The sequence below is a fragment of the Antechinus flavipes genome, chromosome 3 (assembly GCF_016432865.1).
Source record: "Antechinus flavipes isolate AdamAnt ecotype Samford, QLD, Australia chromosome 3, AdamAnt_v2, whole genome shotgun sequence".
NCBI classification, from domain to species: Eukaryota; Metazoa; Chordata; class Mammalia; order Dasyuromorphia; family Dasyuridae; genus Antechinus; species Antechinus flavipes.
The window spans coordinates 464,226,571-464,298,659 of NC_067400.1; the positions used below are offsets into that span (position 1 = coordinate 464,226,571).

Sequence of the window (72,089 nt, forward strand, 5' to 3'; positions counted from 1 at the left end):
TGGATTTTATTTTCTTTGAGGCTGGCTACCTGACTTCTAATGCTACTTTAATGAGGCTTTTAGCAATTGACTGAAATGAACCTTTTCAGTGCTGATGTCATATTTTCTACATCTCAGAAATTTGGTTCTCTCATGAGCAGATACTTAATACTTTTCCATCAAAAGAATCAAATATTTTTCGGAAACTAAAGCCTGAATATGTGCATATTTCAATAGCAGTGAAGGGTTTAAAAATAAATAAGAATCTTACTTGTTGGACTTAAATGCAAGTTACTATTTAGACATATAACTAATCCTAAAACAAGGGAATAGGCAATTCTAACCTCCACCTTAAATCAATTCCTTATTATCACTTCTGCCCATTCCCTCCCAAAAAAAAAATTCCTATTTAATACCATATTACTAGACTTAAATTTTAGTAATGCAACTCATGAGGAGGGCATTGCTACCTACTCCAACTTAAGGACCTCAGAATACAAACTCAGAACACTGAGACATGTACTGATATTTCAGACCTGCTTTAAATCTGCCAGTGCCATACCTTTGTCCTACGTAATGTGCATCAGAGCAAAACAAAGTGGGAATATTAAATTAAAAGTAGTTCAGGAATATGAATCTCCAAACATTTTTTAACTGTCACTCTCAATTTCCCATAATAACTGGCTAGAAAGGGCTAGCTGTGGTGTGGGAATTTGTTATAAATTCCTTTTTTCTTAAATATTGCTTTAAGAATTTGGCTCTATTTTCCTTAGTATATAGTAAGAAATATTCTCTCTTGCCCAAGGGCAAGTTTCAAAACTATTGCTACTAAAGAAATATGTATTCCTATGCTTAACAGCATAAAACATTATAAAAAGTCTTGTAAAAGATATTATATATTGTAACCTCCCCCTTAAAAAAAACTTGAGTGCTTGTGAAGACCATTCTGAAAAACAAAACACAGCCAACAAGTATAATGCTTTCCCCCTCATTGTCATTATTGATAAAGATTTATTAGTTTCATTTTGCAAGTTTTACTTTAAGAAGGGTGCTAGTATCATGTATGATGACAGTTCACACTGAAAGCAGTTTTCCATAGAAGATGTTATACAATGACCCCTAAGGAATTTTTATCGTTTCATAGTAGATAGCCAAGTGAACAAATAAAAAATGTTTACAAGAGTGATCCTATTAACCTGATTCTTGCCTTTTGAAAATAATTCTGTGCTATGTAAGCTCTTTTTCTTCCTTTTTTTCATTTTTTTTTTGAGAACTTTAAATTAGTACAATGGTGACGTTAGTCCTGCTGTTCTGGAAATCTGCTAAAAATAAAAAGCATATTTATGGTTTAGCTTTGGTATAATTTGCAATAGATTTAAACAAGTAGAATATATACCAACCCTTATACTTTTCCACAACTGTGAAGTTAAAATGATGGAATAAGCCATTTAATCAGAGAGGAAATATTACAGACACAGAATAAGAGTTTGAGACCCAGTTTGATCTTTAATCCTCTGGGGGAAAGGGGGGAGTAAGCTATGAAACAAGCAGTCTGAAGAGTGAATACTCAGGGTCATGAGTGGTGTGCATACTTGTACAATAATACGGGCACAAAAGAGATTGTCGCCTTTCAGTACATTAGGGTCACTAAAATTTCTTATATCCATGCATCTTTACAGTTAATGCATGAATTTACCACAGATTCGTAGCGGACTTTGCCATTTGATGCTTACATAGCCTAAAGCTTCCAAAATGCCTATCTGGCCTGTACATATTTCATTAAAAATAAACTCTATATAATAAATAAATATATAAAATAAATAAAATGTTGCCTTTGGAATTTCTATAAATAAATTTAACTTTTTATTTTTTTTTTTTTTACTAAGAGGTCTTTGCTTTAAGCTCACTGGGGTGATACCAGCAAGCAATTTAAACTGAAAAGTCTTTTTTTAAAAAGTAAGACTGCACCCTCCATGCCTTTGTCAATGCAGCATACCCTTGAGCAGGCCACCAGCCAGAAATCCTGATGAGTCGAAGTATGGCAGCTATGCTGATATATGATGAAATACAACTGATCAAAAATTTAAAAGCATGTCTATTTCCCAGCATGCATCAGGCCTTTTTCCTTTTTGCTTTCACTTCTATCTTCCATCTCCCCCTCTCACACCTATTCACTCCATTCATTCTCTCTCTCTCTCTCTCTTTCTCTCTCTTTCTCTTGCTCTCTCTCTCTCTCACACACACACACACACATACACACACACACACACAGACACATTTATTCTCATTCTCTCTCTCTCTCTCTCTCTCTCTCTCTCTTTCTCTCTCTCTCTCTCTCATAATAAATCAAGCAAGTGGGCATAGGCTCTCCTCCAGGAGGACAAACCTTTAAGTGCAGAACAAAATCAGCATGTTCCATCCAAGCCTCCATCATACATTATGCATGCGACAAAGTTTGGCAACAGTGGAGCTGATATGATGACACAGCTAATCAATAAGAACCCACCGCATGAAACCTTTATAGTGGTTACTTTTTAAGGGCTCAAGTGAAGGAATTGTCTTTGTCAACTTTGGCTTAAAATATCCTTATATAGTTCAGGTACTTTCTCAGGGTCCACTGGTCTAGGTAAAAAATGTGTAAATTTTTGATGCCGTTTAGTCCTAGTCCCTTCTCTTGGAGTCCCATCTTTATTTAATGCAACGTAATATCGTCTTCCAGTGTCCACATGTTTGTATAGATTCGATGAGTACGTATTATACCAATTTTCTTCAAACTGCTCTCTGAATACACACTCTTGGGTTAATTTTTCCTGTGAAGACAAAACAGAAATGAAATATCTTACTAAAAATAATCAATTTTCAATGACATTTAAAATGATCCTACAGCATGGTATGATCTTGATAAACAGATGCTTTTAAAAAAAACTATTTTTGCTAATTTCTCAACCATAAAAATTCAGTCCCATTCTCATTTCCCATTTTAATGGCTTGCTTACCAAAAAAAAAAAAAATTTTAAGGCTTAGAATTTTGGTTTCTGTTTAAACTGTAGACAGTTTTCCAAGAACAGTAATTTTTCAGCTTCCAAATCAATTTTACCCATATGCCAATCACTTGAGTGAGGCATGAAGTGCAGCGGATTATGAGAGACAATGGAAAGTGATTATCAAAGCTTTCTCCTTTTTGCTACAGACAACTAGAAGGGTAACTACTATACAGGCTGGGAAAATGAAAATTATACATCTAATGTCAAAAATTCAGGTAAATGCTTTATTTTTTAATGTTTTCTGTAAAGTATTTCATGTATAGCCATAACCCTGATGGGCAGCAATCTTCATATGAAGAAGCAACAAGCATTTTTGAAACTCCTACACAGGTAATTCCATTCATTTTCTGGAAGTATGGGAGGAGAGAGAGAGCGGAAATTTCATCTCCTCCTTCCTTAAGGCTGATCCGCATGAAAAATTCAGCTGACAAAAGTATGCCCTCCCAAAATGTCCAGGAATAGTGATCAAGAGAAGAAAGGAGTCTAGCTAATAGACTGTCTAAAGTATAAAGAGCTACAACATTGCATGGGGTGGGGTGGGGTGGGGGGGGCACATTTACTATGGAATCACCAACAGAAGTCTACTCTTTTCCTGGAGTTTATGCAGTCAACAATACTTCATAAACTGCAACAATAGCAGGCCTAAGGAGGGTATTATAGTATCATAAATTTGATAATGAAAAAGCCTTTAGAACCTGTAAACCCATATCCTTCATTTTGTAGTTGAGGAAATTGAGGCACAAAAAAGATTAAGTGCCTTGCCTAGGATCATACAAGCACTACATGACAGTTTTTCAACTCTGGTTTTCCTGACTCAATCTATAACTCCACCCAGTAAGACACCTACCTGAATCTATATGACGATACTCAAAACTTCACTGTATATCTTTGTTTTGCCTATCCCTAGAAAAACAGAACCTTAGGATTGGGTGTTGTTTCCTTCACTATAATTAATACATAGACATGTTGAATAGAATTAGATTGGATCTTTTGAGAAAATGAATCAAAATGTACTAAAAGTGACTTGAACTACCTATTTATAGCTTCATAAAGAAATAATAAAATATGTAGATACAAAGAGGCAACAAAAAATGATCAGATGCTTAATTCCTTCCATTTCCACAATTCTGTCTCAGGATTTAGTGGACAAATTATATGCAGTACCAAATTCTGTCATCCATTGCATGTACTTAATGGAAGATTGTCATCGATGAAGCAGGCTACCCAGCTTAACTGGAGCAGCTGAGCTTCCTGAGGGAAAGGGAAAAGAGGAGGTTTGCTTGTGCCAAGAAAATAAAACCACCAATATGATTTCAGCTAACAGTTCCCCTTAGACTTTGGAGCTCTATACCCAAGAGTCCCAGAAAAACAGTATCCCCCAGACCATCAGCATTACTTCTAGCCCAGCTCTCTTAAGCTATCATTTGAAGAAACAACCTGAGTGGAAAGAGCCTCTATCATCACCACCACCACTAATACTAACCACCAACCAACTACCATCAATGGGAAAATTATTCCAAAAAACCCTAGGAATAGTTCCCCACAGACACCAAACCACTACTCTGCTTTCAGCCCAATTCCTAGAGCTATCATCAAGGGGAACGACCCTTGTGGAGATTTGACCTAGCAACTTCCTTTGCAAATGCTACAGTCTCCACTTTCTCAATAGCTACAGTTACTGAAGACCAGAAAGAAAAAGTTCTCACTACTAAGTCCTTGGCACATCAAATGGTTAAATCTCAGAAATAGGCAGGGTCTTATTAGCAGAAATGACACCAAGGAAAAAAAATACATTATCATCTATTTTGCCAGAAGTATTTTGCCACTATAACTGTGTCTTTCTATTTTAATTGTAGTTGAAACTTCCTGTATGTATTGTCTTCCCTTATTAAAATGTGAGTTCCATGCCCAAAGAGCTATCTAACTATACCTTCCTTTTGATAATGGCAAGGAACTGGAAATTGAGCAGATGCCCATCAGTAGGAGAATGACTGAATAAGTTATGGAATATAAATGTTATGGAATATTATTGTCCTATAACAAATGATCAGCAGAATGATTTCAGAAAGGCCTGGAGAGACTTACATGAACTGATATTAAGTGAAGTGAGTAGAACCAAGAGAACATTGTACATAGCAACAACAAGATTGTGTAATGATCAATTCTGATAGACATAGCTCTTTTCAAAAATGAGGTTGATTCAGGACAATTCCAATAGACTTGTCATGGAGAGAAACATCTGCATCCAGAGAAAGAACTATGGGGACTAAATTTGTATCACAACATAGTATTTTCACCTTTTTGTTGTTATTTGTTTACTTGCTTGTTTTCTTTCTCATTTTTCCCTTTTGATCTGAATTTTCTTGTGCAACATGATAAATGTGGGAATATGTTTAGAAGAATTGCACATGTTTAACCTATATTGGATTACTTATTTAGGGGAGGGAAGAGGTAGGGAGGAAGGGAAAAAATTGGAATACAAGGTTTTGCAAGGGTAAATGTTGAAAACTATCTCTGCATATATTTTGAAAAATAAAAAGCTATTATAATAATAAAAAAAAGAACATGAGTTCCTTGAGGGCAGGAATATCTTACACAACATAGTACTTTGCATACAGTAAGTGTTTAACAAAAGTTTTTTTCTCTAACTCTTTCATATCATGTTAAAAGACATGGTTTAAATTCCAGAAACCCAAGAAAAAATTTTAAAGTGATTACCCTTCCGTGTTTCTGGATGCACCCAAAGTAATACTCTCAGAATGCTACCTTGGGGAATTACTTCTTTCATCAATTCTCAAGGACTGTAAGAGCTTCTTAGCTTACATGTATGTTGACAATTAAGTATTTCGCTTTTTACCAATGCCACTACCCAGTGACCTAGGTGTTATTGCTCCATGTTGATTTCTTCATGAGTTTTCAGAGTAAAGAAGAAAAGTTTGAGCCACTTTAGCTAAACAGCTTCTAGTTTGTATATTTATTTCAAACAACAAAGCAGAATTAGTGTCTTCAATTGTTGGCCCAGCTAGTCAGTGTCCATTCTTGGTGTGGCTGGTTTCAATAAAATCTCTATCTTTAATTGAACTGCAAGATTCCAAATGGTAGAGTTCAGTCCTGTTATAAATCCATACAAGTACACTTCATCTGCTTCAGCTCTTTGAGTAAGCAAATAAGCCCAATTCACCATGAGGAACTAGTACTTCCAATAACTAATCTTCCATATAATCAAGAAAAACTCAATAGGTTAGAATTGTTCTATCTCACATAAAAAGGAGCAATCATGTATTAGGTAAGAAGAAAAGGCTGAGTAATCCTAAGGTTAGGTTGTGACTACATAAGCAAAATGAAACCAAAATATTGTAACCAAGGAATTACCCATAATAGATCAATATAGTCAACTAAATAATAGACAATGACAAATTAATTTTACTCAGTTGCAGGATTAAGGTATGAATTAATTGAATAATTTTTACCCTTTATTCTTCTCCTGTAGACTAGTTCTACAGTCAATATGGCAGTCAATATGGAAACACACACACACACAAAAAAAAATACAAATGCCAATCCAATTATACAAATGTCTACTTCATAAATATTGGTTAAAATTTCCCATTTGATATATTTGGGAAGTTTTAGTTTAATCTTCCCCCAACCCACAGCAGAGAACAAGCAAAGTACACAGGTCATACACTGAGGGTCCCATTCTAGTAAATCCCACTATGGTAAACTACACAGCTGGGTGTACACTTGGGAATAGTTTCCACGTCATCTGCCTCTGCACAAGGGGCAGATAATTTCCTCACCAACACACCCAGCTGAACCCAGAGAGGGCATCCCTCTGTGGATATACAACAGCCCACTCTCCTCCTGGGGTGGCAAAAAAGTAGGTTGAATATGTTTTCTCTTTCATTTGTATTAAAACCAACAGAACAAAAATAGTGTGTTAAACATATTAGTAGCTATCTTTAGTCTATACCTCCATCTGTGTAATGAATATTTTCCTCACACTAAAGATTATTCCTGGCTAAAAATCACTAGTTTGGGTTTACCGTAATTAAATAAAATTTTAAAACTAAAACTAAAAGCTATGTTGATTCTTTAATTACAAAAACAGACATAGAATGGTATTATACACTGAGTCTGCAGTTCCACAGGGGACATGAAACTAATCCAAATGAAGTTTTCCTTTTCTCTGTGGGAAATCAAATCACCTGACAAGCACTGCGGAGTCCATTCTATTAAAAATAGAACTATTCCTAAAATGTCATATTTTCTTATTTCTTGGATCCTCTCACTATTCAGTATTTTCTCTATTTCCCAAATAGTAGTCTTTTGATTATAAAGGGGAGAATACGTATCTATACATATATATACACATACATATAGATATACATATAAACACATATATATATATGTATATGTTTGTGATACACACACACACACACACACACACACACACACACACACACATACACACAGCTAGCCATATCCCAGATTCCTAAGGCTGAAAGGTATCCCACAGGTCATCTAGGCCAAGGGTTCTTAAAACCAACAGGCCCCTTCTCAGAATTGTGGTTTGTTAAGGGATGCTTTTTAAATTCATAATTGAAGGAAATACTAAATTTGAATTAGAAGTTAGTAAAAAAAAAAAATATGTAATTATTTTCCCCATCCAAAGTTGTGGGCCCCCTGAAATCTATCCATAGACATGGACTCAAGATTAAGAACATTGAATCTATTGATGTATGAATATACTTATATACATAATATAATAATACATATACATATATAAATATATATTCCAAGGTAGTTTTCCTAAATTGAAATTAAACAATTCAAATATAAACATATTTTTATTTGTTTTAATTTATATGTATAACTATAGTATAATTATCAAAACAAAATTTCTCTAGCAGTGGGGTTGGAAACAACCACACTTATAATTTAGATCTCTGGGTTTTGTGTTTGTTTGTTGTTGTTACTTTTCAGAAAGCATTATTACTGTTCTTAATTTTCTCTCTCAGAGAAAGGATCCACTGGTTTATACTGAAAGGTTAAAAAAAATGAGACAGGAGGAAATAAGTTGGACCTTCCTTAAATAAGACTACCTGCTATAACAGAATATACTATAGGAATCTCAAGGGTGAGTTCCAAAAACCCTATTCTCCTATCATCTTCCTCCCCCCTCAAAATGTGAAAATACAAATCTTTGGAGGACAAAAAAGGAATCAATGACAAAAGACAAAAAGGAGAAGTGGTGCTAGAGGAATCTCATAACTTGAACACTAGTAGTCTTTATTTTGATAAATATTCTCATTTTCCTTATTTTTCTGTCAGAATGTGAAGATTTCCTAAACATAAAGGGGGGAAGATTGAATAAGTAAAAAAACTGAAGTGGCATTTTCACTGCTCAGTAAACACTGTTCATTTCCCCTAATAGGCTATTACAGCACAGTTTATACAGACATAAATTAGCTTTCTAGGGAACCCAGAAAATAAAATGAATTATCCAAGGTGAGCATTTGTCATAATCCTGAGAAGTTCAATTCTCCTATAAGAACTTAAAGACTATGTTGGCTGCACCTAGATACCACAGGATGATAGATACAGAGCTCAAAAAGGCCTACTTCACAGGCAGAGAGGGATGAAGAGAAGAAAAGAGGAAGGGAGAAAAGAAGAGAGGGGAGAAAGGAATAAGGGAGGGAAGGAAGGAGGGAGGGAGAGAGAAAAGGAGGAAGGAAAGGAGGGAGGAAGGAAGGAAGGAAGGAAGGAAGGAAGGAAGGAAGGAAGGAAGGAAGGAAGGAAGGAAGGAAGGAAGGAAGGAAGGAAGGAAGGAAGGAAGGAGAGAAAGAAGGAGGGAGAAAGGGAGGGAGGATTTCTTAAGTGCCTACTGTATGCCATTCACTGTGCTAAATACAAATAGTATCTTATTTGATTCTTACAACAACCCTAAGTTGGGTGTTATTGCATTCTCCATTTTACAAGTTGAGGAAATAAAGGCAGACAGAGGTGAAGTGATTTATCGCTGACCTCACAATTCATTAGTATCTGAGGCCAGATTTGAGTTTAGTTCTTGCCAAGTCCAGGTTCAGCCTTCTGTTTATTTCGTCACCATCTGGTCCAACCACTTCGTTGATGGATAAAAAAAACAGAGAAAGGAAAAGTGACTTTTCCAAGGTCGCACAAGGAGTGAGGAGAAGGGAGACCAGATTCAAAGCTGATCTTGGAATGTTTTACTTTAGTGAATGAAATTATCCAGAGACCAACATATGGCCCAAGTCACCAATACATTGCAGTTCTCTGGCAATTTACAACCCTTATAACTCATCCTTTTCTCTTCCCATTCCTCTATAATCACCTCTCTTGCTAAACTTGCACAGCTCTCAAAATGTTAGTGAGTCTTCCTATTGTTTGTATTGATGACTCTAACCAGATTTCATTTAATATATAGGCACTAGTGCTGCAGCTGAGTTGGGAAGACTTCAAGAAATCAGCCTCATTTACTACTGTATCCCGACATGTCTGTATATTTCATTAACTGTTCTATTTTTAAAATTTACACTCCAAAGCAAATCTCACCAATCATAATTTTTTTTAAAAAATAGATCGCTAGATAAGTGAGACTTTAAGAGAAATTTTTATTCATGCTCTGACATACAAGTAGTGGTGGGGAAGGGGGAGTACAAAAAGTGTCTGCTTGCCCATAACTATACACTTTAGAATTATGCAACTCAGATGTTTTCTAACTCACCACATGTTTCCAATGCAGACAGTTTATAGAGTATTCCACTATAAAGTGATCAATTCTTGTTTTACTGTATTTCCACATTTTAACTGCTTTTTTAGATTATTTAACTGTAGCTGTTTATAGCATACCTATCTTTGAACTGTTGGGATTATATCACCGGGCCTGGGTGGAGAATGTGGACTTGATTCAAAAGTCTACTGAAGCCCATGCTTTGGAACACAATCTGGTGAAAGTTAGCTACTATGGAAACCCCTTTTTATTCCATGTCATCCAGTCCTAAGCTGTGGGGAAAATTGAAATTAAAACAGCAAAACTTGTACCAGGCCCTTTAAAATTCAAGTATTAATTAACGATGGGAAAACTCACAGTATGTCCCAGTGCAAGTTAAGGAAGGTTATCTTACAGCACATACTACTGGGGAACCTAATTTGCAAAGTAAGGAAATTAGAAAGTGTGGGATCCATGTGGACGTTACTATGCCCAATTTGTATCTATAACTATAAAAATGGAAAATGGAGCTGATTAGAATTTTTTTCTCTCAAAGAACAGTAGTTCTCTGAAATGGCATAAATTGTATTCTGCACTGATAATTTCAAATGGGATTTTTACATTAACATATGTATGATGTGGATCTGACAACATGTTTAGCTGACCAACTGTATAATTAAATGTATTCATTTCCTTGTGTCAACAAAGAAATGTGTGACAAAGGGAAGAGAAGGAGGAGAAAAAGGAGAAGGAAGAAGAGCAAAAGGAAGGAAGAGGAGCAGGAAGAAGGAGGAGGAGCAGAAGGAAGAGAAAGAGAAGGAAAAAAGAAGAATAAGAGAAGAGAAGCAGCAGCAGCAACAGCTTAGTCAGAAAGGAAGAGTGATGAATAATCAACCAATGTTCTATCTGTACCCAGGGAAGATAAAGAGAACTTGAAGGAAAATCCTCAACACATTGGCTTCCCTGTGGCACGTGAACAAAAGTCAAACAGGAAAAGCAGGCAAGTATGAGGGGCAGTTTTTACCCCTGGGAGAAATATGCATGTAGATAAGAATACAAATCCTTTAAAGTATTCCACTGATAGACAGCTTATATGAATCATATTTTTAAATACTAGAAGTGACTACTCAGGAACAGACTTAATTGTAGAGTCCCTGCACATTTTAAAAGTTAATGACTTTGATGTAATCACTCATTTTAATATCTACTATTCATTAAAGTCCTGGTATTTAAAACTCCCTTCACCAGAGTACCTCTTACAAATAGGCTCCTATTTCATTTTTTTCATATTCATATTCTCTCTCTCACTCACTAATAATATAGCAGTAAAGTCTTAATGGGAGTTGTTATAAGGATGCGGTGATTAAATATAATGACTAAAAGACTTTTAATAAGAAGCCCAGTCCTTTAACTCCTCTCTCCAGGGAAACATCCCAATGAAAGAAGCAGATGAGAAGAGAAGGAAACAAAACACAGGAAAATCAACAAAACAGAGCCGTTTCTTAGTCTACTTCAAGATCTCCTTGAAATCAAACAACCCTCCTTAAATACTTAAAAGACTGGATTTTCCTCAAAAGACTAAAAACTACAGCACGATCAGCTTGTCAGCTTTTTCTATTAAATACTGAGCACCTGAAATAGAACAATCAACCCATAGGTTAAATCAACATGGCCAGTCTAAAGTATTAGGATTATGTAGTGATTCATTTTAGGGAAGATTTAAAAACAAACAACAAATAGACAATGAGGGCCCTAACAGATAGACACACACACACACACACACACACACACACACACACACACACACACATCTATTAAACAATGGGCCCAGATAACATCAAGGCCAATCTGCTAAAAAAAAAAAAAAAAAAAAAAAAAGTACTAACTGGCTTCATTGTAATATGTGATCCTTTAAAGAATGTAAAATGAACACTTGTATATCAAATCACATTTTCCTATTAGTTTTCACTATAATTTTTGAAATATAGGCCCACAAAAAATTGTTTTGCCCCCAGTACACAATAAAATTCACACATAAGGAGAATTTAGTATTTGTATATTCTGTAGGCATTTAATTTTTCCATACAACCCTTGCAAGAAAAGCTTTTCAAATTCACCCATATGACCTTGTATGCTGCTTAAAAGCACATATGCTATATATTATACTAAAGAGAAAATTTCTATTTCTTTGGGAATTGTCAATGACATAATATGATTTGAATGTCTCCACATGAGATAAAAGCCATCATCACATGGGTTATCATTTCTCCAGGTCACAGAAATAATCATTAGAAAAATTACAAAAAGATCTACACAAAATCACTCATTTTTCCAAATGATCTGTGTAAAGTACAAAGGTATTTCCATCTATTAAAAAAACATTATCTATTGGCACCAAGAGAGTCTTAACTTTGATAAACTGCTTTCCATCAGATTTAGTACCACATAGTTCCAGGAGTATAGTGCCAAGGGTCCCTTGGATTTCATTTTAGTTTTAGCCCAAGGGTCAGATGCTTTGATTGCATTTGAAATTTGTTTCAACATGAGTTTACAATGGCAACATTCAGAACATGAGAGCTCCCAAATATAAGCTAGCTAATTCCAGTCATTTATTAAAGGTATTAAACTGTCCTAAAGTAAGATTTTCCTGCACTGAAATTTTAACATAAAATTCCTCTTAAATTCTACCTCTTTAAAACAAGATTCAAAAGAGTTTCCAACTTTACTCATCTGTCAGTTGGCACCAGAAAATATTTTTGGGGGAGAAGACAAAAGTCGAAGGAAAAGCCATGGAGGGCTGACTGAATAAGGGATGGAATGATGGAATGATGAAAATAGACAAGGTTGAAAGGTGAAATTCTCAAAGTCAGGGGATAAAGGAAGAATACATCAAAGGAAATTTGGGTTCTAATTTCCAACCACTAAGTTTCTAATATGATTTTGAAGAATTATATATGAGTGAGAAAAAGACTGTGACACAATCACTTTCTGTGAAGAACAAACTGCTTCGAGAAGTTTTGCCTTCAAAGATAACAATGTCATGCTTTTCATAAAGATGAAAATTCATTTCAATCGAGGTTCCACTTTTCAAATGCAGTGACATTTAATGTGAATGGCATTCAGCTTTTAAAAGTTTAACGTAGGCTCTTCAGGTGGTCATTTAATGAGATCTTCACACATTGCCAATAATAGCAACCATTTACACATTCTGACCCCCATTTTTGTTTGACTCTGTGGTCCTAGCAAGCATAGCATTTAAACAAATGGTCAGAAATATATAGCAAACATTTAAATACCAAATCATATAAGCCTGAACTACATTCATTCTACTCTATAAAGAAAAAATTCAGAGGATACACACACACACACACACACACACACACACACACACACACAATCAGCCAGCTATTTCATTTTTGTAGTCATTTGGTAAGCTAAAAGGTCAATGAAGTCAGAATCTAAAGTCAAACAGAAGAGACTGACTAGAAACATCTTTCTGTTTCTAAATCTTTCAAGATCCATGCACACACACTTGTAATTAATGTTTATTGAATTTGTATTCTGCATACAGTGGAAAGAGTGTTGGATTTGTGGTCAAGGGACCTGGGATCAAATCCTACTGAGCTCTGCCACTTGCTGACTTTGTGACTTTTAAAGGCCTTGAAACTCACTATGCCTGAGTTTTCTCTTCTACATGAATGAAAAGGATGAGAAGCAAACTAGATAACCTAAGATCTCTCATTACTTTGAGTTCATAATATCACAACCAAAATACTCTTTAAAAGATATGCTTATAACAAACATGGGGATATATTTAAAAGAACTGCACATATTTAACCTATAGTGAATTGCTTGCTATTTAGGGGAGAGGAAAGGAGGTAGAAAAAAAAATTGGAACACAAGGTTTTGAAAAGGTAAATATTGAAAACTATCTTTGCATGTTTTGGGGAAAATAAAAGGCTATTTTTTAAAAAGGCATGATGAAACTTGAAACTATACCCAAAGGGTTATAAAACTATGCATACCCTTTGATCCAACAGTCTCACTACTGTGTCTGTATCTCAAAGAGATAATAAAAGAGGGGAAAGGATTTACATGTGCAAAAATGTTTGTAGCAGCTCTTTTTGGAGAGGTAGGGAACTGGAAATTAAGTGAATGTTCCTAATGGAATAACTCATCATCATTATAAGAAATAATGAGAAGGCTGGTTTCAGAAAAGCCTAGAAAGATTTACATGAAGTGATATTAAGTGAAGTTGAAGTGAGCAGAACCAGGAGAACATTGTACACAGTAACAAGATTATGTGATCAGCTAGCTATAAAAGACTTGACTCTTCTCAACAATGTGGTGATTCAAGGCAATTCCAATAGACCTGAGATGGAAAAATTCAGTTGCATACAGAGAGAAAATTAAGGAGATTGAATGTGGATTAAAGCATAGTATTTTCATCTTTTTATGTATGTATTTGTTTTTTTTTCCTTTCTTGTGGTTTTTTTCCCCTTTTGGTCTGATTTTTCTTGCACAACATAACATTATGAAAATATGTTTCAAAGGATTGCACATATTTAACCTAAATCAGATTGTCTAGTGTCTTGAGGAAGTGAGGAGAGGTTAGGGAGGGAGGGAGAAAAATTTAGAATACTAAGTCTTATAAAATGAATGTTGAATTTTTAAATGTATTTGGAAAAATAAAATACTATTGGAAAAAAGTCATGCTGAATAGGAAAGGGTGAAAAAGAGCCTTCAGCAAACATGAGGAATAGCCACAGTAATAAGGTAAGAAGAAACTGTATCAGTTAACTACTACAAAGAAACAAAAAATGCAGCAGAAAAACCCTCTTAATTTATGTTCTAAGCAGCAGGAAGAAGAATGAAAAATATTTTAATAAAATACAGAAAGGAAAGAGAATGACAGCCTTTCCTTCTATGTGCTTCCACACTGAGAGCTCAATGGACTGCAGGGTGAATGAGAGACACAGAGACAAAAACATTGAGACAGAGTTCTATCTATTTGCTATATCTTCTTGAGCAAGTAACTTCTCTGGTTTCTTGGAGTCAGAGGATCTGGACCTCTTCTGTAAAGCCAAAGTTGGGACTAGTGGAGAATGGTAGAAAAAATTCTGAATTCAGAGTGAAGAGACCTGGATTTAAATATGAGTTCTGTAACTCAATGTATGACTAAGTGAGACATTCAACCTGTGGGCTTGTTTCCTCAGCTCTCAGAATCCTTCTCACTGGTTATCTATGTCTGGAATATTTTCCTTTCTCCCCTCTAATTTTTTGACTTTCCTGGCTTCCTTGAATAACTTCTGCAAGAGGCTCTTTTCAGTCATTTCTTCTCCTTCCCCTTTTTACCTTCTGATAGTGCTTATCTTTGGAATTACCTCCCATTTATGGTGTATATGTCTTATATGTATAGAGTTGTTTCTTTGTTGCTTCCCCAATAAATTATGAGTTTACAGGGGGCAGAGACCAGTTTTTCCCCTTTTCTTTGTATCCCTAGCACTTAACATAATATCTGGCATACAGCAGATTCTTAATAAAGTCTTGTTAACTGAATATTTATTCTTCCCAGGTCTGAACTCTATGATCATTTAAATATGATCTGTAAGCAAGGTTGCTTCCTATTTCAAAATTCTACAGTTCTACAAAATAAGTATTTCCTTTTCAGGACTCCACTACATAATGTTAACTAAAGTCAGGGCTCAATGAGCATTGCTGACAGATAAAGTGACAAATTGAATAGGGGATCTGACATATTGAACTATGTTATGAAAACTCAATTTGAAGAATAGCCAAAACAACCTAAAGATGCTAAAAATGGTAAAAAGTGGATTTAGGAAAAAAGTCATATATATATATATGACTTACTGATTTCCCATGATCATTAATCCTGATATAAAAAGCATTGTTCCTCAATACCAAGCTCAGGTAAAGCTATTTTTCCTTTTGGTTTCTCCCATCTAAGTTCAATTAACTATAACAAAATTATATTAAATCTGTATAAACCTAATACTGGTGATAGGAAGACAAATATAGCACAAACTCTGTTCTCAAAAAGCTTATTACCTAGGGACAATAAAAACATATATGTAAATAACTGATACAACAGAGAATGTGATGGGTAGAGCACCATGAAATGAAATGATATGAGAAATCTAAGTATGGAAAGAAAGGTGAGTTATCTTGTTAGAGAGATAGGAGAGGGGTGTAGCATAGGGAAAATGAAACATGAAGGAAGGCTTCATGCAAGAAGTAATATCTGAGTTGAGCCTATGAAGTAATAGGGGGATTTCAATAGATGGAGGTATGAGGTAGAGAAAGGAAAAACGTCCACTTCAGACAGGGGAGAAGGCTTGATAATAAATGTAGGTAACACAAAAAAAAAAAAAAAAAAAAAAGAAATAATCCTCTAACAAGGCTGGAATATAGAGTATGTTAAAAGGAATAATTGTATAAGATTAAACTGAAAGGGTAATTTGGAATCAGCTGTAGAAAATTTTGAATGGCAGGAACCAGATTTCATGCTTTATTTGATAAGCTACAGGGAGTCACTAAAGACTTTTGTGTTGACCAGTTAGGAATATATTAAGAAGGTTACTCAAGCAAAGATGGAGTAAGAAGGAAATAGACTGAAGATAAGAACATTAGTTAGGAAGCTTATAGTAGTCAAGGCAAGAAGAGATTGGGGTGGGGGGGCACTGATTTAGAGTTGCAATGATAATAGAAGAGACAAATGGGAAAGATATTGTCAAAGTAGAATGAATAGAAAATGGTCATCCCCACATCCCATGCCTAGTTCCCCGTATCCTCATGCATTACCAGTGGCTGAAATCTTCTCAGCCAAAGTCTTGCAGTCCTCTTAACTATCTTCTCTTTTCCATAACAAGTTACCTGTCTTGTGCCAGATTCTCTCAGTCTTCTATCTGTTAGGTCACAGCTGTCTAATTAATGTGATAATTGGTGATAATGGCTTAATATGTTAACGCTCTTAGGGGACATATTTCCATTCTAAATTGTATCTTCTGGAGACACAATGCTTTAACTCAAAGCAATGGGCACTCTAGACCCTATAACAGATGGGGAAGGGGTAGATATTTGCCATTTGGGTGCAGTAGAGCAACATAAAAATTGCAATATGCAGTTAACTACCTATTCTAATATCCCATATTATGCACAGAGAAAATTAAACTCCTAACAAATTAAAAATGATTTTAAAATGTTAAGTGGGTAAAAGAATAATTAGATACATTGAAGAACAAAGCAGACAAAACAAATTCCAACAGAATAGCTTCTTTTTTGCTTTTAAAATTTGAAAAACACCCTAAATTATAAAATGTCATATCATGATTTGAGGCAATAACTTCATCTGCTTTATTTAATTTGACAGGCAAGTGACACAGAATTTTAATCCCAATTCAAACTGTCCTAAATAGCAAAAGCAAAAATCTGTTATTTTATTTGGCCCTAGATTATGCACATACTACATTAGGATCCGCATTTCTATACTGACAATGTCCCCCTATGTTTCCAGAGACTTGCAGATGACGTTAAATCAGAAAGTGCTCAGGATAAAAGGAAGGACCAAGAGGTGACTACAAAAGAGATTATAGAATAACAGGAACAGGGGTAGGAATCAACAAACTAGAAATGAGATTGCTTTTTTTAAAATGCAGGTTACTACAAAGAAAAGATTATATGAAACACAGCTGTTCAGAAAGAGCATTCAATGGGCAGTAATGCATAAAGAAGCCCAGGGCTGAAACTGGACAGCAAATTACGTAAGAATTTACAATACAATATGGTAGCTAAAAAGAAAAAAAAGGCCAAATTTTAAAAAATAAAAATAGTTCTAGGGTACAGGAAAGGATTCACATTATGCACCAGAAAAAGCAATGTCTCTATATGACCTTGACAAGTCTGTTTTTGGAATGCTGCATTAAGCTACTGGTCTTTCATTATCAGAAAGAAGAAATATGCAATGGACAGCTCATGGAAAACTAACAAAATGTATTTGAGAAAGGGAGGAATTAAGAACAATAACTAAAAAAAATGCTTTCTGGAAAGAATGGAAGGATATAGTTCTATATACTAAACCAATCCATTCCTTAATATTATTTTGAAGGAAAATGCTGGCCATTTTATGGTTCCTTCATATATCCTGCCACTTTTCTCAGCTAGCTGGGGAGATTAAAAAAATCCGTGGGTGCACAATTGCCACTTTTGCATGTAAGGGGTTCAAAACTAGAAACAAGCATGTTCTGAGTGGTTCCTGATTAAAGTTCTTTGGGTGGTTCAACTGAAAACTGGTCAAACTGCTCCAGATTTCAGGGACAAGGCACAGATCAGATCAACAGCAAGGTATTAAGCAGAAGGCAATTCTGGCAGTGGTGTACTAGGTTGCAAGAACAAGAAAAATCTGAGGTGGGGATTGAAGAAAATAAAAGCAGAGACATAACTCCAGGAAGGAGAGAATTGAGGAAGAAAATATTTGCTTCTGCCCCCATCCCCAGCTCTCCCATCCTTTAAAAAAAAAAAAAAAAAAAAAAGATGCCTATGTTTCCAAATCCATTAATCAAGGACAGGGCAAAAAAAGTTCCACATTGAAGCCAAAGACTTAGAACAGCTACTAAACATACTTTGTGAACAAAACAGCTAAAACCATGGAAGATTCTAGTTCTTTCAGGTTATAGCAGTGACTAAAAAGGAGACCAAGGATTTTCTAGGGGCTTGGTGAAATCTGTGCCCAAGAAACCTTTCTATAAGTTCTCTCAACGTTCTGGAAGGACTTGAGCCATCCATTTACTTCAAGGTGGGTCAGGTATTTGGGTTTATATTTCTGGGATAGAGATAACCTTGGACAGAACAGTTAGGACATCAAAGGAGGTAGTATAGGTAAGGAAAATAGACTGGGAATTACAAAATTTATGCCATGAGGGCCTGTCTAGTCCAATCTGCTAATTTTCCACCTGAGGAAATTAAAGGCCAGCAGAAGTAAATTGATTTGCTCAAAGGCACCCAGGTAATGAACTAGAAGGTGTAAGATTTAAACTCAAGTCCTTTCCACTTCAATTTCAGCAAGGCTTTTCCTACCACATAGTCCTAGGAAGAGGTAAGGATGGCATCAAAGAAGAATGGAAAAATGAAGGGACAAACTGAAATTTCCCCTTCTGATACTTCTACTGTGTATTTTCTGTTATTTGTAACTAGGCATTCCCTAACTGGTTGAAACCTGGAATGTGTTTTTCCATAGAAACTGTGTTGTTAATGGTGATTAGGTTCCCAGGCCAGTCCACAAAAGCCTATTTGACCTCTAATATATCTAAAAGTAGAATATTCATAGTAATCATCTTAATTGAGAAAGTAAAGAAAAAACAGACATGGGTTTGAATTAATTCAATTTAGCTAGTATTTTTAAGTGCCAAATTATGTGCTGCAGATGACCAAAGTGCTAAATACAAAGATAAAAACCAGTCTCTACCTTCAGGGAGTTTATATTCAATATGCAACATGTGTACAGAGGAAATACAACTTGAAAGGAGTCATTTTATTGCTGCAATAAAACAAACAGCAAATTTCTCTTTTAGAAAGTAGTACTTGAGCTAATCTTTGAAAGAAGGTAACTAGGAAGTAGCTAGGTAACACAGTGGATAGAGTGCCAGGCCCACAATCAGGAAGAACTGAGTTCAAGTTCAGCCTCAGATGTTTACTAGCTATGTGACCCTGGACACATAATTTGCTTCAATTTCCTCATCTGTGAAATGAACTGGAGAAAGAAATGGGAGACCACTCCAATATCCCTGCCAAGAAAACCTCAAATGGACTCACAAATAATTAAACACAACTGAAACAACTGAATAACAACAAAAGGGGTTCCAAAGGGGTAGCTAGATGGCTCAGTAGACAGAGCACCCATCCTAGAGTGAGGAGAACCTGAGTTCAAATCCAATCCATCCACTTACTAGCTATGTGGCCCTGAGCAAGTCACTTAACCCTAATTATCTCATCAAAAAAAAAAAAAAATTCCAAGAGGTATATGTAAAAAGGAAAAGCATCTTAAACAAGAAGCAGCCTGTACAAAGGCCCTGAGGTGGGAAATAGAATGGTGATCACCTGGAATAAGGCAGTTTGGCTAGAACATAAAACATGTAAGGGTGCATAAGATTTATACCACCAAGTGGTATAAAACAATAGCTTAGGGCTAAGTGACTTGCTCAGGGCCACATAGCTAGAGGCAGATAGTGGCTTTTACATCCAGAGGAATTTCTATCTTATCCTAGAGGCAGCAGGAAGTCACTGAAGTATTTAGTTTTCTTAGTGCTCTTAGGAAAGTCACAATTTCATTGTGAAGAAAGATCTTGTAAACCTTAAAATTCTATGAAAATATAAATCAGCCTTACTTAATAACATTGCTTCAATAGAGGTAAAATAGACTTAAAGTTCCAATTTGGCATGCCAGAAATATATCTACTACACTAGAAGTAGCAGGTGGTCTCCCTAGAAGCAGCACAGGAGAGGGGGACATACTTCATGTGACAGCCAGAGACATAGATTCCTGGGTGATGGAACTTTTTTTTTTTAACTCTCTATACTGCTCTGTATACATAAGAGTCTACATAAGAGAAAACCCTTCTTTCTACATTTATAGTCAGGGAAGTTACTTTCCTGAATCAGTCACTCTTAGGGGTCCTAAAAGGAAGGAAGAGGAAAACAACCCCATAGAAGAAGGAAGAGTTTCAAATGCAAATGCTCCTAATAATTATTTGTATGTCCAGGGCATCCATAAGCAGATAGAGTAAGAATCATGGCAATGCCAGACTTGGAGCTCTCTTACCAGTTTCTCCATACCATGACTTGGGACATGCTTGCTTCAGAAGTTTCTAAAGTGTGATTTGTGGGGACATATGTACAAATAAGATCTGGTGGGGAGAAGATAGAGTCATGTATAAAAGTTATGTTTATCTGAACAGCAAAGGCTATGCTTTTCCTTCTTGGTAAATAATCCTTGACCCCTCCCGTATGACAGAGCAGAGAGCATTTTTAAATTAAACTATTGAAGTCTCCAAAATGTAGATAATTATATAGAGAGAAAGATCTATATGATATACATTGTGTTTGGGTGTGCATGTATGTGTATATACACATGTATACATCTCTAATACTTGTGACTTTTGCCACACCACTCCAAACACTGTCATGTCTGACTCATACAGTGAATTTGGCTACCCTACTCTATTATCATAGGATTCAGAGCTGGAAGAGATCACATAAATCATCTAGTCCAACCCATTCATTTTCCTAAAAACTTGAACAGTCAAATAAAAAAAGTTTTCAGAAAACTAAAGACCAAAAGGATAAGTGCTTAGAAGAAAAATAAATTATATGTAGGCTATATGACTAAGGCTAGTGAGAAAGGGATAAGAGGAAAGGGGAGGAGGGAGAGAAATACTTTAATTAAACCTAGTCTATATATATGTATATGTATATATATATGTACATGTGTATATATATATATATATGTACATATATATAATAAATGAAAAATCTCAATCTAATAGAGAAATCAAAGACACTACTTTCACTACCAATTTTCCCCCATAATCTCTAAGTTCCAAAATATTGTAGAATGAATAAAAAAATTTGTTTGGTTGCATACTTGATCTCGGTAACATACTTTCTTCTTCATGGAGAGCCGCTTTTATTGTTCATGTAAATTAGGGAAAAAATACTCCATCTTTCCCACCTACATCCCATGATACATTATCAATGTATTCACTAACTGAATGTAGTAAAATTTTATGCACAGGATGACAGGTTTGGAGTAGAAACCTTAGAGGCTCTCTAGTCCAAAGCTTCTTAAACTATGGGTTACCTCAAATGAGGTCTCCCAACTGAATACTGGGGTCAAAAATTATGATTTATTATCAGTTAACATTTGATTTGTATACTTATTTTATATACTTATATACCTGGGGTCACATAAAAATTTCCTGGGGAAAAGTGATCATGAGTAGGAAAAGTTTAAGGAGTCCTAATTTGGTCAACTATTTTCTTTTCCAAATAGAGGAGCTAAGGTCCATAAATATTAAATTATTAGTCCAAAGCTATAAATAGAAAGAAACAAAGCCAAGTCCTTGGATTCCAAATCCAGTGTTCTCTTACAACTCCACCATCCTGTCTACATAAAGCACCTTATCGCTAGAACATTCTAAAAGCTAGAGCTTTAGTTATCTCTCTTACAAAAATTCCTGGTGTTCATATTAATGAACCTGAAGTCCTGAATTACAAGATCTTGAAATTCCTTCTGAATCACCAAAGGAAAAATGCTTTCAATAGGTTGGTTTGAGTGCTGAATATATTTCATTGTATTTGTAACCTTGAGAAATCGGTAATTCATAAGGTGTGTGTGATCATCTTCCATAAACCAAAATATTTGGTTATCTAGAACATACCATTTCTTGATGATGTTGGATATCATACAGGTTACCTATTGACCCTATACATTCTTTTTAATATGAGCTGACTTCCTTAAAGAACTCCACGAACTCTAAGATTATGTTATTTATCAATAGATTTTTAAGGTAATAGTACTTAGTACAGTACTCTTATTGTATAAATCTATAGCTTTAACAAGAGCTGTATACAAAGAGGAAGAGTTGAACATGCCTCCCTCCCAAAAAACAACAACAACAACAAACAAACAAACAAATTCCAGGGGCCAAAATCACCAGCTTTGGAAACAACATATTCTTGGTAGGGGCCATTTCTGAGGTTGTATACCCAAAGATCTCCTTCATATCCCACTGTGGAACTGGCATTTCCATTAGTTCACTCCCTACTGAACAATAGACTAAGTTTGTGGATCTAGAGCACTGGATTTGGAGCCTCAGAAACGTACTAGTTGTGCAACCAAGAACAAGTCACCTCATGCTCTGTGTCTCAGTTTTCTCATCTGTAAAATAGGAATAATAATAGCACCTACTTTTCAGGGTTGTTGAAATAATACATATAAAGCACTTCGCAAATTTTAAAGTTTTATGTAAATACTAGTATCTGGTGGATTTATATTGTTATGGGTCAAATCATATATTTTAATAACTATGTCTGGTAAAAGCTAGATATTCTGCTTATTCTATTGAAAGTTATTTTTATCCCTTACCACCAATGTTTCAAACACATTCCACAATCTATGAGAAAATACATGACAGTAATATCATGGAGAAGCCTAAATGTGCATATAGTTCAGTGATAGATTGAAAAAAAAAGTAAATTAAGTAAATTTCATTCATTATAAATCAAACAAATTTGCTGTTATGGAGCAAATAATTTATTTTTAAAATTCAACTAAACATTAATTAAGTAACCTATTGTGTCAGGGAATCTAGTAAATACCATATTTATAAAAAAAAATTAAATAGTCCCCCTCCCTCAGGAAAGCTTACATTTTTGCTAAAATGTGATTAGTAAGCATTTAAGACCTATTCTCAGTTTTAAAAAAATCCTCAATAAAAGCAAACGAGGCTTTTTAAATTTTAGGAAATAGCAACAGATGACTATATTATAATACCAAATTTTTATTAACAATTATTATTGATTCCCTTTGTGTTTTGGCAATACTCAAATATTGATTACTGATACTAAGAATAATTAGGTCATAACACCTGGCCTGACACTGTTTCCAAGAATAAAGATACTAAATTTATGCTAAGACCCTGGCTCACTTCCAACACATGTAAAGATATTAGCTTTCAAACATACCTGATTTAATCCCTTCCACTAGTTCTAATGAAGATATTCTCTTTCCATTCAAAAAAAATGTTATATGAACTAGCCACAGTGTATTATTCAAGATATCCAAACCTAGAGTTGTTTGTACCCAGTTGTTGGATTTTTTTTTGCCTATATCTGCAATTTCATCAGTTTCAGAAATTCCACCTAGCAATGCAGATGAACAAGTCATTTCTAAAATATAGTGATAAAGTTACTGTTACATGTTTCCTCTCCTCTTAGACTGTGAGTTCCCCGAGTATTTTTCTACTTTCTTTTTATCCCCAGTATTTAGCACATTGATTGGCACATAGTAGGTGCTTAATAAAGGCTTGTTAACTTGACTCACTTGAACACTGAATGTTTATGTGAATGAGCCATAGAAGATTTAAGTGGATTACTTTTAGTTACATAATTTATGTGTCAAGGCTGACCTATCTACTATTCCATAATGTCTTATTCAAATAGTGGAGGATAAACCTATCCAAATTTTCCTCGTAAAAAAAAAGGAATGATGTTCATGAACAAAATAATCACCATATTTCTCACTTGTAATCTCTATCATTTCATCTTTTCTATTTTTAAATATTAGCAGAACTGGCATCTCCACTAATTATCTAGGGAATTGTTAGGCCATTGGTCAGACTGCACCTAATATAAGGATAAATTATGAGACAAAAGCTCAAGGTTGAGAATGTAAAATTAATCCATAAATCCAGGTTACTTGTTTTAAATTACATTTTCTATCATCAGAGAGCTAATTGGCTGAATAGAAGTAAGTACTGTATTCCCAGCGATAGTATATTTATTGCCTCACTATTGAAACAATCTTAATACCAACATGGGTTGGGGTTTTTTTTTAATGTCTGAGGGTAGCCAGAAATTCTATCTCCTGCATGGATTTTAGTTCATTTGAGCTTTGTGTCATTTCATAAAAGGTCAAGGCAAGTTTGTTTCTCTTTACACTATAACTTTAATGTCGTGGTCAATGTGAATTCTATCTCAGCAATTCAGTTAAATCCATCTCTTCTTCTCTATTACCATTTCCATAACCCTACTCAAGCTTTCATTACCACCCACTTGGAACACAGAAATTGCTTTCTATCAAGTCAGCCTCCTTCCACTCTCTTCATAAATACTTCTATCCCATAAACCCAGCATCAAACTTCATATAACAGCTAGACTAATTATTTTTATGCATGAATCTGGATTATTCATGGATTTTAAACAGAATTTTCTGCTCAAAAATCTTCAGTGAATGAATTCTGGTATGTGAATGTGATAGAATACTATTATGCTGTAAGAAATGACAAATGGAAACCTGAGAAGACTCTATGAACTGATGTAAAGTGAAGTGAGGAGACCCAGGAGAACATTTTATACAATAACAATATTGTAGTAAAAAACAACTCTGAAGAATTTGGGAACTTTGATCAGCACAATAAACAGCCACAATTCCAGAAGATTCATAATGAAACATGCTTCTCACCTCCAGGTAAAGAAGTAATGGATTCAGAATACAAATTGAAACCTTTTTTTGGCCAGGGCCAAATGATCATAATAGAAATTTATTTTTATTTATAAAACAAATGTTTGTAATGGGGTTTTTGTTTTTCTTGCTTTCTGAGTGAAAGGGGGTAGAGGAAGATGAGAAGAGCTGGGAAAAAGAGAAAGCATATCTTTTTTTTTTAATAAAATAAAATTTAATTTAAAAAAAATATTCAGTGGCTCCCCATTGCTTATTGAATAAGTAAAATAATAATAATAATAATCACCTTAGCAAGTATCTCACAATCTGATACCACCTTTCCCTTCAACTATAAGCTGCCTACTATAAGTTCTATATTCCAGTCAATTTCAACTAGTCCTAACCTCCAGTCAAAGCTATAGATCTTGAACACTTTCTCCTTCCCTCTTTGCCTATTGAATTCTTAAACATGCTTTGAAGTACAATTAACATATCACTTCTTCCAGTTTTTCTCAGTTGGTTCAATTCATAGTAACCCTTTATCTTTTAGGTTTTATATGACATTTTTTATATACAACCCAAGTATGATTTTATATTATAGTTATCTAAATGTCATATTATCATGCAAACCTTTGGGGACCACATCTTATGCAAACAGTCTCTCTTTAAGGGAATAGCATAACATTCTGCTTAGTAAGCACTTACTAAACATTTGTTCATTAAATTGGATATATTTAGTCATTTAGTACTATTTCCTTTCTGTTGCTAACTTTCTCACAATCCAGCTTAGACCTTTTGATTACTCTTCCAATTCTTTATCTCTCTGCACTTCTGTAATGGGCTAGACTACCCCACTACATAAACTCATGGCTCCCAGTCAGCAAGTAAAGTGTATCATTCTCTCTATTCTCTCCTATATTATCTTTTTCATCTAGGTCAAGGGTTCTTGTGTGTGTATTCTGGACTTCTCTGGCAGTCTGGTGAAACCAATGGACTTCTTCTCAGAATAATCTTTTTAATTATATAAAATAAAATATATTCCCTTTGAAAAAGGAATAAATTACACTGAGATATAGTTATCAGAACTTTAAAAAAAACTCATAGAACCCAGATTAAAAATCCTTGATCTTGGTTTAAGCATAGACAAATGACAAAATAGACAAAAGCTTGCTATCCTTAGGAACTTAACCCACTCCTTCCCCTGAACTCCCTACTCTATACTTAGGCTGCTAATAAAACTCTTGTATATCCTGTGTGTGTGTGTGTGTGTGTGTGTGTGTGTGTGTGTGTGTGTGTGTGTAGATTAGAGACATCTTTTCCAGTGGTATGCTGCAAGCAAACTCATAAGATGCAGCAGATGAATATGAGAAATAAAAAAGGATGGTTCTTCCCTTGGACCCCTGCTTATATGTTCTCAGATCAGGCCAACAGAGATATACCCAGTCCCATACCTATTTATTTAATGCAACACATGAAAAAACTGCTAAAAGATGCAAAATTTTTAAAGCTTTTCTATAAGAAAATTATAATGGGAGAAATGATCTACTGCTTATTTTTATATTTATATTTATTTTATGAGATGGTATAGTTCCCATCATCCCAAAAAATAAACATTTTTTCTTAAGCAGAGAAGGAAGAAGGGTCTCTCTTATCTCCCCTGCATTTTTCCCTTTAAATCTTAGTGAAGGGGATTGTCTACTGTCTACCACCCAGAAATTAGTCTCTGACTACAGAAGTGGGGCATCCATTACTGATAGCTTATTTACACTAAATGGGCCTAGGAAGGCCAGTATGGATTCCTGTGAAATACTCCAGACCAGCATTCTCTTGACTCATTCCAACCACATATCCCTATATGAGATTGCATAGAGGTTCCATAAAGACACTGTGACCATGCACAAATAGTTTTCCACTATGGCCTTATAGATGAGTTAGACAAAATCATTTTAACAAACCCAGAGAATGTTTGTCAAAACTAAGGGAGTATTCTTAAATCAAAATTAAATCTGTAGTTTGAAATCTGTCAATTATTTAACCTGTTAAGCCATGAGGCCTAAAAAACTGCTGTTTTCTAAACTCTCAGTATTAATAAAAAGGTACAACTATAACTGCCACTAAGTGGCTCAGTGAATAAAGTATCAGAGCAGGACTCAGTAAGACCCATTTTCCTGAGTTTAAATATGACCTTAGACACTTCCTAGCTGTGACTTCCTGAGTAGGTCACTTAATCCTGTTTCTCTCAGTTTCCTCATATGTAAAAGAAACTGGCAAAGATATTCCAGTATCTTTGCCAAGAAAACTTCAAATGTGGTTATGAAGAGTTGTACACAGCTGGAAAATGACTGAATAACAATATAAATACAACTGTAGAAACAGAAATCACCACCAAGTTCTCATTTACTACAAAACATTTCCCCCCAGGAACAAATGTACCTCAGGTAAACACACCTTCATAGAATTGGAGAAAGTACAAAAGGATGATAAAACATCTAGATGTATTTAATGAGAAGATCCTCGCTCAACATAGGGGGGAAAACAGTCAGATATTTACAAAGTAAAGCACCTTTTTAAAAATTACTGAAAAATTGAAAGGTAGCATGACAAAATGGCTAAAGATCTGAACTTAGAGTCAGGAACCTTAAGCTCAAGATCTTCTTCAGACACATACCAGGTTTGTGACCACTGAGAAATCACTTAATTTAGTCTCCCAAGCTACTCAGTAAGCCTCTAAGTTATAGAATAATTGCTATTCAGTATTAGTACAGGGGGCTTCATCACTGGGCTTTCCCTACAACAATGAAATAATAGTTCAAAATAAAATGTGACTTATTATGACAGAATCTAACCTATGCTATACCTCTAGTGAAATAAATTTTTAATTTTTGCAAATTCTGTTTAAAAAAATTTGAAGGTATATGCCCTAGTACTAATGTGTAAACACCTAAAGAAATTACCCACCTCACATTTCCTACCAAGACTGTCAAACACTCTATGCCATTCCAAACAACATGTCAGACTTAGGTTCAACTTAAATAGACCATTGTTTTCTAAGATCTGAAGTTGTTGAGCCACATTTCTTCTAAAATCGATACTATCTTGATACATATTTGTTATCTTGTATATGACAATGGGTACAGAGATAGAAAAGTGACATAAAAAGATATTTCCAAGTACTATGTGAAGGTTATTTTCATTTCTTCTGGTTTGGATACACCAAGGATCTTTCTTTCTAGTACTGTTAAACCTGTATTTTCAAAGTATCATTTGCTCTTCATATTTGCTAAATCATATGCTAAGAGTCTTGAAAGATACAAAAGTTCGAGACACAGTCTCTGCTCCCAATGAGTTTGTGACCTAAAAGGTAGGTAAAAATATGCAACAAAAGTATTACAATACTCTTAAATTCTTATTCAAGGATGAGAAGTTTACTAGTTCTAAGCTCACCTTCCCTACAGAATGAAAATTCTTTGTGATTTGAAATTTGGTTTTAAACTCACTTTTTTGTCCATACCCAATTTTCATTGGGATGCATGAAAAAAACGGATTTCAATACTTCTCAAAAATAATTTTCATTCAATAATAAATGAAGAATGATTTCTATACTTACAGATTTTCAGTGTAGAAGAATAGTGAAAATGGTTTGGTACATGAAGCACTTTTGCCTGCATTTAAGAGCTTGTTTGGTACTTATCTTGTAGATCCAAAATACTCTCTACTTAGAATTAAATGAAATATTTTTCACTTCATATGTAAAAGTAAGCACTTTAACTTTTTCCAGAATAAATATTTGGCCCATTTGGGGATATTTTTAAATCTTAAGAAAATGTAGTACAAAATAATTAGTAATAGTATAAAGATAGACAACACCTCTCAGAATACTTACTGATCCATATAGCTCCCCCTTCTCATTCATTCCGAGGTATAGTCCACTGTCCACGCCTCGAATGCTGACCAGACCTACTGCTATGCTGATAAATTCCAGAATGCCTTTTTTTAAAAAGGAAAGAAAGAATAAGTTAGCAAATACATAATTTCTTCAGAAATTTATAAATTCTAAATGAGTAAGAAGTGGCCTCAACTCTAGCTCACGATTTAGAAAATATCTTCTGAAAGTTAAATTATATTTTGATTTTAAAAATAACCATACAAAAGAATTAGTTGTAATCTGTTTTGTAGTATGACAACCAAAAAGTAAATCTTGAACATTTTCCTAAAGTTTTAACTTAAATCTACAGTTTAATAATATCACACAACTTATCAGCATCCTGATTTGTGCCAAATACAACAAATTCCCTAAATAAAATATTAGGTATGTAGATGCATGCCCACAATTATGAATGCTAATTGTTGTTTGCTAAAGAAGCCCACAAAAATTATTTTCTATTTAACCAAAAGATTAATTATTCTACAGATAGAAAACTGAATACCCTCAAGAGAATGAAGCCTACATCTAGACATATGAATCAAGAATGTATTTTCCCTTAAAATATTGTCTTGTGTCCCCACATAAACATAACAGAGATTATTTAAATTATTATTATTATAGACAAATGTTGCAAAGAAAACATCACCTAGTTCCCTACTGTTGTTTTGCTAAAATTAACCTTGAAAACTGAAATGTTTCTGTTTCATACCAAAAGTTTTACTGCTTTTGGAAATTATTCACTTTCCTCCTATGTTTTATATGAAATTCAAAGACATGTGAGATAACACTATATTCTACACCAAAAAAACTAATTCTTTAATGCAGATTCAATAAGTGTTTATTAGGACTCAACATTTTGTTGGGCACTGGGAATTTTTTTTCCAAAACTATATATAAAGCTCCTGCCCTCAAGGAATTTGTTATCTTTTGGACACAGTCCATTATCTTCACAAATTAGCATTGGATTTTGTCATTAGCACCTTTTACTGAAACTTGCTTCCCCTGCGCTATCCAATCTAAGCACAGAACTGAAATTTTACTGCACCAACCTGAATGATCTTTCTAACTGGCTATATGGTGACTAGCTCACAGTACCAATTGGGCAAAGCAAATATAGAAGCAATATTTTTGTGCTCAGTCATTTTTTCATTGACATAATAAATCTATATTGCACTATTTAGAATTGATGCATTCTAGAATAGTTTAACACTGAACAACTTATAAAAAGAAAACCTTCAATTACTTAAAATTTTACTTACATTTAACAGTAAAAGAACTAAGTTTAACACTGCACTGTAGGTAGTCCCATGTGACTAATAAAAAAGCACTTACATGGATTTTTTAAACAATTAATTTTGCATCTCTCACAAAATAGACTGTGTAATAATCAATAGCAGACATGGACCACATAAATTTAATAAAGCCTAGGATAAAGTCCCAAGAGAAAATTTTGTATCAAAGCAATGTAAAGATAAAACCTGCTTCTTATGAAAAAGTATTTGTAACTCCTTTATGGTATACACAGTATTATAAATACTGAAAGTCTAGCATCTGGAGCAATGAGACTGCTAACATTGATAGTACATTAAGTATCATACAGTGTAATGGAATTTGAAATACTTTGTGAGAAAAAAAAAAGAATTATTTTTTAAATTATGTTTGTAATGTAATAAATTATGAATAGAAGGAATACCTCAAATAAAGCCAGTTTATTGATTCCTCTTTACTTCACAAAGATATTGTAAGGTCAAATGAGGTAATATCACTACATACAAGTTGTGTGTATTTTCAACACAAGCAATTATTTTTGTTTATATATAAGATATGCAACCAAGATTTCTGAATTTCAAAGTAGTAGAAATACTGGGTTAAATAACAAATAAGTTAGTGGTCCCATTATGCCAAAAGTTTCAGCTAGTTAAAAAACACTACCAAAGATAGCATATGCCACAACTAATGTTCAACAAAAGGTTAATGTCTAAAACTACACAGAGGGACTCACTAATATTCAATTTTCATGGAAAATTAAAACAAAAGAATTATCTTGTTTCCTTTGAGGGCCAACAATCTACTAGGTCAATCAGAAAATAGTTATGAAACCAAAAGTATGTTGATTATAATCTGACATTGATTTTACCTAAAAGATAAGACAAACACTGTTCATTCAATCTAACACATGCAACAATAAATTTGGACAAAAACAAAAACAATAAACTTGTCACTAGTGCTGCCTCTCACACCAAGTCTATTTGTCTGAAGAATGTTACAATGACCATTTGAGAAGTGGGAAGGGGAAGAATAAACTAACATTATTATAACTCTTTAAGCTTATAATGTGTTTTCAGATTCTGATTTGAGCCTCTCAACTATTCTGTAACTCAGAGAAGGAAAGGTTTATCTCCATTTTATGGGTAGAGAAACTGAAAATTTCATATAAAATAATTTTTATTGTGCTTGTCACCAATATTACTTAATAGACTTATTATGTTGTTATAATTTATATGTCACTCTGCCTTTAACAGATACACAGGAACTGTTCTTTTGTTGCTTTTAATTCAATTAATGAGCAGAGTTTAAAAAAAAAAAGGAAGACCCTGGGAATCTGTTAGAATGAGAAATTTGAGAGTTAATCTATTCCCACTCTATCCACCAATTTTTTTTTTCCCTTTTGGTTGTTTTGGGTTTTTTAAATTATGCTTCCCTCCCTCTATCAGGCTTATCCTTTTCTACAAGCAGTCACATTTTGTAGTCATGTGATTAATAGTGAAGGGTCACATGGAAATTCATCTCAGGAGAAATGTGAGGATATCTTTATGGACAAGCTGAGAAACTAGATATACCAACAGAAGAAAAACTATTGTTGGATCTTCCCCCATGTCCCAAATGGCAATGTGGTTGACTAGAGAAAATAAGAGTTACAATTCAGAATCCTACAATGCCCAAGCATGGTGAGATGGGCAAATCTACCTCACACCTAGGGACAAAAAGGGCATCCTCAAGCATTTGTACTCAGCTTCTAACTTTACTTGCTCAGAAAATCAGATTATATGTCAAAGATGAGGAGGAAAAATTCAAGAGTTTACAAGGTACACCAAGTGACTGACAGCTGGATTAAAGACATTTAAAGAGAGGTAGAGCAATCACTAAAAATGCCTTGAGAAGTATACTATGTTTCCAAAGTTTACAAAATAGTTTCTGGCGCAATTTGAAGTTAAGCTTAAAAAGGAATGGAAAGGAGTAGCTAGCCACTACTTTATTCCCTCAGTTGGTGTTTTTCTGACATCTTGAAGCTATTTGCAAATAATATGAATGTTTTAAATGCCCACAAGTCCTTCAATAAAAAGCAAATCATTTTTGTGATTACATTTTTCCTTCTATAGTTATTGATCCTGACATTAAGTGAAATTACTACTTTCCTATAATTACATTTCACTGTGGGGCAATAACACAACCAAAATTCATCAAACATGGAAAGAACTCAGATTTGGGACATTTACTTTAGCTGAACACTGACCTGAAAACTAAAATCTTACCCATCCACTTCCAAACTACTTTAGATAGCTAAGTGTAGATTATTGGGGGGCAGGGAGGGGTGTTGTAGAGATTTATTTTAATTTCTTTTTTCCTGTCTACACAATTTATACCTATATCATTCAACAAATGATTTTTATCTTAGGAGAAAAACAAAGTATTCCCCATAATTTTCAGGGTATTGCTATTTCCTGGCATATCTATAGTCCATGAGGAAATAAGGGAGACAAAGACAAAAGTACATTATTGCCAGCAATGCAGACAGCCTCAGAGTACAGCAGTTGTATTGACTGAATTTACCTGTGACTTCTCCTCCCAACCCTACATCCCAGATTTTGCAAGCATAAGTATAGCTTCTAATGAGGAGAATAATCTTGGTAAGTGAGAGAAATGTTGACAGGGGAATTGTTTTTGCCTTTTGAAGTTAGGGTTTTTTTTTGGAGGGGGAGGGGAATCAAATTTAATATGATTTTCTTCTTGCCATATGAATTTTCTCGGAGTAATCTTACTCCAAAATAGTGAGAATTTAAGTCTTTCATAATTTAAATAAATACCCTTTATCATATCTCATCTGAAACTAGAAGATTTTTCCTATTTTATGTTTATTCCACTTTCCTGTTTCCTATATACTTAGAATTACTCAAATAAAGTGACTGAAGAAAAAAAAACATTTCTTAGAGAAAAGTATTCACATTATAGGAATGGATAGGTCATCAAATCCTTACAGCATTATTTGTCTCCTATGCCTAGAATGCCCTCTTTCTGTACCTCTTAGAATGTCTGATTTCCCTCAAAATTTAGCTCAAATACTGCCTCCTATATGAAGGCTTTTCAAATCCCTATAGCTGCTAGAGCTTTCACCTTTAAGTTTATTTAAAATATACTTTGTACATATTTTGTATATTTTGCTTCCCCCACTAGAATATAAGCACCTTGATACTCCGCACTGTTTTTGCCCCTTTTTGTAGCCTCAGAATTTAGCCCAATGCCTAGCATTTAGTTAAGTGCATAATAAAAACTTCTTGGTTGATTGACAGAAAGCCTTCATATTCTTCACTCAGGGAATGATTTTTACATTATCAATAATACTTTATTAATAAACTACTTAACCTTAATCAAATAAATTAACTCTTTGTATGTGGCAGTTTGTGTCAGATCAGTTTTTTCTGACCGTCCTAACTTTGACACAAAACTATTTCCTTCATCTTCATTGTTTACATAGAAGTATTTTTTTTAAAAAGTCACATATTTCAGCTTAGCCACTGGGAATCTGACAACCTCTTTCTGGACCTCAATTTTTTTCATCTATAAAATGGACAAGATAATCTCTAAGGTCTTTTTCAGCTCTAGCTAAGAGAATGACTTTTGCTTAGAAAAGTGTTACTTAATAGGCAAAAATAAATGTTCATAAAACAAAAGCTAAAAAGAACTGTTTCCAAGTAGAAATATTAAAGCCTGCAACCATATTGCACTATTTGTTCCCTGCCAAAACATCCATTTCCTCCTGTGTAGATACAGCTTTGACATCCTTAGTCATAATATCATATAACAAAGAATAGAATACAGAAAAATGATGAGCCATTTCCCTTGTCCCCCACCTCCCAACATACTCTATCTGGGATCCCATCACATGATAGTTAAACCAATTCTAACATAACCAAAAGGACTTGGAGGATATTAAGTTGGGTAGAGAAGGTTCACTTGTATATTGAATCATGCAGTCATGACCTTTGATAGAGAAATAGGTCATCTCTGATTTAAAGAAGCCCAAGAAGATCAGCTCAGTTCTTGCACCTGCTTCAATAATTCAGGGTTGGCTTGAGAATTCCCTTGGCTTTGTCCTTTCTTCTCATCTCTCCTTATTGCCCTTCTCTTACAGAGTTCTCCTCTAATCTTCCAAGGGCAATCAGTCCCAGAGATGACTAGGCTTCTCTAATTTTTTTCATTCAAACATTCATATTAATTAGACATTTACTAGATTCATACTATTTGCAAGAACTTGGGGCCAATTAAGCAGATAGGTAAGATATAACCTCTGCAGTAATAAAGCTTACAATCTAGAAATAGCTTTCATTTAATAAAAACAATTCACATTTATATAATAGCTTACAGCATACAAAATATTTTAGTTATAACAATCCTTTAGGTGAATAGTATAACTATTAATATGCCCATTTTTCAGTTGAGGAAACAAAGACTCAGAAAGATTAATTTGTTCAAGTTCATAATAAGTTAAAAATAGAACTTTAACCCACTTCTATTGGTCTAACACTCCAGTTTAGGACATTCTGTCTCTCTTAGAGTAGGAAAGCTTATAGTTTTCCCAAGTGATTAGTAACCCAAACCTTCTAGAGCTACTCTGAACTATGCCAAAACTTCCTAACTGAACCAAGACCAATACTTGGAAGGAGGAAAAGAAGAATCTTGCTAGATTCTAATCCAATGCTTGGTAACCCTTACTAACATATTAAGACTTCATCAAAAGATATTAGACAATAATAACTAACATCAAATAGCTCAGGCTATTGTAAAAGATATGATTTTAACTACTCTAGGAAACAAATCATAACGCTCTTGCCCACAAAGCTCATTCATTTCTAAGGGAATTCCTTATTTCGGGTCTACAGAATAAGATGGCTGGCAAACCCTAGGACATACTGCTAAGTCAGAACTGGTAACTAAAGCAAGTTCTACAATTTATTCATAAGAATAGAAAGCCAGAAAGAATCATATGAATAGCTTCTTAGCATAGTGCATAGAAAGTTATTGAATGATCAGGCTTATAGAACTTGGGGAAACAGGCAAAATACAGAAAGAGATGTAATATTTTCTCCTTTCTCCAGAAAATTTTAATGCCCATTGAATGAATCAGTCCTCTTTCCCGAAAACAACTTTCTGTTAAAGAATATATTCTTTGATTTTGGCATTGATGCCTATCTAATTGGTGTTTCATCTCTTAGTTTTCCAATTCTTCTTTTTCTATTACATTACTTGACAAAACAGTAGCAGCAGGTCGACCATCTAGAGTATAAGGTTAGCACTTAACAAGTTTCGGCTTCAGTTGGGTTTCTAGGCTTTCTGCAAACTAAATTGCAGAAGAGGGCTAAAGCTCATTTTGGGGATTGCTTTGCTCTGGTTCTAACAATTATTTGTCCATCATTTTTTTTTTCTTTTGCTGTGTGAGGCACCAGAATTTTTTATTAAATTAGTATAAAAGTCTCTTTTCCTCCAGGGCATCAATCAAAAGTAAAATGTAAAATTCCTTATCTATATTCTTAATCTGTCTCACACTTCCCTTCCCCTAACATACACAAAGAGATACATATACCAAAAAGAAAAGAAAAAAGTCCTCCAGGCCCCACCCAATTAAAACCCCACTGCTGTCACCACGGTAGCTACTGCCAGGATTAGTGTCCCCTGCACTGCTGCTGCTGTGTCACCACCAGGCTTGCCAGCAGGAGCAGCAATACCCTGCAGCTGTGTGGAGGCAGCTTTTTTTTTTTTCTCTCTCTCTCTAGAAGGTTTCCTCCTCCCCGGTCTGGAGATACAGTTGAAATGAAAAAAGCACTTTCTATTTTTGTCAAGGAAGGAACCTTCTCCTTAATTCTCCTCCACAAACCCTTTTAGAGGACATCCTAGAGAAACTGAGAATAAAGATCAAGTCCTGGATGGGATGAGAGGAAAGATGGAAAAGGTCCCTGAGGCTTCAGATGTGGGGGATGGAGTAAAGAGAGTAAAGAGACCGGCAAGCCGGAAGGTTCCATGTGTGAGAAACTGCAGCAGAAGCTTTACCCTCTCACTTCCTCCCTTCTAGCTTCCCTCCCCCTTCAATAAGGTCCTCGTTTTCACTCCAGGAAGGGAAGCGCCTGTCACATGTAGGGGAAGAAGACTCTGCCCAAAGCTCTCTGCAGAGAGTTGCTATTATTGGGATATGCAGCAGCAGCAGCATGAGACAGCGGCAGGGCTTCTGTCACCCAGGAGTACAATTCCTCCCAGAAACCTAACCCCAAGAAAGATTTGAGATTTAAATAACCCTCCCGACTGATTGACCATCCCCCACTGCACAGAGACAGCTATTCATTTTAAAAGAGTGAGTGAAGGGGTCGGAGACTAGAGAGGAAGGTAACTGCACCTAGTTTGAAGTACCTAAGAAATACACATCCCTCCCAGGAGGGCCCGCCATCCTTCTTTTCTCTGAACACCACCACTCCTATCCCCATCCTACCAGGGGTTAGGGAAGGAAGACCCACAAAGGCTGGCTACTTCTTTCTCCCCACTGCGGCCACCAGTGGTCCCGGCCTCCTTGCAGGTTTACCCCCACCCCCCACCCCTTCTCAATTCCAGGCTTTCAACTTCGACTTTGAGTGATCGGTTCACTCTCTTCCCTTCGATGTAGCCGTCACCCTGGTAGCACCGACAGACAAGTCTTAGGAAGTGGAGGTCACCTCTTGGGCGAAGCGTTTCTCCTGGGTCTTTTTTTTTTTTTAAATGCTGTGCCTGCAGTACTCTTCTGCTGACGCAAGACACACGCCTCTCTCCTTTCCTCCCCATCCCAGTCTCCCCTACATCCTCACCCCGCACCCCATTACAGAGTTGCTGAACTGACAATGACTCCATAGTCCCTGGCAGATTTCTTATACTGCGATTTATTTTACACACACACACACACACACACACACACACACACAGGCAGGTATAGTAGGGCCTTAGTGCTTCAAGGGTACTGTAAGGCATGACAATGTTTGGAGCAAATTATCTTTCACTGAGCTGAGATTGAATTGTATTCGAGGTGGGGTGCGGGGCTTCCCGAAAGACTTCTCTACGTTCTGCATTATTATCAAGACAGGCAGGATAACATGCATGCACAATAAAACCTGAATTGCTCAATGAAATCAGGTGCATTAAATGCCATTTCCCATCCCATGGAGATGATTCTGTCAAAGGGAGGTGGGACACTGAGGCAGAGGTCAGAGGACAGAGAAAAAGCTTAACCTCCAGAGCGCCGAGGTTTTCCACACTGAAACCAAAACGAGTTGTAATTCCAGAATGTGGTTTGATTATAGTATCCCCACATCTCCACCTACCTTATCAGGTTCCCTTTGTCCACCTCCGCCCCAACCCCGGCGCCCCACTTTATGCCCCTCCCCCGAGCCCTAGATCCCTGCACCGCAGCAAAAAGGACCCAGCACAAAGCTGCCTGAACAAGCAAGCAAGACCCTTTAAATATGTAACAAGGTCTTCAGAAAGAGGCGAAAGGGACCTACTGGGGGATCGAGGCAGTAGGGGAAGGCCATGTCCTTATTTACCACCACCACTACTCCATTACGGCCGCCCCCCAAATTCTTGTATATAAGCTTACAGTTAGAGATTAGCCATGCATCTCATGTGGATGACACAAAAAAAAAAAAAAAAAAAGAAAGAAAGAAAGAAAAAAGAAAAGAAAAGAAAAAAAGCTTGACACTAAAAGTTTTGGGGAGGGAAGCATGAGCTTTTCCCAATGCGGCTAGAAATCTGCTTTTAAAAATAGATGTTTTAAATATGCGGTCACTACGGTACTAGACGGCAGCAGCTGGTGGTACTCGGAGGATAGACAGAAAAGTGGCATGGAGGGGAGTGTTTTTAGGACCCCGCGGAACTCCTCGCTGCCGATGCTGGCGCTGCCGCCAATGCCGTAGCGGTGCCGGTAAATGTGCGAGCGCGAGCGCCGTGGCCCCGCGCGGCGGCAGCAGTGCATAGAGCAGGCACCTGCTAGGGACAACTTGAACCCCACGGCGAGGGGTTCCCGGGCACGCCGGCTACGTCTCACCTCCTTCTTAGTTAACTGCAGCTTTTGATCTCTGTGCCAAGTGCTTCCTAACCCACGGAAAAGGGAGCAAGCAGTTTAGGTCCCTAGAGGCAGGCAGGCAGGCACGCACACCGCACACGCGCGCACACGCACGCATCCCACTCCCAAGGATTGTATAGTATTAAGCCGTAAGCAAGGTGGTATACCCTAACAGACCTACCTTAATATCTTTCTGTAAAGTTTATTCTCTGCTCTGAAAAATTCAGTAGTTGCATGGTCTGTTGCTTTTTTTTTTTTTTCATTTTTGAGAAAGTTATTTTCAACTAAATAGTCCAAAAGATATTTTCCAAAGCGGGGAGCTGCAACTCAAAATTATTGATAGTGCTTCCCTTGACTGGAAGGGTGGCGTAGGTGAGGAAGGAACATGTGTCTCGGGGCTCAAAAAATCTCTTTTGGCAAAAGCCTCGGAAGAACCTCCTGATGGAACCTTATATATCTGTGAATATTCACCTTGCAAGCTCTGAACCCTCTATAAGGAGCCCTCTGGCTATCATCCCTCACAAGACTAGCATCATCTTCAACCCCACGAAGCATTAACGTATAGTTATAAGCAATAATGTATAGTTCAACATCTGGCTGGGGTGATGGAGGAGGGAGTTTCGGATCACCGCAGGACTTTCTTTTTACGACCTAGTTTTAAGTACTGTCAGGTGGGTTCACTCAGAAGTTAACTCCTTCTAACAACCTGGTCGCCCAAACTGGCGCTTAGTTTCTATTTATTTTAAGAGACCAAGGGAAAAAATAATTGGAATCTTCCACTCCTACCCTCAACACATACACTGTGACTCAGTTATTTTAAATCATCTTGTTGGGTCTTTAAGGTTGCACCAGTAGCAGCTCCAGGCATATTTGACACGTGTGTGTCTGTGTGTGTGCAGGCACTTAAAAGTGGATGAAGCCACGAGACCTCCAGTCTGCAACCCTCAATGCTGAGTCACAAATAGCGTCCTCTGGAAATGAAATCTTCGGAATGCTCTTTAAAATTAGCTCACAGATTTACACACACACGCACACACTCATGAAATCCACTTTTTTCTGCATTTTATGGCAATTAAGGAGTTTGGATCTTAAACTAATACCTGCAAGCACAAATATGTCTATCTAACCCTATGCCCTCCAAAAGTAATTTCCCCCACATGTCCTTACTCCACCACTCTTCGAGTCTAAAATATGACTTTAGTCCCTTAGTCCCATAGGCCATTCAATCGGATCTTACAGTAGGAATAAACAATACAGCAGATTTGCAATTCAAGAAGTTTACTTAAATGAGCATTAATTTTAAAGAAAGAAAGAAACCTGTCTCTTATTTTTTGGTACACGATGATGACCACTCCCTTCAGGAAACTGAATATATTGTTAAGGTTTTAATGGTTAATGATTAAAATCTAGTAACTCTTGAAATTAGTCAGTTCAACAGAAACTTCCTAAGTACGACCTTCCCATATATCTAATCCCAAAAGAATTAGCATCTTGTTTCATATCCCACCTCCTCTCCCCTCCAAAAATTTTTATGTTTGAATTGCAGCTGTACCAGCTGTAGACCTGCAATTCCAAAGGACTTTTCTTCTTAGCTGACCAAAAAAAAAAATTTTTTTTAAAAAGCTTCATTCCAATCCCTTCCCAGCCTCCACCACCACCACCACCTTTTTGTTAAGTTATAACCAGATCATTTTATCACACGACCACTAAAGGGTTAATTGTATACCTACCAAATCTGCTGTGGTCTTGCCTGGTTCCCTGGATAGTACCATTGGGGAAGATTTCTAAATGAAATCCAGTCCTGCAGTATAGCTGCCTCCGCCTGAGAATCCCCTTTAAATGATCCAAGTCCGTGACTGCAGGCCCCCTGGGCAGCCCCCCTGCTTCGGACTGACCCAGGTGGTCACTTAACAAAACCGGGCTATCCACCGGCAAAACGGGCACATTCCCAAAAGGTACTGCTGCATCCTGCACACCGAAATAGTTCCCAACTTCACCTAAGGGAGCCATCAGAAGATTCTGCTTTTAGAGAACAAGAATAAACAATAATGATGGTGTCAAACCCGGGAGATATTAGGCGAGGTATATCCAACTCCCCTCCCTTACTGCAGTTACAGAGAGAAAATGTTCTTTTCTTCAATCCATTAAATGCATAAATAAAAGTAATATGCTGTTTTCACTGGCACAGGTTCAAGGTCAAACCACTGATAGTCTAAGAAAACACCACTTTATACTCACACACTGACATATTTATAAACATATATATGTATTTCTATAGATTCCCAGCTCTTAGCAGGCAGCAAGGTCTTCATCCCATCCGACCGTAATAAGGAAAAAAATCCGTAGTTTCTCCATTTGGTTTGAGATCAGAATGACCATAGCAACTTAAATACCTAGGCGTTATTATAGGGATTTTTAAGATGCACAGGCTACGTCAGAATTTATGGATCCTGACTCCAGGAAGGCATGCGCTGTTTTTACTCTCTAACAGACTCTGCAGACATCAGCATGAATCCTTCAAGGGGAAAAAAAAATCTCACGTTGTAGGCTGAGATAAATCCTCCCCTCCCACCCCCCCTAAAAAGAAAAAAAAAAAGAAAAAAGAAAAAAAAAACTTTTGACGTCCAAATATGTTATCCGTAATTCTTCAGCGGGTTAGGAGATGTCCATTGGCTTATAATTATTGACGACCAACAAGCAAATGAAGAAAACGTACGAGTGCTTGTATGCCTTCTTGGCTGGCGTGAAACAGGTGTTGCTTCTGCAGGGCTCCCAGTGAAATGTTGAACTCCAGCACTGAGCTGCGGCTCTTGACTGTATATCTCCATCCAGCACGCAGAGTGGCGCAGGAAGAGGCATTGGGCTGGGTTTAAGGTAGTCCTGACTGCTTCTGGGAGCATTCTCCAAGGTCCTAGCGCTCACCCGTACCTGCAGCAATACAGATTCAGTTCTCACTCTGGACTCTAGTGGAGTAGTCTTACCGCGGCTCTGCGGCAGAGCAAACATTTCAAGAGCTCGGAACTTCATTTGGGATGAGGAACACTTGCGAAAAAGCGAGAGAGAGGCAGGAGGCAGTGCAATGCTATTGAAATCACAAGTGCTTTGGCCGGAAGGTTTCTTGCTTGGATTCTCAAGCTGCAGGAAACCTTTTCTCTAATAACATTAAACTGCAGGTTCATGCCTAAATTGGAAAGTGAATTTTCGGGTGGAATTTATAATTGTTAGTATTATATTGTAATTGTAATATAAGATTTAAATATTAGTAATAGTTTGGGGGACTCAATTCCTCTTCAAATCGTATTCAATTGCTTACCCTAAAGAATTACAAAAAGGTAAGCAGATTAATTTGTATTTAGTTATTTAGATTACAACTCCTGTTCATAGTCTCTATTTTCTCCACATTCATTTTTCTCTTCCCTGTCTCTGTCTCTTTCACACACACACACACACACACACACACACACACACACACACTCAAAAGATCAGATTTGATTGCTATTTTTCCGGCTTCGGTACCTCGGCCACCAATTTTTGCAGCAAACCCTGCAGTCAGTCCTATAGGAGAGGCGCTAGTGCATTGCTGCTGGTCCAAGAGTTCAACTCTCACCCTAGAGGGCACTTTGGGGGAAAAAAACAGCATTGTCTCTAACTTCCTCCAAACCACGCCATTATGATCAATTGTGTTCATCTTGATTCTTGTAAGGCTCCTTAAACTGCTGCTTTGAGAGGGTATGAGGTCGGGGGCGATTATGGGGGAAGAGTGAGGAGACTAGGAGGGATGGTTTGGTGTCCCCCAAAAAATCCAACTAGAAACAGAAAAGAGGGCTGGATTTTTTTAACCGTCCTCAGAAGCAGAATCGCCAGCGGAATTGGACGCAGCTCCTTCCACTTAATCTCTTCAGTGGAAACTGCACATTGAAATCTTTCTATAAACCGGGACTTTGAACAAGTTTCTGATAGCAACCAACAGTGTACACTGGGCACAAGCCGAGCTCGGAACAAAGAAACCCGCAGACCGCAGCGGATCCTAAGGCACTACAGCTCAGTGCAGGGATGAAATCCTCCTGATAGTAGGACACAAGTACTAATGAGGTCACAGAAAACACTTTATCTGATATGCTTTTGCTTATTTCACTGCGCTTCCCAGGAATAACTACTCAATTCTCGATATCTCTCTCTCTCTCTCTCTCTCTCTCTCTCTCTCTCTCTCTCTCTCTCTCTCTCTTCTCTCTCTCTCTCTCTCCATCTCTCTCTTTCTCCCTCCCTCCTTTCTCCCTCCTCCTCCTCCTTTTTCTCCTCTTCTTTTTCCTCCTCCTGCTCCCTTCCTTCTCTTCTTCCTTCTCCCCCTCCCTCCATCACTCTCCCCGATCCTCTCCGAGTGTTTTTGTTTTCTTTTGGAGAGCGGGAGCCTTGGCTGTCCTTTCTCGGTTGAACGCCCTGCAGCTCGGAATTTGGCAGTCTGTGGGGATTTCGCGAAAGTCTAAAGAACTTTCAATTTGTTTGCTAAAGACTTGGAAGAAACTCTGCCGGTGTTCAAGGGTTGTGAACAAAGAAGAGAGAAAGGGGGCGGGAGTGGAGAATAGGAGGAAGGAGGAGTGGAAAGGAGGGACCGGGGTGGGGGGGACAAAAACGGGGGGGAGAAGAGAGTGAGAGTTATACAGAAAGTGGGAAAGAGAGAGAAACAGGGAGAGAGAGAGGGAGGGAGAGACAGACACAGAAAAAGAGAAAGAAAAAGAGAGAGAGTTTAGTTGTTGGGGTTTTTTCTTTTCCTTCGGCGGGAATAAAAAAAGCCGATGATAGAAAGATATCCTAGATGTTCCAGAGACACGTAAGTTTTGCTGGAAGATAAGGGCAGGGAGTGAAATGCAGATTTTGGGGGGGCGTTGGCGGTGCCCGTGACCTAGAATGACCTTTCCCCTGCCCCCCAGGAGAGCGAAGTTGAAAGGGGCTTCAGCGGGGAGTCTCTTCAAGAGGGGAGCTAGACTTGGGGCGGAGTCGGGGGCGGGGGGGAGACGCGGTGGAAAGGTGAAAGGAGATTGGGATCATCTTTCCTTCCTCCCTCACCCACACCTTTTTCCGCAGTGCCAGGTCATCGAGCTTCTTGAGTTAGCTGCTCAATACCTATTGCTTACTTTTTTATGAAGCATAATTACTCTGCACCGAAGTGGTATTTACAACAGTCACATCAACTATGGTACACAGCAGACTGTTAACGATAACTGCTCAGTGGCTGATAAAAGCTGAGCAGGAAGTGTCAGCTCTCATAAACCACCCCAATAGCTTTCAGTAATCACCCTAGACACCCGGCCAGCATTACAGAAAACGGGGACATTGCTGGACCACTTGCATTCAGTGTTGTTGAACTTTTTTTCCCATGGCTGGGGCGGGGAGAGGAGTGGGTAACATATGTGAGTATCATTGTGCTTTGGGAAGAATCTGGACACATTTACAGAGGAGCAGTGAGACTGGGAATCTCCCTTCTGTCAACAGCAGCATTTTTCAGAGTTAAGATTGTGAGCCCCCAATGAGCATGAATCAGTTCTAGGTCCTACAAGAAAGCTCAGGAAAGTCTGTTATTGTTTCAAACTTCATGACTGTCATTTAAAGAAATGATTAACAAAATCTACCACTCATAGCTTTGTTCTCTTTTTTCCCCGGGCTTCATTTATCCTCTCTTTAATCATTACCATCCTTTACCTCTTATCACCTCCCCCCAATTTATTTTTTTAACCTATTCCCTAGGCTTTCATTGTTCTATACTCATCATTTTTTTCATTGTTTCTGCCCTCTTTGCTTCACATCTTTATTTAGGGGAGCCATCTCATGCTTTCAACGCCACCAGTTGTTTTTTTTTTTTTTTCTTAATTAAATGTCACTTAGCAAAATTGTCATTCGGTTGATTCTTGTTTGTTTACAAGTTATATGCATTTTTCTCTCCTGTTTATCCTGTTAATGAGTTCAAAAGAGGAAAGAGACCCTATTTTTTCACAAACTCATGAACTGTGAGAATTAAAAAGCATCTTAAGAAATCATATAGTGCCAGTGCCTCCTTTTACAAATAAGGACTTAGATTTTTCCCTCAAGGTTCCATCCAGTAAGAGAAAATCAAATCTGTTAACAGACACTACTTCCAACCCTTATTGGTTTCTCCCTTTTCCCAGGCTAGCAACTGCCCTCTGTAAAATACCATTATAAGTTCTTTCTTCCTTCCTCCTTTCACTTGTACTTGCTACCAAATTGATTGACATCTGTGATTTAAACTTAGTAATTATAGAAGTCAGTAATGACATTAAAAATCACTATTCTATATAATACCCTATCCTCTATTCATCTCTATTCCATTATCACTTTCTTTCCTATTTACTGAATATGTAATCTGAATATGTTTTTGATCCTTCTCTTTCCCACTTACAAGCTCTTATGAAATAAAATTATCTTTTCATTTTTTTTTCCTTTTTAAATAGTGCTAGCCCTTTTTGTAATGGCAAGAAACTGGAAACTGAGTGGATGCCCATCAGTTGGGGAATGGCTAAATAAGTCATAGTATATGAATATTATGGAATAATATTGTTCTAGACAAAAAGATCAGCAGATGATTTCAGAAAGGCCTGGGATGAACTGATACTAAGTGAAGTGAGCAGAACCAAGAGAACATTGTACACAACAACAAGAAGTTTATATGCAATGATCAATTCTGATGTATGTACCTCTTTTCAACTGCAAGGTGATTCAGGCCACTTCCAATAAACTTGTGGTGGAGAGAGCCATCTGCATCCAGAAAGGGGACTGTGGGGACTGAATGTGGATTTCAACATAATATTTCACCTTTTTTGTTGTTATTTGCTTGCTTTTTGTTTTCTTTCTTATATTTTTCCTTTTTGATCTAATTTTCCTTGGGCAGCATGATAATTGTGGAAATAGGTATAGAAGAAGTGCATATGTTTAACATATATTGAATTACTTGCTATCTAAGGGAGGGGGTGGAGAAAAGGGAGGGAGAAAAAATTTGAAACACAAGGTTTTGCAAAAATGTTGAAAACTATGCTTATATTTTGAAAATAAAAAGCTAAAAAAAATTAAATAGTGCTATCATAAAACATTTTAAACATAAAATAAATTCCTAATTTGATCAATATATGTTTAATGTGTGGAATAAATATATCACACACAAAAAACCTGTATTTGGTAGATTATGACACTTTTCTCCACAAATCCCTTAAAAGATTCTTCAAAATATAGTAAAGTTAATTTCCTTGAAGATACCTTGAAATGTGTATACATGTGTTTCTTTTCCCTCTTGCAAAAAAACTGCTATCTTCTCCTTAATTACTTTCCCTGTTGTTTCTTTCAGTCTTCAACTTGAGACTTTCTCATCTCTCACAGTACAAAGTCAGTACAAAATATAACTCCCAAATTAATGTATATTATTTTTTAACATTGTAAAATTAGTAAAGATGCCAGGTGGCCAAATGGATGAAGCACAGGGCCTCAAGTTAGGATAGACCCTAAAGTTCAAATCAGCCCTTAGACACTTATTAGATGTGTTATTATGAAAAAGTCACTTAAATTCTGTTTGCCTCAGTTTCCTCAATTGTAAAAATGGAAACAATAATATCACCTTCCCTCAAGGTTGTTGAGAGGATCAAATAAGATAGTTATAAAGTGCTTAGCACAGTGTTTAGCCCATAATAGGGGTTATATACATGCTAATTATTATTATTAATTGAGTTAAATTCAATTCAACAAATACTTAATAGGCACATGTGCAAAGTGGCATCCTAGATTTAAGGATATTACCTCAAAGTTAAAATCAACTGGTTTGTAAAACTCCAAATGTTATGTATAAAAACTTTAAACGACTCATTATTAAGAGCTTATTACTTTCTATCTGTATTTCTCACCTCTTACCCTTTGATCTACATATGTGATGTCATCAGAGTACAGAACTCCTAATGTGGAAACTTTCATCATTGCTGGAGTTTGGCAACTCATTGATAATTGGTAATCACTAATAGATTACATGACTCGTCCACAGTCATAAATATCAAAGGAAGAACGTAATTCTGGATCCTGCACTGCCTCTTCTTTCTTGCCATCCTTTTCTTTCCTCATTTCCCCTTTTCCATTCACATCTTACTTCCCCCCCTATTTTCTAGGGCATTTTGTATTTGATCTTTTCATCCCTTCCTATTCTCCCAACCCATGTAGTCTTTATTATCAGTCAGATAAATAACTTAGTAATGTCTCCTTTGCTTTTTACAAGAAACTGCACATTTCATATTATGTGAAGCCTTTCTTGAGATTCTTCCATGAGGATTTGTTAGCAGTATCTTAATTTTTCTATATTATTTTACCAAATAATAAGATATACCGTAAACAGGATGCTTACTGAGTTCTTCACCTTATCATTATCTATTCTCTTATAGAACTTATTTTCACACTTTCCTTGTCTTGAAAATAGTAGCTGCTCAATTCAAATCCAACAACTGTTCTAGGCATTAGACATACAAAAATAAAAACTATAGCACTTCTTTTTTGGGGTGGGGGACTAAGGTGGTCTTTCAGTTTAGTAAAAGGGTGTTTTATAAATAAACAAATATCATATAAACTGGAATGATAGAAGTCAACAGGAGAGATCTGATAGACATGATGGATTGAAGGAAGGATTTCCTATAACTGGGATCAGTATATAAGGCAAAAAAGAGATGTTACCTAAATTGGATCTTATAAAGAAGAGAAGGATTTCCAAAGTCAAGGGAATATACTCCAAAAGTAAGGAAAAGAGAAAGATCTTTCCTCAAATAATCAAGGTGGCAAAGGACAGTATAATATGAAGGAACACCTCATAGCCTAATTTGGCTGAAGCATTAACTTTAAGAAAGGTAGTAATAAAATAAACCCACTCATGAAAGGACTTTGATGGCAAAGCAAAGTTGCCAGTTTTAACCTTTCCCCTATTGGGGATATACTGAAGATTTAAAAACAGACATAATGAATAAAGCACAGGGTTTAGAGAGTGGAAGACCTCAATTCAAATCTCTCTTCAGACATTTAATAACAGTATAACCCTAGGCAAATCATTTCTGCAACTCCCCATTTCTATGCTACCCCTACTTAATATAAACTCCTGATCCTTCTATTCAAGGGGCTCACAAAGGTTTAAAAGGCATATTTAGCTCCTTAGAAGCTAGCTAGTCTCTTTCCAACACTTTTACAATGCCCCCAAAGACTTGCAGTACCACCTTGTGGTGTAGACTCACTTGAAAGTACACAAGTAATCTCCTTCTTGAGGAACTCTTACCATCCAAATATTTCACTGTCTTTACTCTCCAAGGATTCTTCAAAAGAACTATGCATACAATATTCTTCCTTCTTTGAGGAACATACTTTGTAAAAAAATTTTTCCCCCATTTCGCAAGGACTAATATTTAAAATTTATGATAACTTAAATTTGGAATCAATCACAAGATGCTTTCTAGGAATTCTTCCTTTTCTGGATCAATAGATAGATTTTTGGGCTCACACTACCCAGGGAATTCAAAAATCCTCTCTCTCCTTTCTTCAGGAGTTCTAGAACATTATTCATGAACTATTTCCTTGAGTCAGGTGAAAATACATATATCTTGTGTTTGCCATGTGCTTCTGAAGAAAAGCTCTTCATGCCCTGGTTGAAAATATGTGTGGAAATGGAAATCTGTTCTCAAGATCTCTAGTCTCTGAACTATTTTTAGAAGAGAAAATTCAAAGGTAGAATATGTCAAGTTTGTGAGGTTCATCAACTCCCTCTTGAAATGCCTAGATAAGCATAAACAATTTACCATGCTACAAGTAGACACCTATTCTTCCTTATGAGGAGGAAATAACACAGAGGAACAGGTTTTCCTTCTCTGCACAAGGAAAGTATACCCTACTATTTCCTGTTCCATCTTCTCAAAGTCTAGGAGGAAGGGGAGAGAAAGATGGAAGAGAGACAGACAGACAGACTGATAGACGATCAGAAAGAGAAGAGGAAGATGAAGAGGAGGAGGAAGAGAAGCAGGAGGAAGGACCAGGAGAAGGGAAGGAAGGGAAAAAGAATGCAGGAAAAAAGAAAAAAACAAAGGAAGAAAGGAAGGAAGGAAGGAAAAAAAGCTGATTGAAATTTGTAAGAATTAGGGGCATTCCCCAATTAATAAAGGACCAAACGGTATAAACTGACAATTATTAAAGGAAAAAACCAAAACTAACAATAATCTCGTGGGAAAATGTTCTAAATTATTTAGGAATTGAAAAAATACAAATTAAAACAAATTTGAGACTCTACCTCACACTTATAAGACTGGCAAAGATGACAAAAATGAGAAAATGACAAATGTTGGGAGGGGCTACAGGAAAATAGTTGCATTAATGCACTTCTGGAGGAGTTGTAAAGTAGTCCAGGCAATAAAAAACAATTTCCCTTTAACCAGCTATATCTATATAGCTAACCAGAATAGTTGGTTAGGCAAGATTAATAATAAAAAAAATAAAAAGAGGGTCTATACATGCCATTTCTTAAATTATACTACAAGAGAGTAGTCATTTAAAATTATTTGGTGCTGGTTTGTAGGAGAGAAGCATTCAGTGGAACAGACTATATACACAACAAAGAAGCAAAGAAATACAGTAAAATAATATTTGATCAGTTCAAAGATCCTAGTTGCTGCTGCAAGGACTCACAATTTGACAATATCAGCTGGGATAACTGAAAAACTCTAAGAGAAATTTGATTTAGACCAATAGCTGAGAAAAAAATAGAAGAAAGGGGTTTATATGTACAAAAACATGATAGCAGCTCTTTTCATGATAGCCAAAAATTGGAAATTAAGTGACAAGTAAGGGGCACAGGAATGCAATGGAATACTATTATACTGTAAGAAATTATGAAATAGACAATTTCAGACAAAACTAGCAAGACTTTTATAAACTGATACAGAGCTAAGTAAGCAGAATTAGGAGAATAATTTAAACAATGATAACATTATAAAGAAAAACAACTTTAGAACTCAGTTTATCAATGAAATGATAAACTACATGTCCAAAGAATTATATTTTACTCCCAACAGAAAGGTGATGGACTTAAAACGCAAAAAGAAATGTATATTTTTAGTAACAGTTAGATTTAATTTTGAGAAATTTTTAATTTTTGTTCAGTAGATAAAAGAAAATAAAGGAAGAAAAGATTTTAAAAAGGGAAATATGTTTCTTGAGGGAAAATGAACTAAGTGAGCTAAAGAACTAAAAAATAAAAAATAATCATTAGGCTCTCTGAAAAACAAGACCAAAAGAAAATGTTAAAAATCATATTTCAAGAAATAATAAATGAAAACTTCCCATATTTAGTAGAACCAAAAGGCAAAGAAAAATGAGAGGGGGAGAGAAGGAGGGGGAAATCTCTGGTTCCTTAAAAAAATACTACAACAACAACTACAAATATTTACCATCAAAATTGTCATATTCAAAATCCAGAGCTTTCAACAAAGGAAAAAAAATACCACAAACATCTAGAAAGAAAACAAAGTACCAAAGAGCCACAATAAAGATCACACAAAACTTGATAGCAATGACTGTAAAAAAAAAAAAAAAGAGTAAATCTTGTAATGCCATGTTTCTTTTTTGTTGTTGTTAATTTAATTTAATTTTTTTAGGTTATACCTGCACCTTCATTTTTAACACATCTTCATAGCAGTCATGTTGGGGAAGAAAAATCAAAAGAAGAGGAAAAATCCACTAGACAGTAAAGAAAAAAAGGATAGAAATAGTATGTTTCATTACACAGTCTCCTAAGTTCTCTCTAGATGGATATGGCATTTTTCATCCAAATGTTTTTTGGAATTGTTTTGGATCACTGTTTTGCTGAGAACTCATACAATCTTGCTGTTGCTGTGTACAATGTTTTCCTGGTTCTGCTCATTTACTCAGCATCAGCTCATGTAAGTCTTTCCAGACTTTTCTGAAATCAGCCTGCTCATCATTTATTATAAAACAATAATATTCCATTACATTCATATACTATCACTTACTTAGCTATTCCTTCTTTTGTCATATTGTCCAATCTGATAGGTGTGATAGGTCCAATTTCAGAGTTGTTTTAATTTGTTTCTTTGACCTAAAATGATTTAGAGCATTTTTTCATATGCCTATAGATAGTTTTGATTTCTTCGTCTGAAAACTGGCTGTTCATATCCTTTGACCACTTATTGATTGGGGAAAAGCTTGTATACTTATAAATTTAATTGAGTTATCTATTTGAGAAATAAGGCCTCTATTAGAAACATTTGCTATAAAGATTGTTTTCTATCTTTCTGCTTTCTTCTAATCTCTGTTGCTTTGGTTTTGTTTGTACAAAAGCTTTTTAATTTATATAACCAAAATGATATATTTCATATTATTTAATGCTCTCTCTTATTTTATCACAAAGTTTTCCCATTCCCATAAATCTGATGCATAAGCTCTTCTAAATTGCTTATGGTATAATGTTTTTTCTCTAAATCATGTACCCATTTTGTCCTTGTCTTGGTATGTTGTGTGAGATAGTGGTCTATTCCTAATTTGTGTCATAGTGTTTTCCAGTTTTCCCAGAAATTTTTGTCAGATAGTGAGTTTTTATCTGAAAAACTAGGATTTTATGTTATTAAACACTAGATTACTATGGTCATTAAGTACTTTTCTTATATACTAAACCTATTTCACTGATCTATCATTCTATTTCTTAGTACCAGATAGTTTTAATGATTATTGCTTTATGATACAGTTTGAAGTTTGATATTGCTAGGCCATCTTTGTAAATTTTTTCATTATTAATTTCCTTGATATTCTTGATTTTTTGTTCTTTCAGATGAATTTCATTCATATTTTTCCTAGCACATTACATAATTTTTGGTAGTTTGATTTGTATAGCATTGGATAAGTAAATTAGTTTAGGTTTTATTGTCATTTTTATTCATTGTCTCAGCCTAGACATGAGCAATTGATATTTTTCCAACTTTTAAAATCTGATTTTATTTGTGTGAAAAGTGTTTTGTAATTGTGTTCATATATTTCCTGGGCTTTTCTTGGCAGGTAGACTCCCAAGTATTTTATCTTGTTTTGTTTTGTTTTGTTTTGTTTTTTTTATTTCAGTAGTATTTTATTTTTCCAGCTACATGTAAAAACAGTTTTCAACATTCATTTTTTTTTAAGATTTTGACTTCTAATTTTTTTCTCCCTCCCTCTCTCCCCAACCCCTCTCCCAAGATAGCAAAAAATCTAATATAGGTTATACATATACAATAATTTTAACCATATTTTCATATTAGTTATGGTATAATAGAAAAATCAGAACAAAAGGGAAAAACCACAAGAAAAAAAAGCAAACCCAAAACAAACAAATAACAATGGTGAAAATAGTATGCTTCAATCCACATTCACCCTCCATGGTTCGTTCTCTCTCTCTCTCTCTCTCTCTCTCTCTATATATATATATATATATATACATATATATATATATATGAATGGCATTTTCTATCCCAAAACTATTGAGAACTGTCTTAGAACGAGCAGAACCAGGAGATCATTATATACCTCAACAACAATACTGTTTGAGGATGTATTCTGATGGAAGTGGATCTCTTCGATAAAGAGAGCTTTAATTGATCAAAGATGGACAGAAGCAGCTACACCCAAAGAAAGAACACTGGGAAATGAATATAAACTGCTTGCATTTTTGTTTTTCTTCCCGGGTTATTTATACCTTCTGAATCCAATTCTCCCTGTGCAACAAGAAAATTGTTCGGTTCTGCACACATATATTGTATCTAGGATATACTGTAACCTATTCAACATGTAAAGGACTGCTTGCCATCTAGGGGAAGGGGTGGAGGGAGGGAGGGGAAAAATCGGAACAGAAGTGAATGCAAGGGATAATGCTGTAAAAAATTACCTTGGCATGGGTTCTATCAATAAAAAGTTATTTTAAAAAAAAAGAGAGAACTGTCTTAGATTACTCTATGGCTGAGAAGAGCTAAGTCTATCATACTTGATCATCACATATTTGCTGTTACTGTGTACAATGTTGTCCTGGTTCTGCTCATTTCACTCAACATCAGTTCATGTAAGTCTTTCCAAACTTTTCTTAGGTTCCAGTCTGAACATTTTCCAGCCTGATAGAACATTTCTGATCATTTCTGATAGAACAATAATATTCTATTACATTAATATGCTATAATTTATTCAGCCATTCCCCAATTGATGAGCATCCATCCAATTTCCAATTCCTTACCACTACAAAAGGAGCTACTGCAACCATTTTTGCACATGTAGGTTCTTTCCCTTTTTTAATGATCTCTTTGGGATACAGTCCCATCAGTGACACTGATGGATCAAAGGGTACACACAATTTCATAGAATTTGAAGCAGAGTTCCAAATTGCTCTCCATAATGGCCAAATCATTTTACAACTCCACAAACAATGCATTAATGTTCCAATTTTCCCACTTCCCCTCCAATATTTATCATTATGTTTTCCTGTCACCTTAGCCAAACTGATAAGTATGAGGTGGTACCTCAGGATGGTTTTAGTTTGCATTTCTCTAATCAATGGTAATTTAGAGCATTTTTCTATATGACTATAAATGGCTTTAATTTCTTCATCTGAAAATTTCCTCTTCATATACTTCATATTCAACAATTGGGTAATGACTTGTATTCTTACAAATTTGACTCAGTTTTCCATATATTTTAGTGAAGCCATTATCAGAAACATTGGCTTTAAAAATTGTTTCCTAGCTTTCTGCTTTCTTTCTAATCCTTGGCAGCATTTTTGTTTGTACAAAACTTTTTTTTTAATTTAATGTAATCAAAATTATCCATTTTTGCATTTCATAATGTTTTCTAGTTCTTCTTTGGTCATAAATTCCTCCCTTCTCCAAACATTTGACAGATAACTAATATGTTTATAGAGTAATACCACATTTAAAAAAAAAGAAAATTATCATAGCCCATAATAATTTACCCTAAGTAAAATTCTATGGCATAAAAAGATGGATCTTTAAAAACACCACCACCACCACCAACAACAACAACAACAAGCTTTGAAAAATAAATTGTACAAAAATATTCTTTAAAAATAGCTAGTATACATACTTTGTAGTAGTGTAGTACCACATGCCATACCCAATTCAATAATGTTGCCACGGTAGTGATGTACATCAATTTTGGTCAACATAGCTTAACGTTCAATCTCTGATTTCCTCAGGACTGGGCAATTGTTGACTAAGATTACCAATTTGTCTTTGCCTTGCTGATCATTTTCAGGTTCTATTTGTAGCCTATCATGTATTTGCCACTTTTCATGATTAGCTGGAAACTCAAATTGATGAATTCCAGTGACTTTTTTGTCTTCTTTGCTGCTGTCTGTGGTGTGGGAGGACCTTCAGTCAGAGACCTGCAGCCAAGATAGCCTAGAAGTGGAAAAAGGAAAGATGGATCTTTAATGGAATAATTGAGTACTGAGTGGAAAGACTGAAATGCAAATACAGTTGTTAAGTGAAAACTAGAGAAGTAAATACATTTAGCCTTTAGAAGGGACTGGATAATAAGGAAGTGCTTACATTCTAATGATAGAGAAGTGACAAGTATCCCTGAAAAATCTTAATGTCTTATGTCATACTAAGAATTAAATAAGAGAAATAAAAGAACTAGTAGGTAGTTTTCTTTTGTTTTGAAGATCTTAAGAGGGGAAAGATAAAAGACTGGAGAAAAGGAATACAACAAAGAATAAATAAAAAGAAAGTGAATGGAATTTATCATGTCTCAAAATTGGGATATTCAAGAATAATATACAAGCACGAAGACAGGCATAGATGTAACAGGCATCACCTAAGCCTTGTTGTCATTTGAACTACACAATGAAGGATTAAATACTCACATGCATACATATATACATAATGGCTTGGTTGGGAGCCAAACTGAGATCTATTAAAGATCTTAGCTTAAATAAGCCAAGGTCTCTCCCTGCATCCCATCTTCAGTCATCCTGATCTATATCTTGCCACTGGACCCAGATGGCTCTGGAAGAGAAAATAAGACTGGTGACCATGCACAGCTCTCCCTCACTAAAATACAATTCACTTGCATGACATGGCATCACCTCCCTGATGTTATGGTCTCTTTGAGAATGAAACATGAGCAACCTTTATGAAGTAGGAGTAGAAGCCACCCACGGGAGACCCAACTGGCCAGTTGGGCAACACATCTCTTCCTTTCTTTCTCTTTTACTTCTTCTTCCCTCTGTCCACATAAGGTATCAGATCCTTACTTGCATGTACTCTGCCCAAAAGAACATAAATTTTGACAACTTATAAATTTGCCACCCTAAAACATAGGAGCAGTATTTATCCTTTAAGGATCCAATTCGTGATTTGAGACCCAATTTGAAGGAAAAAGTCCAGAAACTATTGACCTTAGGCAAGTTTTATTTTTCCTAAATTTCTCAGTACTTATCTCTATTCAATTTACCCTTGCTTTACATATTTCTCTTAGTTTTCTACATAGCTTGGATTTCAAACCTTTACCTGAAAATTTTGATATAAAGATTTTTTCCCCCAGTCAATCATTCTACTTTTTATCCTAGGCACATTTTGTTTATTCAAAAGTTTCTCAATTTCATGTAAGCACAAAAACCTATTTTATATTATATAGTTTCTTCTATGCCTTACTATATTAAAATTATTAACCAAACCAAACAATATGGCAATTGTATCTGTCAGCATATACAATATTACGCATCCATTCCTCATTCATTCTGCCACTGAAGGTAAGTGCCATTATCTGTCTTCTAGAACCTATATTTATTTATTATATTTAACATGAGTTCTGCTTCCTTTTTGTGATATTTTCACTTACATTATTTTCCATTTATATTTTGTGTAATGTTCTCGGTTCTGCTTTCTTCACTTGCATCTTACATTTATTTATGTTTACATTTTTGTTACATTATATTTTGTATTTTTTTGGTTCTACTTTCTTTACTCTGCATCCTATGTTTTCTCATGTTTGAATTCTTCACATTCATTGTTTTTTATGGCATGATAATATGCATATTACACAATTTATTCACCAACTGATAAATACTAAATTTGTTTCCAGTATTTTTAGCTAACACACATACATACACACACAATATAGCTATGATTACTATAATTTATTAAACTTTTTCCTTTGTCTTTAATCTTCTTGAAATATGCATAGTAATAGAATTAGTATGTCAAATGCAAACAATTTAATCATTTATTTGCAAACTATCGTATAATTTGAAAGTTTTCCAGAACAGTTGAGCCAATAATCCATAACTCCACTAACTTTGCCTTACTGCTTGTCTTCCCCAAATTCCTATGACTTTATTTCAATCTTCTATTATCTTTGTCAGGTTGTTAATTTTGGCACAGAATATCAAAGTTTCTTTAATTTGCAATCATTTTATTATTTGTAATTTAGAGATTTCACATGATTGCTAATAGTTTAAGATACCTTATTTAGAATTTTTTGTATCTTTTTTTAATCACATCTATTAGTGAATAGCTCCTTGACATATTTTTGCCACATCAAATCTTGTAAATCAGACTTTTCACTTATGCCAAGTTTTTTCTCTATTGCACAGTTTCTCTTCTAATTCTAGTATATTCTAGGTTCATACAAAACCTTTTTAGTTTTATGTAAGAAAATATTTATATTTTGTCCCCTGACCACATCTATTTCTTATTATATATTCAATCACAAAAGTGATTTTAGTATCTTTTATTAGAAGATTGACTGAAGTAAATGTGGTTAGAAATATTAGGACTTTTCATTCAATCTCTGAATTTTTCTTCAATATTACAAGTACGAATAACCTCCATGAATTTGTTACAACATATGTCATTCATGACTCTTCTCTCAAGCTGTTACTAAAACCTGTCAATTTTATCCTTGTAAAGTTCTTATATATGCCTCCTTCTTTCCTCTGACAGTGTCGTCACTTTGTTACAGGCCCTCATCACCTTATACTTAGATTACTGCAATAGCATGATGGTTGAGCTGCATGCTATAAGCCTCTCCCAACTCCAGTCTATATTCCACTGAGTGTTAAAATGATATCCCTAAAGCACAGATCTGATGATCTTACCTTTCTACTCAATACATTCTAATTTTTTCCTATAATTTTCAGGACAGAATATTAAAGCCTTTGCTTTGCTTTCATTATCTTTCATAGCCTTTTACCACTATCACCTTTTCAATCTTACATCTTATACTCCACACAATACTCTTTAATCCAGTAACACTGGCTTCTTTGCTGTTCCTCAAAGATGTTCTTCCTCCCAACTCTGGGTATTATATGAAATATTTGCCCCCCCTTTTCTCTGATTCATAGTATCCCTAGCTTTCTTCAAGTTCTATCTATACTCCTATTTTCTAAAGAAAACCTTTCCTAGTCTCTCATATTTCTAATGCTTATAGGATAAAATGAATTTTTCCATTTTATGCAAAAGTAGTAAAGATTTGCAGTTAAACATTCACAGAAATTTATGGGGGGCTCAAAGTAGAGAAGAAAGAGAATTGAGGATTTTTTCCAGATATGCAACATTGGGTGCTGAAATGATTAGTTATAATGCCGAACACCCACTTTTTCATCCTTGCAGGTGATGTGTCTATGTAGGGAACTATACAAGATCCATGGGTATTGAGTTGATAATTAGACAATAACAGGAGAGTAGGCTTGATTGCTTTTAGGAAATTACAGAGCTCCATTAATGATCCTAACCTTCTCTCTAAAATAAAAACTCATCTTTTTCATCCCATTATCCTGCCAGTATTATTATTATATGACTGCAAGATCTGTAATCCCACAACCTCCAAAGAATTGGAAATTAACACTTCACACAGAGTCAGAGACAGAGTCAATAAACACTTATTAAGTTCCTACTATGTGTCAGGCACCAAAATAAACTAAGTATTTAAAGAAAGGCATAAGACAGCCCTAATCTTAAGGTATTTTCAATCTAATAGTGAATATAATATATTTTAAAAATTAAAACTGAAAAGAGATTAAAATATCTGGCATGGGAACTCAATAAAGTCCTATGACTAGGATGGGAAATTATCTGAGGAACAATTTTGATTACATATTGTATAACGATGAGTTTCTAGAGATCATGAAATCCAGGATAGCAGGTAGGTAGAAAAATGATTCATGGAGATCCAGAGGAAAACAAGTGTAAACATCAAAGAAATTAAGAACTTCAAAGTAGAACAAAAATAAAGGATGTCATCAGTAAAATGTATGATGGGGGGAAAAAGAGGGAATGAATAAATGGTATAGAATCTGCATCACTAGAAGAAACATCCAAAGCCAAGAAATCACAAATCTTTATGAGTATTGGTTATGATCTGCTTTGAGACATAATCAAAAGGATTAGCTGCCCAAAATATTCCTCCTGGTATCCTACTAGATAAAAATGAAAGAGCCAAAGGATTGAGATGAGGGCAAAGTATGATCCATCTCTTTGCCACATTCAAAAAGAGGCATTGTTAATATTCTTTATATGGTAGAGGATTAGTATTATCCTTCCCCAAAAATAACAATGGTAATAACTTTTATTTTATATGTTGTAATATTTTCTATCATCTCACTTGAACACTAACTTTATATAGTTCCAAAGGCAAGTAAGCAAATCAGACACTCACAGCAGACTGCATCAGAGAAATGATATATACTATTATACACACAATGAAGGAACTGCTCAAAGGCAGAGGAACTGAAAGCATATTAAACTTGCCAGTCAGATTTAAGGTTCCTTCTCCATACTGCTATCATTTGATCATACACATATTTGAATGGTTGTTCTATTTTGGGGAATTTACTTCAGCATGACATTGAACATATAGAAAAAAGATAATAGAAAGTAATATCTTAGAATTTCCAGTGCTACAGAAATCAGGATATAAGGATAAAACTCTATCTTTGGAGTAACCATGCCATTAAAAATATAAGAGAAAGACATAAGATCTGGAGCCATTATAAATGAGAGAGAATCTTTCATACATATGGCTTTTGAAAATCATCACTTCCTTACAGTTGAGGACATTGGAGGTCTGTTATACTTTTAATCAACCAAGGGTGTGCATGTGATTAAATTCAATTTAACAAACTTTTTAAAGTACCTACTGTGTCTCAAGTATTATTCTAAAACTTGAGGATATAAAAATAAAAATAAAAATTTTTTGCTCTGCCAAGAGCAGAAGACACTGTAGCATTTTGTTGATTCATGATGGGTACAATATGCTGGAAAAAATAAAGAAATGGCAAACAACTCCAGTAATCTTTGCCAAGAAAACCCCAAGTCAGATTACAAAGAATCAGGACTGAAATAAACAATCAACAAAGATAGGCTGGAACTAGATTATCGTGAAGACTTCATATACCAAATGAGGAAATGTTTTATCTTATAGGCAATAGGGATCAGTAGAGCTTCTAGAGTATAGGAGTGATATGATTACCAAAAAAAAAAAAAAAAAAATACTTGAGTTAATTGACTTACACAAAACTTTGTGTCATTTAATTCAATGTTTCTATATGCTGGGATTTTCCTCCCTCAAAATCTTTTACTTACCTTTAAATAGAGCTAAGATAGATATGTGCCTGAAAGAGGACAGCTAGATGAGTATAGTGGATAGAGGGCTAAATCTAGGATCAAGAAGACACATCTTCAATAACTATAGCTATCTAGTGTTTGACAAACCCAAAAATCCCAACTTTTGGGATAAGAATTCACTATTTGACAAAAACTGCTGGGAAAACTGGAAATTAGTATGGCAGAAACTAGGCATTGCTGGAAAAACTGGAAATTAATATGGCAGAAACTAGGCATGGACCTACACTTAACACCGTACACCAAGATAAGATCAAAATGGATTCATGATTTGGCATAAAGAATGAGATTATAAATAAATTAGAACATAGGATAGTTTACCTCTCAGACTTGTGGAGGAGGAAGGAATTTGTGACCAAAGAAGAACTAGAGATCATTATTGATCACAAAATAGAAATTTTTGATTATATAAAGTTAAAAAGCTTTTGCACAAATAAAACTAATGCAAACAAGATTAAAAGGGAAGCAATAAACTGGGAAAACACTTTTATAGTTAAAGGTTCTGATAAAAGCCTCATTTCCAAAATATATAGAGAATTGACTCTAATTTATAAGAAATCAAGGCATTCTCCAATTGATAAATGGTCAAAGGATATGAACAATTTTCAGATGATAAAATTGAAACTATTTCTAGTCATATGAAAGGGTGTTCCAAATCACTATTGAAGACAACTCTGAGATATCCATTACACACACCTGTCAGATTGGCTAAGATGACAGGAAAAGATAATGACAAATGTTGGAGGGGATGCGGGAAAACTGGGACACCAATGCATTATTGGTGGAGTTGTGAATGGATCAAACCATTCTATGCTTAAAAGTTATCAAACTGTGCATACCCTTTGATCCAGCAGTGTTTCTACTGGGCTTATATCCCAAAGAGATCTTAAAGAAGGGAAAGGGACCCGTATATGCAAAAATATTTGTGGCAGCCCTTTTTGTGGTGGCTAGAAACTGGAAAATGAATGGATGCCCATCAGTTGGAGAATGATTGGGTAAATTGTGGTATATGAATGTTATGGAATATTATTGTTCTATAAGAAGTGACCAGCAGGATGAATACAGAGAGGATTAGAGAGACTTACATGAACTGATGCTAAATGAAATGAGCAGAATCAGGAGATCATTATACACTTCAGCAACGATACTGTATGAGGATAGGTTCTGATGGAAGTGGATATCTTCCACAATGAGAAGATCTAATTCAGTTCCAATTGATCATTAATGGACCGAACCAGCTACACCCAGAGAAAGAACACTGGGAAATGAATGTGGACTACTTGCATTTTTGTTTTTCTTTCCAGGTTATTTTTACCTTTCTGAATCTGATTTTTCTTGTGCAACAAGACAACATAAGGATGTATACACATATATTGTATTTAAGATATACTTTAACATATTTAACATGTATGAGACTGCCTGCAATCTAGGGGAGAAGATGGAGGGAAGAAAGGGAAAAGTTGGAACAGAAGTGATTGCAAGGGACAATGTTGAAAAATTACCCATGCATATGTTCTATCAATAAAACGCTATAATAAAAAAAAAAGAAGAAGAAGACACATCTTCCTGAATTTTTTGGGAAAGTAACTTAATTCTGTCTGCCTCAGTTTTCTCACCTGTGAAATGAACTGGAGAAGGAAATGGCAGACCACTACAGGATCTCTGCCAAGAAAACCCCAAATGGGGTCACAAAGATTTGGGCATGATAGAAAAGCTTGAACACCTGGAAGCACCTGAAGAATTGTATTTGTTGTTGATTTCACATTAGAAAAATACATTGTATGTGACAAAATGTAGAGAAAACGTTAAATCTTGTCATGACTATTATTTTTCCACATTATAATATGAACACTAATTATATAAATTTAAGATAAAGAAAAAAATTGCTAATGGAGGCTGCATGAATATGAGGAATGAATGTTATTCTGGCACAAATATTGGTATACTCTATCTTAGGGTTGTTAAACTTTTTCCACTCACTACCCTTTTCAACCAAAAAATTTTTGCACTACCCCATCTGGAATCCAACGTGTTTGGAGCAGTATTCATGTATGTTCAAAGTATGTATGTGTGTTCAGAACCAAAGCTGGAGTGAATTAAAATATGCACCATAGGCAACCATTGCCAGAAACACCTTTACACATTAATTTTTAATTAATTTTTGGTCATTTTGCTCAGAAACCTTTTACTATTGCTAAATTTTTGTGGCCCCACATCCAGTTTTGTGATGATCCATAGTTTAAGAAGCTTTCTCTGACTGATCAGAAAAAAATTAAATAATATGTATCAATCACTGTCATTTTAAAGCATAGAATTCTAAAGTTATAAGGGAATACATATGGCATCTAGTCCAACCACTCATTGAGCATCTTTCTCCTCTATAACCAATCTTTACTCAAATACCTCAATGAAAAAGAAATGCATTAACTTTATTTCTCCTAGAAAATCAAGGCTAAATGACTTGTCTGGGATCACACAGCTAATAAGTATCAAAGGCCAGATTTGAACTACATATCCCCTTGACTTCAGTGCCAGTGATCTATCCACTGTATTATATTACTGCTCCTGAAATGTATTACTTTAGAAGTAGTTACTTGTGATTTCTCAAATAATTAGGTAGTTATTCCTTATATTGGATTAAAATCAGCTTCCCTCTGACTCCTACCTATTTGCTTAATATTGCCTCCTGTGAGCAAATATGAAAATGGTAAAAAAAAAAAAAAAAAAAAAAAAAAAAAAAAAAGTAAAATGTCTTCTCCACTTTACAACCCTTTAAATACATCCCAAGCTGTATTTCCCTCTAGTTCTCAGCTCCTCAATACATGACCTCTCCACACTCAAAATTGCCCTGTTATGAACATATTCCAATTTGTCATTGTCCATCCTAGAATGTAGCATCTATAATTATGATATAATTTCATCAGAACATGATCCAATGAAAGTAACACCTCCCTTTTTCTATACACAATATTTTTATTAGTGGAATGAATAAAGAACTGGCTTCAGAGTCAGAAAAACCAAGGTTCAAGAGGATTTGATATATAACAAATGTATGCCTCTGAATGAGTTATTTAATCTCTGAAGTGATCCAGACCACCCTTTAAGACCAGATGGGAAAAAAATATCTCTGAATTTCTAAAGAACTAGGAGCTCTCAAGATCAATGAAAACATAGGTCTGGTCAGTCAGTCAATAAGCATTTATTAAGCATCTACTATATGCCAGGCACTGTGCTAAGAACTGGGGATATGAAGAAAGGTAAAAGACAATCTTTTTTTTGAAAACACAGGTCTAGTAAGAAAAAATGGTCACATCAACAATTTAACTCATATAGAGTTTACAGTATTATCAAATCTCCAGTTTATATGAAATATTGTCTAGCCACATTCCCATCTCTCATATTACTCTTACACAATCCACTTTTTAAATGTATCTGTAGGCCTTTTTTCTGGAAGATCCAACAGAGTTGGAAAGGCTTCCAGTAATAAATTGTTTTCATTATCCAAGGACCAATTTAAATTCATAGAGTATCATCAGAAGGTAGGTCACCAAATGACTTTTTTTTTATCATAGCATTTTACTAATCTATTAATTTTATTGTTGAACAAAGTGTCCACAGTAGTGAAAACATAGATATCTTGAAGTTTTGAAGTAAATAATATATTATTAAGCCTGTCATTCTAAGATATGCAAATGTTTTTGGTGGTAAGGAAGGAAGGAAAAAAAGAAAGAAGCAGGAAAGAAAGAAGGGAGGGAAAGTGAAATAAAGGAAATAAGAATTTATTAAGCATTTACTATGTGCCAAAGACAGTGTTAAGCATATTACCAATATTGTTTTTTTTATCTTCACAATAACCTTGAGGGATAAATGATAATACTATCCCAATTTTTATAGATGAGGAAATGGAAGTATACAGAGGCCCATAGCTAGTAAATGTCTGAACAGATTTTGGGAGATCTCATTCTATTGCTCATTATATTAGCTTTCCCTTCTAGATCTATGGCATCTGAAAATTTAATCAACATACAAACTATTTTCAACTAGGTCATTTATGAAAACATTGAACCTTGATCTGCAAGCATAGATCCCTAAGGCACTCTACCAGAGACCTCTCTCCTGATTGACAAAGATCCATTAAAACAACACCCTTTGATAAGATAATTTAAAAATTCCAAATAAACTTAACTATGACTCTAGTCCACATATGTCCATAGTATCAGCAAGGTTATCATGAAAGGCTGCCAAGTGCTTTGCTGAAATTCAGGTATACTATGCCAAAGCAGTTCTCTGATAGCCCATCTAATAACCCTGTCCAAAAAGGAAATGAGATTCAGCTGGCATGATTTGTTCTTAATGAACCCATGCTGGCTCATAGTGACCTTCATTCCTCTTTCCAAGTGCTCACAAGCCATCCATTTAATTATCCTACTAGAATTTTGCTGGGGATTAATGTCACAGGTCTATAATTTGTAGAATTATACTTCTTTTTTGATAATTGAGAAAATAATTATTAACCTCATCTCTGACACTTACTATCTATGTGACTTTGGGCAAGTCATTTTATCCCCTTCAGCCTTAGTTTCCATATTTGTAAAATGAGGTTGGACTAGATGATATAATCCTATGATCTAAAATCAGCAACAGAGAATTAGCAATAGTGTATATTATTTACACTTTCATACTGCCTCAAGGCTTTCATAATATTTACTTCACAATCTGTGATTCAGTCCTGGAAATTGAGAGTTGAATTTAAATTTCATCTCAGAAATGTATTATCTTTTTATTATTCATCTCACTTTCCTCATCTGTAAATGAAGATAATTATTGCACTACTTATCTCACAGGCTGGTTGTAATGAAAGCACTTTGCAAATCTTGAAGGGCTATACAAATTTTAATTATTAGTATTTAGATTATATAGATTGAGAAATTGAGGTATAAAGAGTGTGATTTGTCTTTTCTCTCTTTGACTGCGTCAGGTGATTTGAAATCATTTAGAGAAAGTAAATATTTTTAAAATATCTTCCTTGATTTTCAATTCCCACAACTTTATTTGCTCTTTCCTTTTCTTTCTAAAGTTCATTCTCTTTGATCTAGAAATCAGAAGTAAAATAAGAGTGAAGTCATTTTTCTTCTCTATCATCTGTGATCGTCAGCCTTATAATATTTCTAACTCACCAAGTAGTCTCAGCTTTAGAGTCTAATGCATTACAAAGTGAATTTCCATACACTAGAACTTATCTTATAATATATGATAGCATAGTGGATAGAGCTCTAGACCTGCAGTCAGGAAGAAGTGAGTCTGTCTTCAGACACTTACTAGCCATGTAACCACTTTCCGCTTCAGTCTTTTCATCTATAAAATTGGGATTAGCATCTACCTCACACAGCACACAAAAAAATTGTAAAGTCCTTAATATAGTGCTTGATTCATACTAGGCATTATATAACTTTTATCTGTTATCATTTAATCAACATACATCTATTGAGCATGTATTAAGCTCTATAATCAAGGAAATTATTTCTCAAGGTTTCTATTGACCATAGGGAAGTTAATCCAGGGAAAATGAAAGCATCTAAAGTTTCTTTGGACAATTTTTTTTCTAAAAAAAAAACAAGTATTGAGCAATGACTGTTATAAAAACATAAGACAATAAATGGAAAAGTATAAAAACTAGTAAACCATTCCTCAAAACTTCCTAAATTCTAAAAAATCAAGGAACATCATTATTAACTAAAAGTATATTATTTATTATATTAGGATTTGTTTTGTGATATATGTGAAACCTTAACCTTCATTTAAGGCTTCTTTTATTTATCAGATTCTTGTCTATTTTACAGAATTTAGAGCATGATTTTACATATCTATGTTATGTGGAGTTTAAAATGAAGAGACATTATATAGGGAAATTCCCCATTTGCTCCAGATTATGTGTGACTTTAAGTCATTTGCAGCAAGTTTTAGGACATTCCTGAGTTTGCTGAACAAGGTTCACAAATACTCAAAAGAGTATGACAAATATATATAAGGGAGAACACCAAGAGATGAAGAATACCTCTTGTCCATCATATGACAGATTGGTAAATGGATAGCCTTAATAGCTCATCTTTCACAGTGTATGTATGTGTGTGTGTGCATATCTTGGACAGACACACTTTGTGTGGACAAGTGGAGCCCAAAATTAAACAAGAAAAAGTAGGGTAAACTGTCTGTAGGAAGTTAAAGAATTTCTTTTATGTAATTAAAGCTCATCTTTTCCATACCAGTATTCTACAGGCATTATTAGGTTATCCTGATAATCTCCACATTAAATTTATCTCCCCATTAAATTACTTGGCATTTATTTTGTATTCATTTATGTGTGTACATTCCATTTCCTCTGATATGAATGTAAGCACCTAAGTGGAGAAACCATTTCATCTTTATCTTTATATACCTAACATAATAATTAACTGGTTGATTGTGAGCAGACAGCAAACTGTGATTGTAAACATCACAGATGCTATGTCCAGTGGAACTTTAGAAAACATCTAGTCAAAATTGCTCCTTTTACAGGTAAGGAACTGAGGCCCAAAGAGGTTAAGTAATTTGATCAAGGTCACACTGATCCGTACCAAAAGTAACAATGGCATAAACAAACAAAGATTGATCATTCATATGCCAATTACAAGTGATAACTATTGGATGACCTGGCTTCTATATTGATATTCTTTTGACATCAAGAGAAAGTGAAGAAACTACCAAATACATTGTATGGACTCTCTGTGATAAATTTATAGGAAAGCTGTGAGTCACAGAGAATGAGCAATCATGGATGGGTTGTGAGCCCATTTCCAGAAGAAACTCTTACATCAATGAGACAGAGCTCTGAATATTTGGATTTAAAGTTTCCATAACTTTTCTTTACATAAATATATATTTATGTAAAAAGATATATTTTACACATATAACATATAGTTATATATATATGTATATATATATAACACTACATATACATATATATGTAGTTGATTGTAAGTATAACTTCTTTAAGCATGATTTCATAGGAAAAGAAATGTGATGAATAACATCAATCTTGTGAAAGAGATCATTCTGTGATGAAGTTTCCAAGAGGAATATCCTATGACAGAAAAATGAGCCTACCAGTATATGTACCTTTTAAACCCATTTTTTGGCATAAGAAACAGCAGCAGCATCTTCTCTAGTACTCAGAGATCATTATAATGTGAAAAAATTAGAAGTAATAAGATGCTGATGGTTTTAGTAGGTAACGGGATTATTCGATTCCTAATATGATTCTTGATCTTGATTTTATAGATATGATTAAGTGAAGTAATAAGATGTAAAGTGGTAAAATGGGATGCCTATAATTTTGTTGTTTCTGTAGGTACTATATGCTTTTTTTTTAATCTTGTTAGCACATCCTCTGATTTCTCCTCATTTCTTTCAGAAGAATTTTTTTTCTATGTTCATTTCTTCATTTCTGTGCTCATGCCAATAACTGACCTTATTCACATCTTAGCCCCACAGATAATTTCAACATAGGCTCCATCACCTGACCTATGTAGTCCAATTGCATTCTACAAGAACCAAACTGTGAATGAACAGAAGGTAGTGAGTTTTCTTACCTTTTCAGTTCCAAGATTCTGCTGAGATTGTTCTATTAATCGTGCTCTTCATATGTATGTGTGATTTTTATTTATCAGAGAATAGTAAAAAAGGAAAAAGTAAACATCTCATTATTAGGAACTCAATAGGAAAAAATTCATTTTCTTCACATTTATTATCTCATTTGAGATTCATCAATATAGGCCTTTATAATTCTCCCTGTTGAATTTTATCCTGTTTGTCTCAGCCCATCTGTTCCAGTCTGTCAAGATCTTTTTGAATCTAGGTTCTATCACCCAACATATTAGCTGTCCCCCCCAGAATTGTCTCATCTACAAATATGACAAACATGCCTTCTGCGTCTTCTCCTAAGACGCGGATTTTTAAATGTTGAATATCTGAGTGCCAAGTACAGAGATATGCCTAAAGATCTGCTTCTAAGATTGATCTTTAGCTATTGAAAGAACATTTTTTAACAATTTATGAATCAGCCTAGCTTTACTGTTCTCTATCCACTACAAAGATAAAATTAGAAAGTTGTAAAATATATTGTTGAAATCAAAATACATTCACTTTTAGAAATAAATTTATATTGATATCTAGGGATTTTTATTTTTAACTTGTAGGGAAACAAGCATTTCCATAGCACAATATAATTTTTTAAAAGATGATTGCACATGAAACTGCTAATCTATTATGTACAATTTGCTATTATTTTTAAATGTATTATAAAGTTACCATGTAAATTTATTTCCCCCACTTTTTTCTTCCCTTTCCCTTTTGCAAGAGATGGCTACCATTAGACACAAAAATGTATACATATGTAAAATTATTTTACATATACTTCTGTTGATCAGCTCTTTCTCTGGATGCAGATAGCAACTTTCTTCATATGTCCTCTGTAGTTATTTTGGGAATTTATAATAGTCACAAGTACTTACTTATTCAAAGTTGTTCTTAAAAGAAAATTACTATATACAATGTTTTCTTGGTTTTCCTCCTTTCATTGTTCATTATTTCATTCAAGTTTATCCATATTTTTCTAAAATCAATGAACTCATAATTTCTTATGGCAAAGTAGTAATCCATCATGATCATATACCACTATTTGTTCAGTCATTCCTTTCATTTTTACATCACCTAGATTTTCTCTTACATCCTGTCAATGCCTTCTCTTAAGGAAGGCCAATGGTATAATGGAGAGAGCACTCCTCTACTTCTGATATTTACTACCTTTATGACTCTAGGCAAATTGTTTTACTTTCCTGCGCCTCAATTTCTTTTTCTGTAAAATAAGGATACTGAAGAAGATAGCCTCTGAGATTCCTTCTAGATCATCAATTTTCCTTTCTTCATAAACATTCTATTAAATAATCTTCTTTAGAATTTTTCTAGGTACTTTGCTGTCATTCATCCTTTTCCTTTCTTTTAATGAGGGGGAAAGGTTTTGGGGTACCTTTCTCATTATTTAAGAATTATCAACAATTACCAAAAGTGACTTCATGATACTTTGACAAATTCTTTTAGTACATTTAGCTATTACCTGGATTACATCTGTAGACTTCAACTGCTTTAGAGTCATTGAGTATCAGCTTACTAGGATCATAAATTTTTAGGACCTGAGAGATGGAAAAGACCTTAATGGTCACCTGATCCAATTTCACTGTTAATGAAGTTAGAAGTTAGAAACTTTTCTATATTCTTGACAAATAATCATATACCTCTGCTTAAGTACTTCCAGTGAACAGAAGCATGCTGACTTACCAGACAATCTGTTCCAGTATGGACACTTCTAATTTATTAGAACATCTTCACACATTAAACATAAAGTCATCCCTTTTAAACTATCTCTTCATCTATATGAAGCTTAATACAAGGATTTTAACTCCATCACAATATTGTTTGTTCCTTTCTATTGTGCTGTGCTCCATGCCTGGAATGTTCTTCCTTCTAATATCTGCCTCTTATACTCTTTGATTTCCTTCAAGATTTAACTTAAAGGCTACCTTCTGTAAGAAGTCTTTTATTGGTCCTTTCTACTGCTAGTAATTCCTCTCTAATATTAATTTGCATCATCTCTATATGTGTAAACACCCGGCGGCATGATCTGGTAAGGTTAGTTGCATAAGTGAAGGAAAAACATCACACTTCGGAATTTTTCAGTTTTGTCCCAAAGCACAACCATCTTCCCAGACCACCCCTTGCTCTGACTACTGGGAGGTCCAAGGGGCTTCAGCTTTCTTTGGTTCATGTCTTTACTTTTCCTTCACTCCAGAAGCTTGAAGCATCACGGGAACATGTGCCATTTTGCAACATCTAGCTGCTACTCAATGGCTTAAGGATGAATGGTCACAAGTCACATGATTTGGCAATGTCTTCTGTTATTGTCAATGTCAGAGTTATTAAATAAAATCAAAACTATAAAATTATCTTTCAAGTCTTCTATGAGGTAGGGCAGAATAAGGAAGGGGAAAAAAAACAATTCTTTTCTCTGCCCCTTTTGCAATATGACAGAAAAAGTTTGTTCTCTTATCTCCTTATTTCTGTGCTATAAAGTATTCACTGCCCCTAACCCTGCAATCACCACGTTTCATAATTAAAGACAATCACAATAAAATTATGATTGATCATAATTTTATATGAAACAGTTTAAGAAATGGAGAAATCATGTAGCAAAAACTAATTCCCAAGGATAGACCTAGATGGCAGAAGGAAGAGGAGAGCCTGCATTGTTCTTTCACTGATCTAAAAAGCACTACAACTGTCAGTTTCAGTTTGTTCCAGCCACCCCATCCCAACCAATCCCAACCCAACCTTCTAAGGGCTCTTTTCCTAATGAGCAGAAGCTTTGGCTTCTGGAGCCTGCCCTGCAACACCAGACTCTGGTCTCTGAGCTCATGTAGCAAAATGGCTGTCATTGCACTGACAATGACACATTGCACATGGCATTCCATCCTCACTCCATTCTGACCTTGACCTTCCACATGAATTTGACTGAACTTTGTGTACCACTACTAAAGCTCTATCTATCTACCTGATCCGTCTGTGCACAAACTCCAAGATGGGGAGAAATCCATGGTACCTGTCTAAACCAAAAATTCCCTTAATTCATGCAGGTTTCAAAGACTTTCACTGATAAAAGGAAAAGTTAGAATACCTGATTACATAAATATCTTGTATATCTCTACATATGTACATATTATCTCCCCCAATAGAATATAAGCTCCTTGAAAACAGGGGCTGTTTTGACTTTTTCTTTATATCCTCAGTATTTAGTACTTGTGTTCCAAGAACGAAGCAAACATTTGGTAATATTTTTGCATTGACTGATTAATGCTAGGTTTTCCCTTCCTGAAACTATTTCTGTATGCACATCTTTTGTATTTACATCTATTTATATCCTCTTCTTTCCATCTTTTGCATGTGCCTTTTTACAACCTCAGCTCATCAAAGAGTGGCTTGTATCTTTATATGCCTCCCACCTTTTCTACCTCATGACTACATTTGTATAGTAAGAACTATTTCGTTAAATAAATTTCCTACTTCATTAGAACAATATTGTACTATTAATACACTGTTGATAAAACTGACTGGAATAGCCAACTATGTCCAAAAAATTATTAAACTGTGCATACCCTTTGACTAATGATCTATGTGATGTGTAATGACTAGTGATGACTAATATCACTAATAAATAAAAGGAATAAAGAAAGAGGAAAAGGGTTCCTGGATACAAAAATGTTTAAAGTAGCTCTTTTTATGGTGTCAAAGAATTGGAAAATGAAAGGGTATTTATCAATTGGAGAATAGCTAAATAAGTTATAGTAAATGAATATAATGGAATGTTGTTATGCAGTAAGAAATGATGAAGAAAATGATTTCAGAAAAACCAAGCAAGACTTGTATGATTTGATGAGGAGTGAACTGAGTGAAACCAGGAGAATAATTTATACAATTACAACAATAATATAAAGGCAAACAACTTTGAAAGTTTTAGGAACTCTGATCAATCCAATGACCAATCATAATTCCAGAAGACTTATGACTTCTCACCTCCTGATAGAAAAGTGATGGACTTGGGGGTGACAAAATTTTAAAAATATATATGCATATATATACATATATGCATATTTGGACATTTTTAATACTGGAATTTGTTTTACCTAAGAATGTGAGGTTTTGCTTTTCTTGCTTTTTCAATAAGATAGAGGAGTGCGTTTTTGCTGCATTCAGAGGGGGATTTCTGGCCATGTTTGAAGTGAAGCCTCTTGTAGAATTCTCAATAAATCTACTGTAAATGGGCAAATCCTATAACCAACTATAGGCTACTCATTCCAAATTGCAAGGGCACATTTTTTTATCTTAACCTTCCCTTTCTTTTTTTTTTTAAATTTGTTAAACAAAAGAAGCATTTCCATAACATAGCCAAAAAAATGATTGCACATCAAAATGCAAATCCATTATGTATAACTTACTGTTTCTTCTAAATATATAATAGTTATTATGTAATTTTTTTCTTTTTTTTCTTCCCTCTCCACCTTAGAGATGGCTACAATTAGACACAAATATGTGTATATATGTGCAAAATCTTTTTATACATAGCTCTATTTTTTCTTTTTCTGGAAGGTCTTCTTTCATATGCCCTTTATTTTAATGATAGTTAATTTGGGTACTTATAATAGTAAAAATTACTTATTCACTCAAAAGTTGTTCTTAAAGCAATATTCCTGTTATTTTATACAATGTTCTCTTGATTCTGCATATTTTGCTCTTCGTTATTAATATCTATCCATATTTTTCTAAAAATCAATTTACTTATCATTTCATATAGCAGAATAGTATACCAACACAATCATATACCACCATTTGTTCAGTCATTCTTCAACTGATGGGCATCTTCACATTTTCCAATTCTTTGCCACCACAAAGAGAAATCCTACAAATATTTCATAATTTATAGTTTCTTTTCCTTTTCCCTTAATTATCTTGGAAGGGGGTGGGGGTGGAGAAACGTAGTAGTGATGTTGCTCAAAGGGTAAAAACAGTTTAATAATTTTTTGGACATAATTTCAAATTGCTCTCCAACATGATTGGATCAGTTCACAATTCCAACAATTAGTTTCACAAATTTTTCATATCTCTTCAACATTTGTCTCTTTCCCCTTATTATTTCAATTTGCATTTTTCTAATCAAAAATGAGTTAGAGCATTTTTCATATGACTAAATTGTTTTGATCTCTTTATCTAAAAACTACATGTTCATGTTCTTTGACTATCAATTGAGGAATGATTCTAATAGAATTTTTAAAGTTCTTTTTATATTTGAGACTTGATCTTTTATCTGAGAAACTGTCTATGCATTTCTTATAATGTCCCCCTAATTTTCCACTTTCCTTCTAATCTTGTCTATATTTCTAGCTTTACTCATATAGAGAAACATTGTGATGTCCCATTTACAGTTGTTGGAAACTCAGTCAGGAAGAGCTGGGTTTAAATCCTGTTTCTGACAAATATTAATTGTATGAT

General features: G+C 35.0%; 1 protein-coding gene across 1 annotated transcript; it reads right to left on the reverse strand.

Moving 5' to 3' along the window:
* Positions 1-2,311: 2,311 nt before the first annotated feature.
* FGF9 (fibroblast growth factor 9) lies at positions 2,312-41,127 on the reverse strand. The gene is made up of 3 exons (XM_051986577.1): positions 40,002-41,127; positions 28,875-28,978; positions 2,312-2,789 (listed from the first exon to the last, which is right to left on the reverse strand). Exons 1-3 carry the CDS (start codon positions 40,279-40,281, stop codon positions 2,544-2,546), a joined length of 630 nt encoding a protein of 209 aa, XP_051842537.1. The 5' UTR covers positions 40,282-41,127; the 3' UTR covers positions 2,312-2,543.
* Between the last annotated feature and the right edge of the window lie 30,962 nt (positions 41,128-72,089).

What these genes read in the sequence shown, in the direction of transcription:
- FGF9 (XM_051986577.1), bottom strand. Translation starts at nt 40,281, where the DNA reads ATGGCTCCCTTAGGTGAAGTTGGGAACTATTTCGGTGTGCAGGATGCA. An exon ending in GCAAGACCACAGCAGATTTG is followed by an intron (nt 28,979 to 40,001) that starts GTAGGTATACAA and finishes TTTTAAAAAAAG; the next exon opens with GCATTCTGGAATTTATCAGC. An exon ending in AGGGGGAGCTATATGGATCA is followed by an intron (nt 2,790 to 28,874) that starts GTAAGTATTCTG and finishes TTGTCTTCACAG; the next exon opens with GAAAAATTAACCCAAGAGTG.